Source organism: Ornithorhynchus anatinus, chromosome 2, assembly GCF_004115215.2.
Source record: "Ornithorhynchus anatinus isolate Pmale09 chromosome 2, mOrnAna1.pri.v4, whole genome shotgun sequence".
NCBI classification, from domain to species: Eukaryota; Metazoa; Chordata; class Mammalia; order Monotremata; family Ornithorhynchidae; genus Ornithorhynchus; species Ornithorhynchus anatinus.
The window spans coordinates 169849958-169921297 of NC_041729.1; the positions used below are offsets into that span (position 1 = coordinate 169849958).

The 71340-nt window shown below is 49.6% G+C and overlaps 2 protein-coding genes across 2 annotated transcripts; one reads left to right on the forward strand and one right to left on the reverse strand.

Annotated features, from left to right (window-relative positions):
• Positions 1-15437: 15437 nt before the first annotated feature.
• On the forward strand, positions 15438-44430 carry PYROXD1 (pyridine nucleotide-disulphide oxidoreductase domain 1; the record flags this gene model as incomplete). The annotated part of the gene is made up of 12 exons (XM_029048478.1): positions 15438-15509; positions 18534-18614; positions 19423-19542; positions 22481-22609; positions 23000-23073; positions 24281-24441; positions 28541-28641; positions 32964-33093; positions 36138-36250; positions 38676-38798; positions 42134-42271; positions 44031-44430. Coding segments are annotated over 12 exons (1491 nt in total), but the record flags the coding sequence as incomplete, so codon positions are not given.
• A 13938-nt stretch (positions 44431-58368) lies between these two features.
• On the reverse strand, positions 58369-61591 carry LOC107547553 (prolactin-inducible protein homolog). Its single transcript, XM_029082935.1, has 4 exons — positions 61478-61591; positions 59509-59614; positions 58680-58794; positions 58369-58531 (listed from the first exon to the last, which is right to left on the reverse strand). Exons 1-4 carry the CDS (start codon positions 61570-61572, stop codon positions 58404-58406), a joined length of 444 nt encoding a protein of 147 aa, XP_028938768.1. The 5' UTR covers positions 61573-61591; the 3' UTR covers positions 58369-58403.
• Positions 61592-71340: the final 9749 nt, after the last annotated feature.

Below are 71340 nucleotides of genomic sequence, written 5' to 3' on the forward strand. Positions count from 1 at the left end.
CAGGGGTCAGCGGTGAGAGGCGAGATGGAGGCACAGTGAGAAGGTTCATTCACTCTTTCATTCAATCATATTTATTGAGCACTTATTGTGTGCAGAGCACTGTACTAAGCAATTGGAAAGTACAATTCAGCAACAGAGACAATCCCTACCCGGCAATAGGCTCACAGTCTAGAAGAGGGGAGTCAGACAATAAAACAAAACAAAGCAAGTAAACATCAATATAAGTAGAATTAGAGATCTAGGCACATCATTAATAAAATAAATAGAATAATAAATTTGTACCTATATACACAAGTGCCGTGGAGCAGGTAAAACAGAGGAGGGAGTCAGGGTACTGGGGTGGGGAGGAGGAGCAAAGGAAAAGGGGGGTTTAGTCTGGGAAGGTCTCCTGGTGGAGGTGAGCTTTCAGAAGGGATTTGAAGGGGGGAAGTGTGCTAGTTTGGCGTATGTGAGGAGGGAGGGCGTTCCAGGCCAGAGGCGGAATGTGGGCCAGGGTTTAGCGGCGTGACAGGTGAGAACGAGGCCCAGTGAGGAGGTGAGCGGCAGAGGAGCAGAGTGTGCGGGCTGGGCTGGAGGAGGAGAGAAGGGAGGTGAGGTCGGAGGGGGCGAGGGGATGGACAGCTTTGAAGACAAGAGTGAGGAGATTTTGCTTCATACGAAGGTTGATAGGCAGCCACTGGAGATTTTTTGAGGGGCGGGGTGACAGGTCCTGAAAGTTTTTGTAAAAAAATGATCAGAACAGCAGGGTAAAGTAGGGACTGGAGTGGAAAGAGACAGGAGTATGGGAGGTCAGCAAGGAGGCTGATGCAGTCATCCAGGAGGGATAGGATGAGTGACTGTCTAATCCCGGGTCTGCTACTTTTTTACTGTGTGACCTCAAGCAAGTTACTTAACTTCTCTGGGCTTCAGTTCCCTCCTCTGGAAAATAGGGATTCATTCATTCATTCATTCAATAGTATTTATTGAGCGCTTACTATGTGCAGAGCACTGTACTAAGCGCTTGGAATGTACAAATCGGTAACAGATAGGGACAGTCCCTGCCCTCTGACGGGCTCACGGTCTAATCGGGGGAGACGGACAGACAAGAACAATAGCAATAAATAGAATCGAGGGGAAGAACAGCTCATTAAAACAATAGCAAATAAGTAGAATCAGGGTGATGTACATCTCATTAACAAAATAAATAGGGTGATGAAGATATATACAGTTGAGTGGACGAGTACAGTGCTGAGGGGGTGGGACGGGAGGGGGGAGGAGCAAAGGGAAAGGGGGGAGAAGAGGGTTTAGCTGCGGAGAGGTGAAGGGGGGGCTAGAGGGAGCAGAGGGAAAAAGGGGGGAGCTCAGTCTGGGAAGGCCTCTTGGAGGAGGTGAGCTTTAAGTAGGGATTTGAAGAGGGGAAGAGAATTAGATTGTCGGAGGTGAGGAGGGAGGGCATTCCAGGACCGCGGGAGAGCATGGCCCAGGGGTCAACGGCGGGATAGGCGAGACCGAGGGACGGTGAGGAGGTGGGCGGTGGAGGAGCGGAGGGTGCGGGGTGGCCGGTAGAAAGAAAGAAGGGAGGAGAGGTAGGAAGGGGCAAGGGGATGGACAGCCTTGAAGCCTAAAGTGAGAGGGAGCCTAGAGGGATTCAGACTGTGAGCTCCATGTGGGACATCCAACCTGATACAAGGTAATCAGGTTGTCCCAGGTGAGGCTCACAGTCTTAATCCCCATTTTACAAATGAGGTAGCTGAGGCACAGAGAAGTGAAGTGGCTTGCCCAAGATCACACAGCAGACAAGCGGCTGAGACGGCATTAGAACCCAGGTCCTCTGACTCCCAGGCCTGGTTTAACGTGGCTAGTGGAAAGAGCCCGGGCTGGGGAGTCAGAGGTCATGGGTTCTAATACCGGCTCTGACACTTGTCTGTTGTGTGACCTTGGGCAAGTCACTTCACTTCTCTGGGCCTCAGTGACTTCATCTGTAAAATGGGGATGAAGATTGTGAGCCCCACGTGGGTCCACTCGATGACCTCGTATCTACCCTAGCAATTAGAACAGTGCTCGGCACATAGTAAGTGCTTAACAAAAACCAACATCATTATTACTATTATTAGACCACATTACTCCTTCAGTTTTACTCTCCCCAGCACCACTACACACCCTTACCCAAGTAGGGAAGCAGCGTGGCTCAGTGGAAAGGCTTCGGAGTCAGAGGTCATGGGTTCGACTCCCGGCTCTGCCACTTGTCAGCTAGGTGACTGTGGGCAAGTCACTTAACTTCACTGTGCCTCAGTGACCTCATCTGTAAAATGGGGATTAACTGTGAGCCTCACGTGGGACGACCTGATTACCCTGTATCTCCCTCAGCGCTTAGAACAGTGCTCTGCACATAGTAAGCGCTTAACAAATACCAATATTATTATTTCGGGTGATACATTATCCAGATCATTCAATATCTGCAAACTTATGTTAAATTTCGATATTCGGAAGAGAAGAAATCTGGAGTCAAGATACTATACGTTCTGTTTCTGAATGGTGACGGGAACAATTCACTTTCTGGAGGCTTGGGAAAACCCATTAGGGGAGAGAGGGAGAGAGGGAAAGAAAAACATTTCATTTCGTATTTCGTTCGGCAGGCAGAGAGAACAATAAAAGCGTCAGCTTGCATTTAGACCTAATGACGCAGCCTGCCAGCTGCCTGCCTTCCTTCCAGGTCAGGTCACAGATTGAAGTGGTTTTTTGGGGGGGAGCAGTGGTGGAAGCGGATCCACCTTTCATTATTGGACCAAGTGTCCTGCTTCGGAAATGACATTTAGCTCCCAGTGGCAGCCGAGGAGGGCGGGCAGGGGGTCGATGAGGGGAGAGGCAAGGGGTCCCTAAAGACGATGAAACATTTCTTAATGAAAGGGAAAACGTCGACTTTAGGAAATCTGATTCATTTTCACCGCTGGACACAGCTGAAATTGTACCTGTGCAGAGAAGGAAGTTCATCCAACGCTTAGAACAGTGCTCCGGCGCTTAGAACAGTGCTCAGTGCATAGTAAGAGCTTACCATGATGATGATGATGATGATGATGATGATGATGATGATGATGATTAGGGCTTGGGGGGCTGCAGGGGAATAGCAGATCAATATCGCCCCCTGGCGGCAGGAAAGTGGCAGGTAAACAGCTCCCCCTAGCGGTCGTAAAGTGAGACGCAACATGGCATCATCATCATCATGATGGCATTTGTTAAGCGCCTACTTTGTGCAAAGCACTGTTCTAAGCGCTGGGGAGGATACAAGGTGATCAGGTTGTCCCACGCGGGGCTCACAGTCTTCATCCCCATTTTCCAGATGAGGGAACTGAGGCACAGAGAAGTGAAGTGACTTGCCCAAAGTGGAGCCGGGATGTGAACCCATGACCTCTGACTCCCGAGCCCGGGCTCTTTCCACTGAGCCACGCTGTAATAATAACGATAATAGTGGTATTTCTTAAGTGCTTACTATGTGCCAAGCACTGTTCTAAGCGCTGGGATAGATACCAGGTTATCAGGCATTCCCCATGTGGCACTCACAGTCTTCATCCCCATATTACGGACTAGATAACTGAGGCACCGAGAAGTTAAGTGACTTGCCCAAAGTCACACAGCTGATAATAACTGTAGTATTTGTTAATATATGCCAAGCACAGTCCTAAGCGCTGGGGTAGACACAAGATAATCGGGTTGGACACAGTCCTTGTCCCTCATGGGGCTCGCAGTCTTGATCTTCATTTTACAGATGAAGCAACTGAGGCCCAGAGAAGTGAAGTCACTTGTCCAAGGTCACACAGCAGACATGTGGCAGAGTTGGGATTAGAACCCACATCCTCGACTCCCAGGCCTGTGCTCTTTCCACTAGGTCATGCTGCTTCTAATTATTACCTCTATCTAATTATTTTATTATGGTATTTGTTAAGCACTTATTATGTGCCACGCACTGTTTTAAGTGCTGGGGTAGATCCAAGGTAATCAGTTTATCCCACATAGGGCTCCCAGTCTCAATTCCCATTTTACAGATAATAATAACGACATTTGCTAAGTGCTTACTATGTGCCAGGTACTCTACTAAGTGCAGGGGTGGATACATGCAAATCAGATTGAACACAGTCCCTGTCCGACGTGGGGTTCACCGTCTCAATCCCCATTTCACACTTGAGGTAACCGAAGCACATTGAAGTGAAGTGACTGGCCCAAGGTCACACAGCAGACAAGTGGTGGAGCCGGGATGAGAACCAATGGCATAGTGGATACAGTGCAGGCCTGCGAGTTTGAAGGTCATTCATTCATTCAATCATATTTATTGAGCTTTTAATAAGAATAATAATGTTGGTATTTGTTAAGCGCTTACTATGTGCAGAGCACTGTTCTAAGTGCTGGGGTAGATACAGGGTAATCAAGTTGTCCCACGTGAGGCTCACAGTTAATCCCCTTTTTACAGATGAGGTAACTGAGGCACAGAGAAGTGAAGTGACTTGCCCACAGTCACACAGCTGACAAGTGACAGAGTCGGGATTCGAACTCATGACCTCTGACTCCGAAGCCCATGCTCTTTCCACTGAGCCCCGCTGCTGCTAAGTGCCTGGAAGCATACAAGGTCTTGGGTCCTGATCCTGCCTCTGCCTCTTGCCTGCTTAGTGACCTTGGGCCAGTCACTTCATTTATCTGGGCCTCAGTTACCCCGTCTGTAAAATGTGGATTGAGACTACAAGCCCCACACGGGACAGGGACTGTGTCTAACCCGACTGGCTCGTATCCAACCCAGCGCTTAGTACAGTGACTGGCACGGAGTAAGCGCTTAACAGATATCAATACTGTTATTATTATTAATCCTCCCTCCCTTCTCTGTCCCTGTGGCCCACTCCATTTGCACTCTCTCCGCTTCCCCACCTATGAGTAGAGTCCACTAGAAAAGGGGTCTAACGAACGCTAAACTCAGGCATTCAAAAAGGAGTGACAATCCTACAGGTCACATAACTCTGTCCTATGATACACACAGCTTGGCTCAGTGGAAAGAGCCTGGGCTTGGGAGTCGGAGGTCATGGGTTCTAATTCTGGCTCCGCCGCTTGTCAGCTGGGTGACTTTGGGCAAGTTGCTTCACTTCTCTGGGCCTCAGTAACCTCATCTGAAATGGGGATTAAGACTGTTAGCCCCATGTGAGACAAACTGATGACCCTGTATCTACCCCAGCTCTTAGAAGAGTGCTCAGCACATAGTAAGCGCTTAACAAAGACCAAAATTATTACTATTATTATTATCTACCAATTCTGGTGTATTGTATTTTCCCCAACCCTTAATAAAATGTTGTGACTATAGGAGGCACTCAATATATACTACTGATTCACTGATTGAAACACTGAGAAGCAGCGTGGCCTAGTGGAAAGGCCTGGGAGTCAGGGGATGGAGGTTCTAATCCTGACTCTCTCATTTGCCACCCATCTTCAAAACCCTCCTAAAATCCCATCTCCTCCAAGAGGCCTTCCCTGATTAAGCCCTCCCTTCTGCCGTCTTCTACCCCCTTAGGTCTGCCCCCCTTACACACATTCTTTCATTCAATCAATCGTATTTATTGAGCACTTACTGCGTGCAGAGCACTGTACTAAGTGCTTGGGAAGTACATCACATTGAGAAGCAGCATAGTTTAGTGGAAAGAGCACTGGCTTGGAAGTGAGAGGATATGGGTTCTAACCCCAGCTCCGCCACTTGTCTGGTGTGTGACCTTGGGCAAGTCACTTAACTTCTCTGTGCTTCAGTCGCCTCATCTGTAAAATGGCGATTAAGACTGGGAGCCCCACCTACGACAACCCGATTACTTTCTATCTATCCCAGCGCTTGAAACAGTGCTTGGTACATAGTAAGTGCTTAACAAATGCCATAATCATTATTATTATGATTACTTTGATATCCCCCCACACCCTCCAGCACTTAAGTACATTACCATCTGTGATTTATTTTAGTCTGTCTCTGCCTCTAGTCTGTAAACGCCTTGTGGGCAGGGATCATGTCCACTTACTCTATTGTATTCTCTCAAACTATACTAAGCGCTGGGGAGAGTACACTGCAACAATAAATACATTCCCTGCCCTCAGCGAGCTTGCAGACTAGAGGGGGAGACAGACATTCAGATAAACAAATAAATGCCAGATATGTACAAAAGTGCTGTGAGGCTGAGAGGGGGGATTGAAGGAAAGGAGCAAGTCAGGGAGATGCAGAAGGGAGAAAGAAAAGGAAAGGAAGACTTGATAATAATTATAATGTTGGTATTTGTTAAGCACTTACTATGTACAGAGCACTGTTTTAAGCACTGGGGTAGATACAAGGTAATCAGGTAGTCCCACATGAGGCTCACAGTTAATCCCCATTTTACAGATGAGGTAACTGAGCACAGAGAAGTGAAGTGACTTGCCCACAGTCACACTGCTGACAAGTGGCAGAGCCAGGAGTCGAACCCATGACCTCTGACTCCCAAGCCCGGGTGCTTTCCACTGAGCCATGCTGCTTCTCAATCAGGGAAGGCCCCTTGAAAGAGATGTGCCTTCAATAAGGCTGTGAAGGCGGAGAGACTAATCGTTTGTCAGATACAAGGAAGGAAGACGTTCCAGGGCAGAGGTAGGATTCATTCATTCGATCGTATTTATTGATCACTTACTGTGTTCAGAGCACTGTACTAAGTGCTTGGAAAGTATTTGCTATTGTTTTAATGAGATGTTCTTCCCCTTGACTCTATTTATTGCCACTGTTCTTGTCTGTCTGTCTCCCCCGATTAGACTGTAAACCCGTCAGACTGTCTCTATCTGTTGCCGATTTGTACATTCCAAACGCTTAGTACAGTGCTCTGCACATAGTAAGCGCTCGATAAATACTATTGAATGAATGAATGAATACAATTCAGCAACAAAGAGAGACAATGCCTGCTCACAACAGGCTCACAGTCTAGAAGGGGGGAGACAGACATCAAAACAAGGAAACACGCCCCAATAGCATCAATATCAATATACAGAATTATAGATATATACACATCATTCATATAAATATAAATATGTACATAAATTCACAAGTGCTGCCGAGAGGGGTGGGTGTAGAGCAAAGGGAGGGAATCGGGGCGATGGGGGGAGGGGGGCTGAGGAAAAGGGGGCTTAGTTTGGGAAGGCCTCCTGGAGGAGGTGAGCCTTCAGTAGGGCTTTGAAGGGAGGGAAGGAATTGTTGAGGAATTGATGTGGGAGTGAGGTCGGCGTTGAGAGAGATGAGTTCGAGGTACAGCGAGAAGATTAATGTTAGAGGAGCGAAGTGCGATCACTGGGTTGTAGGAGAAAAGTGAGGCGAGGTAGGAGGGGGCAAGGGGATTGAGTCTCTTAAAGCCAATGGTGACAAGTTTTGTTTGATGCAGAGATGGATGGATAACCACTGGAGTGGGGAAACGTGTCCTGAACGTCTTTGTAGAAAAATGATCCAAGCAGTGAATGAAATATGGACTGGAGTGGGGAGAGACAGGAGGCAGGAAGGTCAGCAAAAAAGATGTATAGTAATCAAGGTGGGGTAGGATAAGTGATCGGATTAATGCGGTAGCGGCTCGGATGGAGAGGAAAGGCCAGATTTTAACGATGTTGTGGAGGTGAAATCGACAGGATTTAGTAACGGATCAAATATGTGGGTTGAGTGAGAGAGAGGAGTCAAGGATGATGCCAAGGTTACAGACTTGTGAGACAGAGAGGATGGTGGTGCCGTCTACAGCGAGGGAAAGTTAGAGGGAGGACAGGGTTTGGATAGGAAGATAAGAAGTTCGGCTTTAGACATATTACGTTTGAGGTGAGAGGAGGACATCCAAGTAGAGAGGTCTCGAAGGCAGGAGGAAATGTGAGACTGCAGAGAGGGAGAAAGAACAGGGATGGAGATGGAGATTTGGGGATCATGTGCAAAGAGACGGTAGTTTAAGCCAGTCATTCATTCGAAAGTATTTATTGAGCACTTACTGTACTCGAATGAGTTCTACAAGGGACTAAGAGTAGATGGAGAATAGAAGGAAACCCAAAACTGAACCATGAGGGACTCCCCACAGTTAGAGACAGAGGAGGAGCCTGCAAAGGAGACTGAGAAGGAGCGGCCAGAGAGATAGGAGGAGAACAAAAAAACTCCTCACTTTTGGCTTCAAAGCTCTCCATCACCTTACCCCCTCCTACCTTTCCTCCCTTCTCTCTTTCTACTGCCCAACCCGCACGCTCCGCTCCTCCGCCGCCCACCTCCTCACCGTCCCCTGTTCTCACCTATCCCGCCGTCGACCCCCGGCCCACGTCCTCCCGCGGTCCCGGAACGCCCTCCCTCCTCACCTCCGCCAAACTAATTCTCTTCCCCTCTTCAAAGCCTTACTGAGAGCTCACCTCCTCCAAGAGGCCTTCCCACACTGAGCTTCCCCTTTTCCCTCTGCTCCTCCTCCCCGCCCCCAACCTTCTGCTCTTCCCCCTTCCCCTCCCTTCAGCACCGTGCTCATTTGTATATATTATTCATTACCCTATTTATTTTGTTAATGAGATATACATCCCCTTGATTCCATTTATCTTGATGATGTTGTTTTGTTTTGTTCTATTTTGCTTTGCTGTCTGTCTCCCCCCGTTTAGACTCTGAGCCCGTCACTGGGCAGGGATTGTCTCTATCTGCCGTCAAATTGTACATTCCAAGCACTTAGTACAGTGCTCTGCACATAGTAAGCGCTCAATAAATACTATTGAATGAATGAATGAAAGAACGCGGAGAGGACAGTGTCAGTGAAGCTGAGGTTGGATAATCTTTGCAGAGGAGGGGCGGTTGACAGTGTTGAAAGCACCCGAGAGGTCGAGAAGGATGACGATGGAGTAGAGGCCGTTGGATTTGGCAAGAAGGAGATCACTGGTGATCTTTGAGAGGGCGGTTTCTGTGGAGCGAAGGGGACGGAAGCCAGATTGGTGGGGTCAAGGAGAGAATTGGAGGAGAGGGATAGGAACAATGTGCTACTCCTCTGGTCATATTTAAGAGCATCCGCCTTGTCTCTTCCATTTTTATGTTTTCATCTTTCTTTATGTTTCTAACTTCCTCCCCTTTCTCTTAAATTGGGAGGTTTCGAGCGACTGTATTCTAGACTGAACGATCCTTGAGGGAAGGGCAGGGCAGGGAGAGTCTACCAACTCCGTTGATGATGATGATGATGATATTTGTTAAGCGCTTACTATGTGCAAACCACTGTTCTAAGTGCTGGGGGGGGATGAAAGGTGATCAGGTTGTCCCACATGGGGCTCAGTCTTGATCCCCATTTGACAGCTGAGGGAACTGAGGCACAGAGAAGTGAAGTGACTTGCCCAAAGTCACACAGCTGACAAGTGGTGGAGGGGGGATTAGAACCCATGACCTCTGACTCCCAAGCCCGTGCTCTCTCCCTGAGCCACGCTGCTTCTCCGCCCTCTCCCAAGCAATTAGTAAAGTGTAGAGAAGCAGGATCGTGTAGTGGATAGAGCACGGGCCTGGGAGTCAGGAGGTCATGGGTTCTAATCCTGGCTCCGCCGTGTGTCTGCTGTGTGACCTAGGGCAAGTCACTTCCCTGCCTCAATCACCTCATTTGTAAAATGGGGACTGAGAGTGTGAGCCCATCGTGACACAGGGACTGTGTCCACCCCAATTTGCTTATATTCACCCCAGCACTTAGAACAGTGCCTGGCACTGAGTAAGTGCTTAACAAATACCATAACTTTTATTGCTACAGTGCTCTGCACCTAGTAAGTGTTCGATAAATATGATTGATTGGTCAGGTAACATGCCTAATCCTGGTCCAAGTACTTGTCATATCTCAGTTCAACTCCTGCATCAGCCTCCATGCTGACCTCCCTGCCTCCAGCCTCTCCCCTCTCCAGTCCTTCCTTCACTCATTCATTCATTCAGTCATATTTATTGAGGGCTTACTGTGTGCAGAACACTGAACTAAGCACTTGGGAGAGTATAAGATAATGGTAAATAGACCCATTCCCTGCCCACAACGAGCTTACAGTCTAGAGGGGGAGGCAGACACTAGTAGAAATAAATCAATTCCAGAAAGGGATATAAGTGCTGTGTGGCTGGGATGGGGGATGAACAAAGAGAGCAAGTCAAGGCGACATAGAAAGGAGTGGAAGAAGAGGAAAAGGGGGCTTTGTCAGGGAAGGCTTCTTGGAGGAGGTGGGCTTTCAATAAGGCACATCTTTCACAGGGGTGAGTATTTATGGGCTAACAGATCACCCAGACAGCAGTCAATCTCCTCCCCTTCAAAGCCCTATTGAAGGCTTATAATAATAATAATAATAATAATGTTGGCATTTGTTAAGCGCTTACTAGGTGCAGAGCACTGTTCTAGGCACTGGGATAGATACAGGGTAATCAGGTGGTCCTACTTGAGGCTCACAGTTAATCCCCATTTTACAGATGAGGGAACTGAGGCACCGAGAGGCTAAGTGACTTGCCCACAGTCACACAGCTGACAAGTGGCAGAGTCGGAATTCGAACTCATGACCTCTGACTCCCCAGCCCGGGCTCTTTCCACTGAGCCATGCTGCTTCTACAGTCTGTCAGTGGTATTTATCAAGCATTTACTGTGTGCCCAGCCCTGTGGTAAGCATTTGGGAGAGAACAACATAATAATAATAATAATGTTGGTATTTGTCAAGCGCTTACTACGCGCACAGCACTGTTCTAAGTGCTGGGGGAGATACAGGGAAATCAGGTTGTCCCACGTGAGGCTCACAGTTAATCCCCATTTTCCAGATGCGGTAACTGAGGCACAGAGAAGTGAAGCGACTTGCCCACAGTCACACAGCTGACAAGTGGCAGAGTCGGAATTCGAACCCATGACCTCTGACTCCCCAGCCCGGGCTCTTTCCACTGAGCCACGCTGATACAGTTAAGCGCTTAACAAGTTAAACGCTTATTATGTATCAGGCACTCTCCTAAACCCGGGGGTCGCTACAAGCTAATCAGGCAGGCACAGTTGTTTGTTATCATTATTATTATCATTAATTGTGGTATTTGTTAAGCGCTTACTATGTGCAGAGCACTGTTCTAAGCCCTGGGGGAGATATAGGGGGATCAGATTGTCCCACATGGGGCTCACATTTTTTAAACCCCATTTTTACAGATGAGGTAACCGAGGCGCAGAGAAGTTGAGTGACTTTGCCCAAGGTCACACAGCAGACAAGTGGCGGAGCCAGGATTAGAACCCACGACCTCTAACTCCCAAGCCCGAGCTCTTTCCACTGAGCCACGCTGCTTCTCTAGCCACGCTACTTCTCTAATCATCTAATCATCTGTAATCTCTAATCATCTAATCATCTAATCTCTAATCATCATAATACAACTTTACACTTTTTTCGTGGTGGGGCTTGTTTGAAATGGCATTTGCAGGAAAAACAACTTGAAATGTTAACAGAAGAAAAACACATGGACAAAGATCGATCGAAGGAGCAGCGAGACCTAGAGGATAGATCGTAAACCTGGGAACAGGAAGGACCTGGGTTCTAAACCCGGTTCTGCCACTTGATTGCTTTGGACCTTGGTCAAGGCACTTAATAATAATAATAATGATGTTGGTATTTGTTAAGCGCTTACTATGTGCAGAGCACTGTTCTAAGCTCTGGGGGAGATCCAGGATCAGCAGGTTGTCCCACGTGAGGCTCACAGTCAATCCCCATTTAACAGAGGAGGGAACCTAGAACAGGTTTCCAGTTTTAGGGTGCAGAGGTTGGATTGAGGTGCCACGTGTCTGCTGTGTGACCTTGGGTAAGTCCCTCTACTTCTCTGGGCCTCAGTTACCTCACCCAAGGTAGGCAGGCACACAGCAGGCAGTTGGCGGAGCGGGGATTGGAACTCAGGTCCTTTGACTCCCAGGCCCAGGCTCTTTCCCTTCCCTTCTCTGTGCCTCATTTCTCTCATATGGAAAATGGGGATGAAGACAGTGAGTCCCATGCTGGTTATCTTAATAATATCAATAAGAATAAGAATAAGAATAATTCTGGTGTTTAAGTGCTTACGATGTACCAGGTGCTGTACTAAGTGCTGGGGTGGATTTAAGCAAATCAAGTTGGACACAGTCCCTGTCCCACATGAGGCTCACAGTCTTCATCCCCATCTTACAGACGAGGTAACTGAGGCCCAGAGAAGTGAAGTGACTTGCCCAAGGTCACCCAGCAGACAAATGGTTGATCCAGGATTAGAACCCATGATTGATTCCCATTAAGAAAGCGAGGCTTAGTTCATTCAATAGTATTTATTGAGCGCTTACTATGTGCAGAGCACTGTACTAAGCGCTTGGGATGAACAAGTCGGCAACAGATAGAGACAGTCCCTGCCGTTTGACGGGCTTACAGTCTAATCGGGGGAGACGGACAGACGAGAACAATGGCACTAAACAGCGTCAAGGGGAAGAACATCTCGTAAAAACAATGGCAACTAAATAGAATCAAGGCGATGAACAATTCATTAACAAAATAAATAGGGTAACGAAAATATAGACAGTTGAGCGGACGGGTACAGTGCTGTGGGGATGGGAAGGGAGAGGTGGAGGAGCAGAGGGAAAAGGGGAAAATGAGGCTTTAGCTGCGGAGACGTAAAGGGGGGATGGCAGAGGGAGTAGAGGGGGAAGAGGAGCTCAGTCTGGGAAGGCCTCTTGGAGGAGGTGATTTTTAAGTAAGGTTTTGAAGAGGGAAAGAGAATCAGTTTGGCGGAGGTGAGGAGGGAGGGCGTTCCGGGACCGCGGGAGGACGTGACCCGGGGGTCGACTGCGGGATAGGCGAGACCGAGGGACGGTGAGGAGGTGGGCGGCAGAGGAGCGGAGCGTGCGGGGTGGGCGGTAGAAAGAGAGAAGGGAGGAGAGGTAGGAAGGGGCAAGGTGATGGAGAGCCTCGAAGCCTAGAGTGAGGAGTTTCTGTTTGGAGCGGAGGTCGATAGGCAACCACTGGAGTTGTTTAAGAAGGGGAGTGACAGGCCCAGATCGTTTCTGCAGGAAGATGAGCCGGGCAGCGGAGTGAAGAATAGACCGGAGCGGGGCGAGAGAGGAGGAAGGGAGGTCAGAGAGAAGGCTGACACGGTAGTCTAGCCGGGATATAACGAGAGCCCGTAATAGTAAGGTAGCCGTTTGGGTGGAGAGGAAAGGGCGGATCTTGGCGATATTGTAGAGATAATGTTGGTATTTGTTAAGCGCTTACTATGTGCCGAGCACTGTTTTAAGCGCTGGGGTAGACATAGGGGAATCAGGTTGTCCCACGTGGGGCTCACAGTCTTAATCCCCATTTTACAGATGAGGGAACTGAGGCACAGAGAAGTGAAGTGACTTGCCCACAGTCACACAGCCGACAAGTGGCACAGCTGGGATTCGAACTCATGAGCCCTGACTCCAAAGCCCGTGCTCTTTCCACTGAGCCACGCTGCTTCAAAATGGTGGTATTTGTTAAGCGCTTACTATGTGCAAAGCACTGTTCTAAGAGCTGGGGGATACAAGGTAATCAGGTTGTCCCACGTGGGGCTCACAGTTTTAATCCCCATTTTACAGATGAGGTAACTGAGGCACAGAGAAGTTAAGTGACTTGCCCAAAGTCACACAGCTGGCAAGTGGCGGAGCCGGGATTCGAACCCATGAACTCTGACTCCCAAGCCCGCGCTCTTTCCACTGTACCACGCTTAGTGGATAGAGCACGGGGCTGGGAGTCAGAAGGACCTGGGTCCTATTTCCAGCTCCCCCACACGTCTGCTGTGTGACCTTGGGCAAGTCACTTCACTTCTCTGGGCCTCAGTTCCCTCGTCTGTAAAATGGGGATTGAGACTGTGAGCCCCAGGTCGGACAGCGACTGTGTCCAACTCCATTTGCTCCTATCCACCTCTGTGCTTGGAGAGAGCCTGGCCTTGGGAGTCGGGCCTTGGGGGTCATGGGTTCTAATCCCGGATCCTCCACATGTCTGCTGTGTGACCTGGGGCTAGTCACATCACTTCTCTGGGCCTCAGTTCCCTCAACTGTAAAAGGGAGATGAAGACTGCAAGCCCAACGTGGGACAACCTGATTGCTTTCTATCTGCTCCAGCGCTTAGAAGAGTGCTACAAATACCAACATTATTATTATTTTTATCTCCCCACTCATCATCTCATCTTCCCGCCCGCAGGCCCCCAGAATCCTGCCGACCAGGCCCCTTAACAATAAAAACAATAATAATAATAATAATAATAGTAATGGCATTTGTTAAGTAGCATGGCTCAATGGAAAGAGCAGGGGCTTGGTAGTCAGAGGTCATGGGTTCGAATCCCAGATCTGCCACTTGTCAGCTGTGTGACTGTGGACAAGTCACTTCACTTCTCTGGGCCTCAGTTCCCTCCTCTGTAAAATGGGGATGAAGACCGTGAGCCTCACATGGGACAACCTGATTACCTTCTATCTACCCCAGCGCTTAGAACAGTGCTCTGCACATAGTAAGCGCTTCACAAATACCAACATTATTATTATTAAAATGGGGATAAAGACTATGAGCCTCACGTGGGACAACCTGATTACCCTGTAAATCTATCACAGCGCTTATTCTATTTATTGCCATTGTTCTTGTCTGTCTGTCTCCCCCAATTAGACTGTAAACTCGTCAGTGGGCAGGGACTGTCTCTGTTACCGATTTGTACCTTCCAAGTGCTTAGTACAGTGCTCTGCACATAGTAAGCGCTCAATAAATACTATTGAATGAATGAATGAATGCTGTGCCCATAGTAAGCGCTCAATAAATACTATTGAATGAATGAATGAATGCTGTGCCCATAGTAAGCGCTCAATAAATACTATTGAATGAATGAATGAATGCTGTGCACATAGTAAGCGCTCAATAAATACTATTGAATGAATGAAAGAGTGAATGCTGCTCACATAGTAAGTGCTCAATAAATACTATTGAATGAAAGAATGAATGCTGCTCACGTAGTAAGCGCTCAATAAATACTATTGAATGAATGAAAGAATGAACGAACGAACGAACGAACGATGAATGCTATGCACATAGTAAGCGCTCAATAAATATGAAGGAATGAACGAATGAATGAATAAAGGAATGAATGCTGTGCACATAGTAAGCGCTCAATAAAAATGAATGCATGAACGAATGAATGAATGAATGCTGTGCACATCGTAAGCGCCTCTCCAATCCCGGCATCATCATCATTACGATTATTCTTGTTATTCTAGCCCGGGGGGCGGCTCGGGCCGTCGCCCCGCCCCTTGCCCGCGCCGAGAGCGCCCCCCGGTGGGCAGGTCGGGGTGTGCGGCGGCGGCGGCGGGCGGAGGAGTTTTGGGCGGCGGCGGCCTCCGTAGGTCGCGGCCTTCCCGGAGCGGCTTCGGCGGCGGCCCGGCCCGTGGCGGACAATGGCCGCGGCCCAGCCCCGACCCCGGCTCCAGCAGGAGCAGGAGGAGGAGGAGGCGGCGGCGGCGGCGGCGGCGCGGGGGCCCTTCCTGGTGGTCGGCGGGGGCATCGCGGGGGTCACCTGTGCCGAGCAGGCGAGGCCGGGCCCGGCCCGGGGGGGGGGAGGGGGGAGGGGCGGGGTCGCTCCATCCGGGTCCTCGGCGGGGCCCGGGGGGGGGGGGGGAAGAGTCATTCATTCAGTACTCCTCATTCATTCATTCATTCCTTCCTCTTCATTCGTCCATTCCATCCTCTTTATTCATTCCATCATCTTCATTCATTCATTCGATCGTCTTTATTCGGCGCTTACTGGGTGTCCAGCCCTGTTCCAACTGATGATAATAAAAATGATGGTGTTTTTTCAGCACTAAATAATAATAATAATGTTGGCATTTGTTAAGCGCTTACTATGTGCCGAGCACTGTTCTAAGCGCTGGGGGAGATACAGAGTAATCAGGTTGTCCCACATGAGGCTCCCAGTCTTCATCCCCATTTTCCAGATGAGGGAACGGAGGCACCGAGAAGTGAAGTGACTCGCCCACAGTCACACAGCCGACAAGTGGCAGAGCTGGGATTCGAACTCATGAGCCCTGACTCCAAAGCCCGTGCTCTTTCCACTGAGCCACGCTGCTTCTCTAATGCTCTTCCCCTCTTCAAATCCCTACTTAAAACTCACCTCCTCCAAGAGGCCTTCCCAGACTGAGCTCCCCTTCTCCCTCTACTCCCTCTACCGCCCCCCCTTCACCTCTCCGCAGCTCAACCCTCTTTTCCCCCCATTTCCCTCTGCTTCTCCCCCTCTACCTTCCCATGCCCTCGGCACTGCACTCGTCTGCTCAACTGTATATATTTTCATTACCCTATTTATTTTGTTTATTTTGTTTAATGAGATGTACATCACCCTGATTCTATTTACTTGTCATTGTTTTTACGAGATGTTCTTCCCCTTGACTCTATTTATCGCCATTGTTCTTGTCTGTCCGTCTCCCCCGATGAGACTGTAACCCCGTCAAAGGGCAGGGACTGTCTCTGTTACCGATCTGTCCATTCCAAGCGCTTAGTACAGTGCTCTGCACAGAGTAAGCGCTCAATAAATACTCTTGAATGAATGAATATGGGCCAAGCACTATTCTAAATGATCATAATACTAAATGATGGTATTTAAGTGCTTACTATGTGCGGAGCACTGCTCTAAATAATAATAACGATGATGGCATTTGTTAGGCACTTACCAGCACAATGAATGAATGAATGAATGAATGAACGAACGAATGAATACAGGCATTATTATAAATAAGTAAAATGCTTTGGAGAGGAGGGAGGGGTGAATAAAGGGTGCAAATCCAAGTTCATTCATTCAATTCAGTAGTATTTATTGAGCACTTACTAGGTGCAGAGCACAGTACTAAGCGCTTGGAACAATTCGGCAACAGATAGAGACAGTCCCTGCCTTATGTCAGGTTCACAATCTAATCGGGGGAGACAGACGGCAGAGCAAAACAGAACAAAACCAAAACAAGACAACATTATGGTGATAAATAGAATCAAGGGGATGTACACCTCATTAGCAAAATAAATAGGGTGATAATATATACAAATATGCACTTTCCAGATGCAAAGTGCATATTTGTATATATTATTTATTACCCTATTTAAAGACACAGAAAGGAGTGGGAGAAGAGGAAATGAGGGCTTAGTCAGGCGAGACCTCTTGGAGGAGAAGAGCCTTCAGTAAGGCCTTGAAGGGGGGGAAAGTCATCGTCTGTCAGATACAAAGAGGGATGGACATTCCAGGTGAGGGGCAGGTCGTGGGTGAGAGGTAGATGACGAAGAGATTAATTAGGTTAATTACCCTATTTATTTTGTTAATGAGATGCACATCACCTTGATTCTATTTATTTGCTATTGTTTTAATGAGATGTTCATCCATCCCCTTGATTCTATTTATTGCTATTGTTCTTGTCTGTCTTTCTCCCCCGATTAGACTGTAAGCCCGTCAAAGGGCAGGAACCGTCTCTATCTCTTACCGATTTGTACATTCCAAGCGCTTAGTACAGTGCTCTGCACATAGTAAGCACTCAATAAATATGAATGAATGAATGAATGAATGAATGAATGAATGAATGAATGAATGAATGAATGAAGAGATAGTGGTACAATGACTAGGTTGGCAAAATCACTGGGCTTGGGAGTCGGAGGTCTTGGGTTCTAATCCCTGACTCTGCCACTTATCAGCTGTGTGACTTTGGGCAAGTCACTTCACTTCTCTGGGCCTTACTTAGTGACCTCATCTGGAAAATGGGGATTAAAACTGTGAGCCCTACATGGAAACAACCTGATTATCTTATATCCACCCCAGAGCTTAGAACAGAGCTTGGCACATAGTAAGCACTTAATATATACCAAATTATTATTATTAGAGGAGCAAAGTGTGCAGGCTGGGTTGTAGTAGGGGATCAGTGAGGTGAGGTAAGACGGGGACAAGGCGATTGACTGCTTTAAAGCCGATGGTGAGGAGTTTCTGTTTGACGCAGAGGTGGATGGGCAACCCCTGGAGATTCTTGAGGAGGGGGGACACACCAACTGAATGTTTTTGTAGAAAAATGATCCGAGCAGCAGAGTGGAGTGTGGACTGGAATGGGAAGAGACAGACTTTAAATGTAGCACAAATTATGTTTAAAATGCCACTGCTGAAAACCACTTAGAACAGTGCTTGGCACATAAAGGCAGTGTGGCTTAGTGGAAAGAGCCCGGGCTTGGGAATCAGAGGCTGTGGGTTCTAATCCTGGCTCCGCCACTTGTCGGCTGTGTGACTTTGGGATAGTCACTTCACTTCTCTGGGCCCCAGTTCCCTCATCTGTCAAATGGGGATTAAGACTGTGAGCCTCACGTGGGACCACCTGATGACCTTCTATCTCCCCCAGCACTTAGAAGAGTAAGCACATAGTAAGCGCTTAACAAATACCAACATTATTTCATTATTATTATTATAGTAAATGCTTAACAAATACCATTATAATTAAAAGCCACATTCCAGCTGCCCAGATACGATTGAATGAACGAACGAGTGCCTGAATTGCTGCCTGTATTGATTTGTCATAACTTGTTCATGTCTTGTTCAGTTGGCAGTTCAGTTTCCATCAGAAGACATTCTCTTGGTGACCGCTTCCCCGGTTATAAAAGCCGTGACAAACTTTAAGCAGGTAAGGACCCGGGATAAGTGTTTCTGGTTGCAGGAAATGGGAATCGGATGGCCAGTCAATCATATTTATTGAGTGCTTACTGTTCAAAGAGAGCTGTACTAAGCGCTTGGAAGAGTACAGTCTAACAGAGTTGGTAGACATGTTCCCTGCCCACATAAAGCTTACAGTCTTCAGGGGGAGACAGACATTAATATAAATAAATACATGACGGATGTGGACATAAGGGCTGTGGGACTGAGGGTGGGGTGAATAAAGAGGGGCAATCCAAGTTCTAGGGCAACGCAGAAGGGATTGAGAGAAGCAGTGGAATTTTTTCGTGAAACGGAGGGACAGCAGGACTTGGGGATGAACTCTGTTCAGAAGCAGCAGGACCGTCTGTGGATAGAGCACAGAAGGACCTGGGTTCTAATCCCAGCTCTGCCGCCTGTCTGCTGGATGATCTCGGGCAAGTCTCTTAACTTCCCTGGGCCTCAAGTACCTCGTCTTTGAAATGGGGATTGACGGCGAGCCCCGAGCCCCACGTGGGACCGGACTGTGTTCAACCCAATTAGCTCTTATCTACCCCAGCGCTTAGTACAATGCCTGGCACGCAGTAAGCACTTAACAAATGCTGTAAAACCGTAAAAACCTCTGAGTCATTTGAGGATAGTCCGATGATTCAGACCGAAGGCATTGATGCCCGTGGAGATGTAGGGAGCATGCTGTCCTAGGCAAATCCCTGAATCCAGTACGGCCCCCTGCCTATAGCGTGTGAAATAAAAACACCTGCTGCCTTCACCATGCGCCCGACGCTCTCTGTCCGATTCAGGTGTCCCGGACGCTGGAAGAATTCAGTGTTGAAGAGCAGCCAAGCTTCGTCTTGGAAAAGCGCCACCCTAACATCAAAGTTATAGAATCGGGAGTGAAGCAGCTGAAAAGTAAAGAGCATGTAAGGGAACTTCTTCTCTTTCTCTTCCGCTACCTCCTCTTTCTCCTACTCCCACTGCCGTGATAACAGTGAAAATTATCATCATCATCATCGGCATTTATTGAGTGCTTATTGTGAGCGGTAAGTGCTTGGGAGAGTACAGTACAACAGAGTTGATAGAATCATATCTGCCCACAACAAACTTAGAATCTAGAGGAGATTAGAATACCTGAGTTCTTTTTAGGGCTTTTATTATCAAAGCACCATACCTTAGTTATTTTAATTTAACCCTCACAACACCCCGTGAGATAGAGTTCAGGTACATTTATAAGCACCTACTACTTCTAAACGATGAGGAGGAGAAGCCGCCTGGCCTAGTGGAAAGAACTTGGGACTTGGAGTCAGAGAATCTAATAACTGTGTTTATTAAGTGCTTACTCTGTAATAATAATGATAATGACAAGGGGAGGACGGGTTTCGGGTGGGAAGGTGAAGCGTTCCGTTTTGAACACGTTAAGTTTGATGCGGGACATCCAGCTAGAGGTGTCTCGAAGGCAGAAGGAAATGCAAGACTGCAGAGAAGGAGAGAGATCGGGCTGGAGAGAAAGACTGGAATCATCCACAAAGAATTGGAAGTTGAAGCTATGGGAGGGAATGGGAGTGGGTCTGAATGGAGAATAATAATAATAATAATGTTGGTATTTGTTAAGCTCTTACTATGTGCAGAGCACTGTTCTAAGCGGTGGAGTAGATATAGGATACAGAATAGAAGGGAACCCAGAACTGTATCAACCACAGTATTTAGTGTGTGATAAACCTATAATACTACAGTAAGCATCAGTCCGAAGATTGATAATTCTTTAAATTTATTGCACTACAGACCTTTCAGCCGTTGATTTTCCGGCTTTCCATCACCTGTGGTAGGGAAAGGTGATTAGGGCTGACAGAAAAAAAAAAAATCAGTTGTTAGCAGTTCCTCAAAAAATTTTGAGAGAAGACTGAAAATATTGACTCGAAAGGTATCAAACCAAAACTCCTCCCCAATGGCTTTAAAAAAAGAAGCAGTCAATGCCCTTGCCCCCTCCTACCTCACCTCGCTACTCTCCTAGTACAACCCAGCCCATACCCTTCGCTCCTCTGGTGCCAGCCTTCTCACTGTGCCTCCATCTCGTCTGACTCGCAACCGACCCCTCGCAGCCGACCCCTGGCCCACATCCTGCCTCTGTCCTGGAATACCCTCTCTCCTCAAATCTGACAGACAATGACTCTCCCCCCTTCAAAGCCTTATTGAAGGCCCACCTCCTCCAAGAGGCCTTCCCAGACTATGTCCTCCTTTCCTCTTCTCCCACTCCCTCCTGTGTCACCCCGACCCTCTCCCTTTATTCATCCCCCTTCCCAGCCCTACAGCACTTATGTGGATATCTGTAATTGTATTTATTTCTACTAATGTCAGTCTCCCCCTCTAAATTGTAAGCTCATTGTGGGCAGGGAATGTATGTATTTATTGTATTGTCCTCTCCCAAGCACTTCGCACAGTGCTCTGCACACAGTAAGCGCTCAGCAAATACGATTGAATGGATGAGTGTGTTAAGTGCTTATGGATCACGCACTGGGGTGGATACAAGCAAATTGTGTTGGACGCAGTAACTGTCCCACATGGGGCTCACAGTCTCAATCCCCATTTTACAGGTGAGGTAACTGAGGCCCAGAGAAGTGAAGTGACTTGTCCAAGGTCACACAGCTGACAAGCGGTGGATCCGGAATTAGAACCCGTGACCTTCTGATTCCCAGGCCTGCGCTCTAGCCACTCCCAAGCACTGTTTTAAACTCTGGGGTAGATACAAGGTAACCAGGTTGGACTCAGTCTCTTCTCCCACATGGGGCTCCCGGTCTAAGTAAAAGGGAAAACAGGGATTGAATCCCCATTTTACAGTTGAGGAAGCTGAGACGGAAGTTAAATGACTTGCCCAAGGTCACCCAGCAGGCATTTGACAGAGCTGGGATTAGAAACCAGGTCATTCATTCAGTCGTATTTATTGAACACTTACTGTGTGCAGAACACTGGACTAAGCGCTTGGAAAGTACAATTCAGCCAAAGATAGAGACAATCCCTGCCCAACAACAGGCTCACAGTCTAGAAGGGAGGAGACAGACATCAAAACAAGTAAATGAGCCCCCTGACTCCCAGATGCTCATTCCACTAGGCCATGTTGCTTTCTGACCTGGCTTCTAATAAATACCGATTCTGTCACTTACCTGTTGTGTGACGTTGGACATGTCACTTATTTGTCCCTCCGTTCCCTGATCCATAAAATGGGGATTGAATCCCTCTCCCTCACCCTTAGACTGTGAGTCCCATGTGGGACAGGGACTATGTTCAACCTGAGTATCCTGTATCTGCCCCAGCACTAAGTACAGTGGCTGACACACAGTAAGCACTTAACAGACTCCCCCGACCTCAGCCTCCCCATAGATCTGAATTATAATTTGCAGTTGTTTAAGGGTGTAATTACATAAGCCTCCTGTCGGCAAGAAGCAGCTTGCCTTGCCTGGAGTTTATGAACAATCGATCCCTTCCACAGCACTGGTTTGTGATGGGCATCGTGCACTGTACTAAACATTCGGGAAAGTAACACGCAGCGATGCGGAACGTCCCCTGCCCAGAGAGCTTCCAGGGGAACGGAAAGCCTAGTGAAATCTGAGTACTGCCAAGAAGCAAACCATCTTTTCTCTAGACTGGAAGCTTCTTGAGGGCAGGGAACACGCCTGCCAACTCTGTTTTATTGTACTCTCCCAAACGCTTTGTACAGTGTTCTGCACACAGTAAGCACTCAGTAAATACGATGGATTGATACGGCTCTCCAGGGGGCTCTCAAGTTGGTCCTGTGCTTTTCTGCTCGAATGGACTGCTTACGTGACCTTTAAACCATCTCTTCTTTTTATGATACATTCTTTGCAGAGCATCTTAACGGAAGGCGACCAGGAGTTCGGGTATGAGAAACTCTGCCTGTGTGCCGGAGCCAGACCCAAGTTAATAGCTGAGGGAAATCCATACGTATTGGGAATCCGCGATACAGACAGTGCCAAGGTAATGCAAGCCCAGGGGTTGGAGGGCGGGGAAGGGAAAAGGGAAGGGGGCCCATTGTTCACTCGGAAAACGGGGAAGGACAATTAGGCCTCGAGGAGCAAGCGGACAGAGCATGGGTCCTTTCAGCCGGTCAAGGCCGAGGCCCAGCCTAATGGCTTCAGCCCCAGCTGGGCTCCGACCCGGGAGCGGCCCGGCGGAAGGAGGAGATAGGGGTCTGCCAGTGGCTGGAAAATCCACCGAGCAGATGGCACCGAGACCCGATCTTTTGGAAGGATTTTTTTTTTAAACGTAATTAGCGCCAGAAGCACTAAGCCCTGGGAGGCAGCCCCGGAGGCTCGGGAATTGCGCTCTGCCGCCGAATGCCCTCTGAGTGGTCTCTCTCGGATACAGGAATTTCAGAAGCAGCTGGCCAAAGCAAAGAGAATCACCGTCGTGGGGAACGGGGGGATCGCCTTGGAGTTAGTGTAAGTCAGCGTTTTTCGCTCCTTAATAATGTCCCTGGGGGTGGGCCTGGGGGTGTGGGGGCACAAGCCGGAGGGCAAGAGCACCTCGCCCACCGTGGGGCAGGGAATGGGGGTCTTCAAAGAGGCCTCTGCTCCCAGGGCCCTGAAAAGCACATAAATAGACACTTCCGGACAGCAGGGCATCAGAAGTGGTGGGAACAGTGGTCCTCGGCTTCTGGTAGCCCCGGAACTCCAAAGACCAACTGGTACCAGTTGGCATCCTACCGGCCGGGGGTTTCAGCGGGCCCACGGGGCTCCAGGGATGCCACCGGTCCATCGATTGATCCGTCCGGCCGTCAGTCGAGCTCCGAGGGGCCAACGGGGCCGGGGTCACCGAGGGCTCGAGCCGCTTGGCTTCCCGACCACCGGAGACGGGGGAGGCCAGGGGCCGACCAACCTTCCGTCCCCTCTTATATCTGTTTATTGTTGTATTGGACTCTCTCAAGCCCTTAGTGCAGTGCTCTGCACACAGTAAGCACTCAATACGATTGACCGGCTGACTGACTCTTGCCAAAGAGGCCACAGCAGCTGCGAGGGGCGAGCGTCTCTCTCTGCCCCGCAACACGGTGGGAATCTCCTGCCTACTAATTCAGTCGTTTCACCCCGAGCGCCCAGCACAGCTCTCTGCACACAGTGGACGTTCAGTAAGTACCACCGATCGGTGGGTTGGTCCATTTGGAGCTGGACTCCTTCCCCGTGGCTGATGGCTCCTGAGCGGTCTGCATAAAGGAGACGTTCAGTTAATACCATCGAATAGTGGGTTGGTGTGTTTGGAGCTGGGCTCCTTCCCGATAGCTAATGGGCCCCAAGCACTCAGCACAGCGTTCTGCACACAGGAGATGTTCAGCAAGTAGCATCGATGGGTGAGTTGGGTCATTTGCAGCTGGGCTCATTCCCTGGCCATTCATTCATTCAATAATATTTATTGAGCACTTACTATGTGCAGAGCACCGTACTAAGCGCTTGGAATGTACAATTCGGCAACAGATGGAGACAATCCCTGCCCATCAACGGGCTTACAGTCTAAAGCCAGTGGATCCAGAGCCCCTGGGGACTCTCTTTTGCCAAATTGTACATTCCAAGAGCTTAGTACAGTGCCCTGCACATAGTAAGCGTTCAATAAATACTAAACGAATGAATGAACGAATGAACGGACCCTGCTTTTCAGGTACGAGATTGAAGGCTGCGAAGTGGTTTGGGCGATCAAAGACAAGGCCATCGGAAATACCTTCTTCGACGCAGGGGCGGCTGAATTCCTGGTGTCCAAGCTCAGCTCGGAGAAGCCCGAAGCCAAACTGGCTTGTAAAAGAACGAAATACACCACAGAGGGTAAGAACGGTCCGATACCTTTCCTTGTCCCTTTTGACTAATTAAAAGTTTAATTGATTGTCTTGAATTAATATGCTTCGAGTAAGCACTTAACGTATTCCCGGACCTGCGCTCTTCCCCTTCAGCCTCCTGATAGAGCCGAATTATCATTGACAGTTGTTTAAGGGTGGAAATGTAATACGTTAATAAGCTCTGTTATACTGAGCTTGTAATAATAATGAAGATGCTGATGGTTTTTATGGTATTTGTTAAGTACATACTATGTGTATATACTATACTCATATGTCTCATATGTCATATACACTCATATGTCTATGAGAAGCAGCGTGGCTCAGTGGAGAGAGCCCAGGCTTGGGAGTCAGAGGTCATGGGTTCGAATCCCGGCTCTGCCACTTGTCAGCTGTGTGACTGTGGGTAAATCACTTCACTTCTCCGTGCCTCAGTTACCTCATCTGTAAAATGGGGATTAAGACTGTGAGCCTCACCCTGTATCTACCCCAGCACTTAGAACAGTGCTCTGCCCATAGTAAGCGCTTAAATACCAACATTATTATTATTATTATTATGTGCCAGGCTCGCTTCTAAGCACTGGAGTTACCATAAAATAATTAGGTTGGACACAGTTCATGTCCCACATGGGGTTCACAGTCTTAATCCCCATTTTGCAGATGACGTAACTGAGGCACAGAGAAGTAAAGTATATTTGTTAAACACCTAATCTGCGCCAAGCACCGTACCAAATGCTGGGATAGTTACAAGATAACCAGGTTGTCTCTCCCTTCTAGACTGTGAGCCTGTTGTTGGGTAGGGACTGTGTCTGTTACCACATTGTACTTTCCAAGCACTTAGTCCAGTACTCTGCACACAGTAAGCGCTCAATAAATACAGTTGAATGAATTGAATAAATGAATGAATGAATTTGTAAAATGGGGATTGACTCTGAGCCCCATGTGGAAGAGGGACTCTGCCCAATCCGATTCGCTTGTCACACAGCAGACACGTCGTGGGGGCAGAATTAGAACTCGGGTCCTCTCACCCCCAGGCCCATTCTCTTGCCACTAGGCCACATTGTCTCGTGCTGGATGCAGAGAGGAATGGGGGTCCTCTGGGGGCATTGGAGGAGTGAGAAGATGAGCATAACAATGCTCCCGAAAAATAAGTGAAGTTTGGACTGGAGAGGAGAGAGGCTGGAAGCAAGGGAGGTCAGCAGAGAGGCTGATGCAGTGTAATTGAGCCCAGATATGACGAGCGCTTGGGCCAGCAGGCTGCCCGTTTGGATGGAGAGGAAGTAGTGGATTCCAAAAGGGTGACGAAAGAACTGATACGATTTGGTGACAGACTGAAGTGGGGGATTGAAAGAGAAAGAAGCAGCGTGGACTAGTGGAAAAAGCACAGGCCTGGGAGTCACAGGACCTGGCTTCCAGTCTCAGCTCTGCTACTTGCTTGTGGGGCGACGTTGGGCAAGTCACTTAGCTTCTCTGTGCCTCAGTTTCCTCGGCTAGAAAAGTGGGTATTCAGTACCTGTTCTCTGTCCTAGACTAGGAGCCCCAAAGGGACAGTGTCTGACTTGATTAACTTGTACCTACCCCAGTGCTTAGAACAGGTTTTGACACACACCAATTATCACAGTCGCTATTATTATTACAGAGGAGATGTTGATGTTTTTGACAGTGATGGGAAATTGGGGGAGGGGAGATAAGTTGAGTTTTGGACCTGTTAAGTTTGGGGTGTAGGCGGGACATCCAGGTAGAGATGTTTGAAGGACAGGAGGAGATGGGAGACTGCAAAGAAGGGGAGCGGTCGTGGCCAGAGGGATCGACGGGAGAGGAATTGGCATGAGGTCTTAGCTGAAGCCATGAGAGCAGATATGCTCACTGAGAAGTTCGAGAGCCCCCTGGGCTCCACACCCATGCTTTGCACGCTTTCAAAACCCCAGTGCTGTAAATCACTTGGCCTCCCAACAAAGGAAGCAGATTAGAAACTTTTAGACAAAGTTGCGGGAATCCATTTTGCCTTTGAACGTCCAAATTTGCCCCCTCTCTCTATTACCAAGAACTTAAACAATCAGAGATTGCAGAATACAGGGTTGGACATTTTCCCACCAAACACACCTCCTGCACGTTCCCACAGTCGAATAATCCAATAACGACAGTAGTGGTGGGTGGGAATTAAGGACTGTGCGCTAAGCACTGGGCTAGATGTCTAATAATCAGATGGGGCACAGTCTCTGTCTCAGGTGGGGTGCATAGTTTAAGAGGTAGGAAGAGTGGGTCTCTTTTCCCCATTTTACAGATGAAGACAGGGAGGCCCAAAGAGGTGAAGTGATTTGCCCAAGGTCACTCAGCAGGCCAATGGAAGAGCTGGGCCAGAAACTGGGGTCTTGTGACTCCCAGCCCCAGGCTCCTTCCACTAGGCCCTACACATTTGGAATCACAAATATGGCTGCATTTCCTGTTGCATTTTTTTAACGGCAGTCCTCCCCCGGGCCCCCGTTTGTGAGGCCGGTCCAGGAGTGGGGGTTATTTTGTTTGGGTTTGGGTTTTTTTTTAAATGGTCTTTGTTAAGTACTTACTATGTTCCAGGCACTATACTAAGTGCTGCGGGTGGTTACAGGCTAATCAGGTTGGACACAGTCCCTGTCCCACATACGGCTCACAATCTCAATCCCCATTTTACAGATGAGGGAACTGAGGCCCAGAGATGTGATTTGCCCACAGTCACACAGCAGACAAATGGCGGAGCCGGGATTAGAACCCAGGTCCTCTGACTCCCAGGCCCGAGCTCTATCCCAGCCTCGAGATCTGGGGCTGGACTGGGGCCGTGGTACACTGCCAGCGTCTTGACACGGCCACCTCTCTGTCAAGAAGTTCTGCTTTTTCTCAGCAAGGGGTGAGAATTTATTTAACCTGTGGCACATCAAGTGTGAAGAAAACTTGCGGCTCTTGGCTTGAGTTGGGGAGTTTGAGTGGGTTTGCCCTTCGGATCAGCGAGTAGGGGGGCTTCAGAGGTGGGGAACTCAAGTGGGAGAAAACAGCATGCCTAGTAGATAGAGTGTGAGCATGGGAGTCAGGACTGGGTTCATTCATTCATTCAATCATATTTATTGAGTGCTTATCCCAACTCTGCCACTTGTCAGCTGTGTGACTGTGGGCAAGTCACTTAACTTCTCTGTGCCTCAGTTACCTCATCTTTAAAATGGGGATTAAGACTGTGAGCCCCACGTGGGGCAGGCAACCTGATTCCCCTGTGTCTACCCCTGTGCTTAGAACAGTGCTCTGCACATAGTAAGCGCTTAACAAATACCAACATTATTATTATTATTACTGTGTGCAAAGCAATGTACTGAGCATTTGGGAGAGTACAATACAACAATAACAGACACGTTCCCACAACAAACTCACAGTGTAGAGGGAGAGATGGTTCTAATCCCTCCTCCTTCACTTGTCTGCTGGGTGACTTTGGGCAAGTCACTTAGCTTCTCAGGGTCTCGGCTACCTCATCTGTAAAATGGGGATTGAGACCGTGAGCCCCATTTGGGATATGGACTGTTTTCTACCTGATTAGCTTGTATCTGCCCCAGTGCTTAGTACAGTGCATGGTACAGCGTAAACGCTTAACAAATACCATACCAAAAAAAAAAAAAAGGAAAACCATAGAAAGTTCTGTGAGGTCTGATGGCTCAGACCTTAACATGCCCCTTTTGAAACAGACAATAATAGTAATAATAATAATAGTAATGCTGGTATTTGTTAAGCGCTTACTCACTGTGCCAGGCACTGTACTAAGTACTGGGATAGATGCAAGCAAATCAATTTGGACTCAGTCCCTGTCCCACGTGGCGTTCACAGTCTCAATCCCTATTTTCCAGATGAGGTAACTGAGGCCCAGGGAAGTGAAGTGACTTGCCCAAAGTCACACAACAGACAAGTGGCAGAGTTGGGATTCGAACGCATGACCTACTGGTCCCAGGTTCCTGCTATATTTACTACGCCACGCTTCCTGACTCCCTCATTTCAGGAACTGGAAGAAAAGGAAAGGTCAGGGATGAGCCTTTAACATGCCTCTTGTGAATCAAACATTTCTAACTCCCTCGTTTCAGAAAGTGGAAGAGAAGAAAAGATCAGGGATGAGACTGATGCCGTAGGAAGTGCTCTAGGACCCGACTGGCACGAAGGCCTAAATCTCAAAGGGACAAAGCAGGTGAGCTTTCATCTGTGACTAGGTAGACCTGGGCCTAAGCCCCGCTCTGCCACTTGTTCATTCATTCAGTTCATTCGTTCAGTCTTATTTACTGAGCGCTTACTGTGTGCAGAGCACTGTACTAAGCGCTTGGAAAGTACAGTTCAGCAACAGAGACAATACCTGCCTACAGCGGGCTCACAGTCTAGAAGCGGGGAGACAGACAACAAAACAAGTAGACAGGTATCAAATGCATCAATATAAATAGGATTAGAGATATATACACATCATAAAATCAATAGAAATATAAATAGGTACATATATGCGCACAAATGCTGTGGGTGGGTAAGGAGATAGAGCAGAGGGAGCAAAGGAAAAGGGGGGCTGAGTCCAGGAAGGCCTCCTGGAGGAGGTGAGCCTTTAGTAGGGCTTTCATTCATTCAATCGTATTTATTGAGCGATTTCTGTGTGCGGAGCACTGTACTAAGCACTTGGGAAGTACGGTTCAGCAACAGAGACAATCCCTGCCCACAGTGGGCTCACAGTCTAGAAGTGCTCTAGTTTGGCAGATTTGAGGAGGGAGGGCATTCCAGGCCAGAGGTAGGACGTGGGCCGGGGTTTGACGGTGGGACAGACGAGGACGAGGCCCAGTGAGGAGGTGAGCGGCGGCAGAAGAGCGGAGTGTGCGGGCTGGGATGGAGAAGGAGAGAAGGGAGGTGAGGTGGCAGGGGCAAGGGGATGGACAGCTTCGAAGCCAAGAGGGAGGAGTTGTTGCTTGATACGCAGGTTGATAGGCAACCGTGTGTGACCTTGGCCAAGTCACATCACTTTTCCGTGCCTCAGTTACCTCATCTGTAAAATGGGAATTGTCTACGATCCCCATGAGGGACATGGACTGTGTCCAACCCGATGAGTTTGTGTCTACCCTCAGTTCCTAGTGTAGTGTCTGGCACGTAGTAAGCACGGCCTAGCGTGGCTCAGTGGAAAGAGCACGGGCTTGGAAGTCAGAGGTCGTGGGTTCTAATCCCGGCTCTGCCACTTGTCTGCTGTGTGACTTTGGGCAAGTCACTTAACTTCTATGTGCCTCAGTTCCCTCATCTGTAGAATGGGGATTAAGACTATGAGCCCCACGTGGGACAACCTGATCACCTTGTATCCCCCCCAGCGCTTAGAAGAGTGCAAGTGCTTAACAAATACCATCATTATTATTATTATTAGACTGTAAGCTCTCTGTGGGCAGGAATTGTGTCTGCTTATTGTTATAGTGTACTCTCCCAAGCGCTTAGTACAGTGCTCTGCTCACAGTGAGCACTTGATAAATACTACTGACTGACTTAACAAATACCATTAAAAAAAATGAGGCTGGAAATCGTGTCTACCAACTGTATCATATTGTTCTTTCCCAAGTGTTTAGTACAGTGATCTGCACACAGTAAACGCTCAATAATAATTATGATATTTCTTAAGCGCTTACTTTGTTCCAGGCACTGTATTAAGCACTGGAGTGGATACCAGCAAATCAGATTGGACACAGTCCCTGTCCCACGTGGGGCTCACAGTCTCAATCCCCATTTTCCAGATGAGGTAACCAAGGCTCAGAGAAGTGAAGTGATTTGCCCCCGGTCACCCAGCAGACAAATGTGCAGAGCCAGGATTAGAACCCTTGACCTTCTGACTCCCAGGCCGGTGTTCTGTCAATTACACTGTGATTGATTAAGAATGTGTGTGTGTGTGTGTGTGTGTGTGTGTGTGTGTGTGTGATGTTAGTAAGCAGCTTATATTATAACAGGGTAAGGTCCAAGGACTGGTACAGGGTCATACTTTGAGAGTGAGTGGTTTTCACCCTAAACGTGACATTTAATCTTTGTGCTCCAACATCAGACCATTAATGAGTCATTAATGAGTCCATTTATGGAGCACCTGCTCTGGGCCAAGACCTGGGATGAGTGCTAAAGAGGTAAAAGACAATATCCCTGCCCTCAAGGGACTTACAGTGTAGGCAGTGTGGGCAGCAGCATGCCCTAAGTGGGTAAAGCCCAAGCCTGGGAGCAAGAGGACGTGGGTTCTAATCCCGGCTCCGCCACTCCCCTGCTGGTTGACCTTGAGGAAATCACTTCACTTCTCTGTGCCGCAGTTTCCACAATAACATGCCTTGAAATTACCGTTGATATTACAATTGGTTTTCTCTTAACGGAGCAGACAGATGGTGGCCCACAGATATAGAGTGTAAGCTCCAGAGAACGTATCTGCTAATTTTGCTGTATTGTACTCTCCCAAGCACTTAGTACAGTGCACTGCACATAGTAAGCGCTCAATAAATACCATTGATTGATTGATTGATTTCCTCAACTACAAAAGGGGGATTTGATATCTGTTCTTTCTCCTACTTTGTCTGTGAACTCCATGTGGGAGAGAGACTATATTTGGCTTGATTAACTTATATCTACCCCAGCACTTAGAATGACACATAATAAGCCCCTAGCAATAAACCTAAATAGATTTATTTGCCCTAGGTGTTCAAAGACACCGCTAATAGTGAAATTTTGTTTTGGGTGGGTTTTTTTAAGGCATTTCTTAAGTGCTTACTCTGTGCCAGGCACTATACTAAGCGCTGGAGTAGATATAGGCTAATCAAGTTGGACACAGTCAAGTCCCACATGGGGCATACAAGTCTTAATCTCCATTTTACAGATGAGATAACTGAGGCATAGAGAAGTGAAGTGACTTGAACAAGGTCCCACAGCAGACAAGTGGTGGAGTGGGGATTAGAACCCACGTCCTTTGACTCCCAGGCCCGGGTTCTATCCACACTGCCTCCCGTGAAAGTTCACCAGTGTGTGTCTGAAAAGACCAACCCAGGACCCACATTCCGAGCCACAGTGGGCACACAAAAAGTCCCTTGTTGTGTTATTGTGCTTAATATATGCAGCACCTGTCACTGTTTTCTCTTTTGCCTCCTTGACTTTTTCCATATGAGCAATTAAAATACAGATAGGCTTAAATGAAATGCAAATAGAGGAGAAGAATTATATCAGTATTAATAGAGAGTCTGTAATCAATCGATCAATCAGTGGTACTTTTGGAGGGCTTACTCTTTGAAGAACTCTTCATTCAATCATATTTATTGAGCACTTACTGCGTGCAGAGCACTGTACTAAGCGCTTGGAAAATACAATTTGGCAACTGTACTAAGCACTCGGGAGAATACAGTACAGCAGAGTTGGCATTTACCTGCCCACTAGGAGCTTTCAGAGAGGGAGACAGACACTAATATAAGTAAATATAAAATATGAACATAAATGCTAAGGAGGTTGTGGGAATTTAACTTGGGAGCTACCTGTAACCGCATCATATTTTGTAAAAATAGAATGAAGAAAGTGGACGTGTGTTTTATGTTTGGTGTTTTGATGGGTTAATAATAATAGTTATGATATTTGTTAAACTCTTACTAAGTGGCAAGCACTGTTCTAAGTGCTTAGGTAGATAGAAGTTGATGAGGTTAGACACCGTCCCTGTCCCATGTGGGGCTCACGGTATTAGTTCCCATTTTACAGATGAGCTAACCAAGGCATAGAGAAGTTTAGTGACTTGCTCAAGGTCACAGAGCAGACAAATGGTAGAGCAGAGATTAGAACCCTACTTGTTTTGTTGCCTGACTACTTGTTTTGTTTTATTGTCTATCTCCCCCTTTTAGACCGTGAGCCCCTTTGTTGGGCAGGGATTGTCTCTGTTTCTGAATTGTACATTCCGAGCGCTTAATACAGTGCTCTGCACACAGTAAGCGCTCAATAATACGATTGAATGAATGAATGAACCTAGATCCTTCTGACTCCCAGGCCCGTGCTCTATCCATTAAGCCATGCTATTATTTTTGCTATTCCCACCTCACAGAACATCTGCATGTTAACATGGTGTGGATATTTATTTTTTAATTCTTCATAAACCGGCTGTAGTTTGTGCCACTGCTTCCACTCTGCTCCAGAAATTCAACTATGACATTTCAAAGCCAATAAAAAGAAAATCAGACAATCAGAAATGGCTCCTAAGAAACGTTTACTTGAGTTTTACCACTTTACATAATCTGGCATTCAGAAAAGTGTGTGGAATTCAGTCCATTTTGAACAGCTCTCCGAAGCCCTGTGTATCAAGAGCGAAAGCAGTTCCCTTTCCTGCTTCAACTCACAAAGATATTTTATTTACTTTATTAGTTGTAATGCTCATAGCGAGGACAATTTGATTGTCTTTAAGCAAGCATTTCAGTCAGCAATCTGAGTTTTACAAATAAAAAGGCAAACGATCATTTCTGTAAGTGAATGTTACATTAATTGACAATTCCCTTTTAGTTTTCTCATAAAGTTCACATCGAATCAAGCTGTGAAATCCAGAAAATCTACCTTCAGGATGAATTTCAGCAGTCAAAAAAAGAAATCTCGGCTTCCCTGTGGGACATCGAAACTGAAGAAACTGATAAAGGTAAATAGCGGAAGAAGGAAAATTTTGAGGAATAATGAAAGATCTGTTTGTAGGCTAAAAGAAAAAGAGATTCTTATTTGAAGAAAAAATATTTTGAATGGAAATCATTTAGTAATGATAATAATCACTGTGGCATTTTGTATACTTAGTACTCCTACGCAGAGAGATTCAGATGGGCTAGTCAAGGAGCATGGGCCTGGAAGTCAGAGCTCAGCATGGCTCAGGCTCAGGGCTTGGGAGTCAGAGGTCATGGGTTCTAGTCTCGGCTCCACTGCTTGTCAGCTCGGTGATTTTGGGCAAGTCCTTAACTTCTCTGTGCCTCAGTTGCCTCATCTGTAAAATAGGGATTAAAAATGTGAGCCCCATGTGGGACAACCTGATTACCCTATATCTACCCCAGCGCTTAGAACAGTGCTTGGCACATAGTAAGTGCTTGACAAATGCCATTATTATAATCATCTTTTCTGAGGGACTCCAAATGCTAGATTTTCCTTAGTTCGTGAGTCCCGTATAGATTAGGGACTGTGACTAATCTTGCGTCTATCCCGACGTTTAGCATGCTGCTCGGCCCAGAGTCAGTGCTCAATAAATACCACTGGGAACTGGCTTTAGCCCCCTTTGAACCACTTAACAATTACCACAGTTATTAGCATTATTAAAGATTCTGCCTCCAGAAATTATGGAAATCTAGAAATGGGTGTAGGTGAGGGCTGCACGAAACAATTCGATGAGCAGTTGGGCCGAGAAGCCACGTGACCTAATCAAAAGAACACAGGATGGGGAGACAGGAAAGCTGGGTTCTACTTCCGACCCTGCCACTTGCCTGCTGTGTGACCTTGGGCAAATCACTGACCTTCTTTGTGCCTCAGTTTCCTCATCTGCAAAATGAGGATTAAATCACTGTCCTCTCTTCCCCATTAGACCGTCAACCCAATACGGGACAGGGTCTGTGTGAGATCCGATTATATCCATCCTAGCGCTTAACACGGTGCTTAACACGGCGCTTGACACGTAGTAAGCGCTCAACAGATAGCACAGTTGCCGTTGTAGTAGTTTTGTAATGGAGGAGCCCAAATTCTGATTCCCTATTACCCACAGTTTGTGGAGCTTTGAAGGGGGACAAAAGAATCGAGCGGGATCGACAACCAGTGTCTTAATTTTTGGCCCTAATCTGTGTTAGAGTAAAAAAATCGGAGGTTGGTTCGATTTTATATGATGATGTTAGAGTGTAAGACCCTTAAGGCAGAAAATGCGTCCCTTCTTAATTTTGTACTTCCCTAGTGCCCGGTATTGAGTACCAAATTTGTGCTTAATAAATGTTACTGCTATTGATAATAATCATATTTATTGAGCACTTATTGGGTGCAAAGTACTGTACTGAGCACTTGGGAGAGTGCAATAGAACAATTGTACAGTATAACAGTATTTCTGCCGATCCTGTATCTTCTACTGCTAATGCTAAGCAGCGTGGCTTAGTGGAAAGAGCCTGGGCTTGGGATTCAGAGGTCGTGGGTTCTAATCCCGGATCTGCCGCTTGTCCGTTGTGTGACCTTGGGCAAGTCACTTAACTTCTCCGTGCCTCAGTTGCCTCATCTGTCAAATGGGAATGAAGACTGTGAGCCCCATGTGGGACAACCTTATGACCTTGAATCTCTCCCAGCGCTTAGAAGAGTGCTTGGCACATAGTAAGCACTTAACAAAAACCAAATTAATATTATTATAGAGCAAGGGCCCGGGAGTCAGAAGGATCTGGGTTGTAATCCTAACTCCTCCACTTGTCAGAGGTGTGACCTCAGGCAAGTCACTTCACTTCTCTGAGCCTCGGTTATCTCATCTGGAAAACGGGGATTAAGAGTATGAGCCTCATGTGAGACGGGGACTGTGTCCAACCCGATTAGCTTGTGTTGACACCAGTGCTTAGTACAGTGCCTGGCACGTAATAAGCCCTTAAAAAATACCATACTATCACAGATGCTACCACTACACAGAAACTGCATGGCTCAGTGGAAAGACCCCAGATTTAAGAGTCAGGGGTCAAGGATTCTAATCCCGGCTCCGCCACTTGTCAGCTGTGTGACTTTGGGCAAGTCACTTCACTTCTCAGGGCCTCAGTCACCTCATCTGGAAAATGGGGATGAAGACTGTGACCTCACGTGGGACAACCTGATGACCCCGTATCTCCCCCAGGGCTTGGAATGGTGCTCGGCACATAGTAAGCACTTAACAAATCCCAACATTATTATTACCGCTAAATCTACGACTGCTGTGAATACTGCTGTGAGCCCATCATTGGGCAGGGATCGTCTCTATCTGTTGCCGAATTGTACATTCCAAGCGCTTAGTACAGTGCTCTGCACATAGTAAGCGCTCAATAAATACTATTGAATGAATGAATGGTGCTGCTACTGCTTTTACCTCAACTATTGCTACTAAAATAAAGATCCCTCAGAGCACCCAGATTGTTCAGACCAGTGACTGTGGTTCACCAGAGAGTCAGGCTGGGGGTGAGGGTCGTCAGGGGACTGGGCCAGGAGTGTCGTCAGAGTGTTCCCCCTGTTAATAATGATAATTATGGTACTTGTTAAGCACTTGCTATGTGCCAGGCACTGTCCTAAACTTCGGAGTGGGTACAAGCAAATTGGGTTGGATACAGTCCCTGTCCCACGTGGGGCTCACAGTCTCAATCCCCATTTTGCAAATGAGGAAACTGAGGCCCAGAGAAGTGAAGTGACTTGCCCAAAGTCACACAGCAGACAAGTGGCGGAGCCGGGGTTAGAACCCAAGACTTTCTGACTGCCAGGCCCGGGCTCTAGCCATTAGGCCATGCTGCTTCTCGCCAGAGGTCCCAGGGAAGGTGCCTGCTTTACCCCAGGGTGGAATAGGGCTTGTGAAAGTGCAAAATTGGGGTGCCCGATTTCAGCTGTGGGCCAGTCTATCAGAGTAACCAAACCCCGACTCCCCTCATTCCTGGCGGTCCTTGTGGCCTGCGGGAACCCAAACCGCCCGCCTCTGCCCCCGTGCAGCCTCCATTTTCCCATTTTCAGATGCGTGGCCCGTGTTCGTGGAATTAACCAACGGGAAGGTCTTCGGCTGTGACTTCATCGTCAGCGCGACGGGGGTCATGCCCAACACGGAGCCTTTCCTCGACGGCAACGACGTAAGGAGGTGCTGGGTTCGAGGCCATGATTCCAACCCGGGGGAGGGGGTTTCACCTGCCAGATGTCTGTGCATTCAGGCTGGCTGAGGAGGCAAGCCCTCCCTCGACTCCCTCAATCATTCAGTCATATTTATTGAGCGCTTACTGTGTGCAGAGCACTGTACTAAGTGCTTGGAAAGTACAATTCGGCAGTAGATAGGGACAGTCCCTACCCAACAATGGGCTCACAGTCTAGAAGGGGAGACAGGCAACAAAACAAGTAGACAGGCATCACTACCATCAAAATAGGTAAATAGAATTAAAATATATACACTTCATTAATAAAATAAATAGAATAATAAATATGTACAAATATACACAAGTGCTGTGGGAGGGTAGAGCAGTGGGAGGGAATAAGGGCGATGGCGAGGGGAGGAGCAACAGAGGAAAAGGGAGGGCTCAGTAGGGCTTTGAAGAGGGTAAGAGAGTTAGCTTGGCGGATGTGAGGAGGGAGAGCGTTCCAGGCCAGAGGGAGGACGTGGGCCAGGGGTTGATGGTGGGACAGGAGAGAATGAGGCCCAGTTAGGAGGTTAGCAGCATCAGAGGAGCAGAGTGTGCAGACTGGGATGGAGAAGGAGAGAAGGGAGGTGAGGTAGGAAGGGGCCAGGGGATGGACAGCTTTGAAGCCAAGAGTGAGGAGTTTTTGCTTCATACAAAAGTTGATAGGCAACCACCGGAGGTTTTTGAGGAGGGGCGTGACATGCCCAGAGAGTTTCCTTAGAAAGATAATCTGGGCAGCAGACTGAAGTGGAGAGAGACAGGAGGATGGGAGATCAGGCCCAAGCTCAGGTTCGCTAAAGTACACATCCCAAACTCGGGGGTCCAGTCCCTCCGACAACCAAATTCTCCAGGCCTAAGTACACACCCCTTCCCTGCCAGGGGGAGAGATAAATAGGCGGGAATCGAACCTCATTGTGGAAGCACGCTGCCGCAGTTCAGACTCCTCACCAATTCCAATCCTTCTTCCCCCTTCCTTTCCTTCTCCTTGGCCAGAATTAGAGAATTGTTGCTGTCCTCACCTTTTGGTGTATAAAAATCGTTCACTACCTTAAAGATCTCTCTCTCCCTCTCCTCCTTCCTCTCTCTCTCCCCCTTATAGTCACTGAGCAACCTAATAAGAACCTTTCCCAATTAAATCAGTGATCCCATCTCATTATTCCTGGTATTTGTAAATTGCTTACTATGTGCCAGGCACTGTACTAAGTGCTGGGGAAGTTACAAGCTAATCTGGTTGGACGTCGTCCATCTGCCCTATCCACTACTTAAAACTTAAAAATGTGTTCCATACTTATTTGTTCTGCACACAGTAAGCACTCATTAAATACCACTGAGTGATGGATTGAGACGCTCAGTACACATCGTTTTTCATAAATACAAACTGTGGTCTGCGTAAAGACTCTTAAGATGGGGAGGATTTAGGCAATTAGAAGACACTGACCTCCTTAAAAATCCCCTGCACAATTTCTTCATCAGTCAATCAGTGGTATTTATTGAGCGAGCACTTACTGTGCAGAGCACTGTACAAAAGCACTTGGGAGGCATTATCATTATTATGGTATTTGTTAAGCACTTACTATGTGCCACGCACTGTTCTAAGCGCTGGAGTAGATACAAGGTAATGAGGTTGTCCCACGTGGGGCTCACAGTCTCAATCCCCATTTTACAGATGAGGGGAACTGAGGCACAAAAAAGTTAAGTGGACTGCCCGAGGTCACATAGCTGACAAGTGGCGGAGGCATGATGAGAACCCACACCCTCTGACTCCCAAGACTGTGCTCTTTCCACTAAGCCACGCTGCTTCTCCAAATTAGTTAGAAGGCATGATCCCTACCCTCTAGGAGCTTTCAGTCTAGTGACCTTTTGTGGACTTGATCCAGATGCAGACTTATGGAATGCATTTTTTAGTTCCTGTAGTGGATAGGGCAGGCAGATTGTGTCCATCCTGGTTAGCTCGTCTCTACCCCAGCGCTTATTCCAGTGTCTGACATATAGTAAGCGCTTAACAAATACCTTTTAAGAAAAAAGAGGAGGCAGCAGGAAGCAAGCCTTGAAGAGACTTTTCCTGAGAAGTGTAATTTGTTTTTATTTACCGACTGCTTTTCTCTTTCCACCGGTGAGTGGAAGTTGAGCGGATAAATTGGGTTCGATTCCCCAGCTTGGCAGTGCCTCCGGTTCTGCCAGAAGGCCTGTTTTTGCCCCATGTTTTGGCTCGAGTTTGCTGGCAGAGTCGGGGCACTTTCTTCTGACTATGGGCATCTGTCAGGGCCCAGGGGCGGTGGGAAAAAACGGTCGGCTGCAGGCGTGAGATGGGTCCAGCCGTGGGTCCCTCCGGGAGGCGGCCCAAGAGGGGATCCCTCCCTAAGCAGCCTCTCGGGCTGGGGTTCAGTTTGCCCTAGGAGCGGACGGAGGGCTGATGGTGGATGACCACATGCGCACGTCACTGACCGACATCTACGCGGCGGGGGACATCTGCACGGCGGCATGGCCGCCCAGCCCGTTCTGGCAGCAGGTGGGTCAAGGGGCCGGCCGGCTACCCCCTCGGTTGGTCCGTCGGTCCTCCCAGCTCTGAGCTGCTTACCAAGGAGTCCAGAGGCAGGGGATCCCATTAGAGGTTACGAGGTCTGGGATGGTCTCCGGCATCCAGTGGATCTCTTGTGTTCCCCCTCCGCCCTGGGCATCGACAGCGCGTGGTGTGTGGCCACCTGAGCCAGGGCAATGGCTACCTCCATCTGAGGAGCAGGGGGTGCAGCTACTCTGGGCCCTCCAGAGTAGCAGAATGTTTTCCCCCAACTGTGGGCCTGGAAATAACCAAACTCCCATCCAAGATCTCCAGCCGGGCTTTAGCCCCCTCTCCTCAAGGGGTCGGGACCCTTTTCCTCAGTTCATAATAATAATAATTGGGTATTTGTTCAGCATTTACTATGTGCCAGAGACTGTATGAAGCATTGGGGTGGATACAAACAAAGCAAATTGTACATAGTCCCTGTCCCACTTGGGGCTCACGTTCTTAATCCCCATTTTACAATGAGGGAATTGAGGCACAGAGAAGTGAAGTGACTTGCCCAAGGGCATACAGACAAGTGGCAGAGCCAGGATTAGAACTCATGACCTTCCTACTCCCAGGCCCGTGCTCTATCCACTACGCCATGCTTCTTCCGCTGATGATTCCCCATGATTTATTAACATTACTCATTGCTTGAGTTAGGTGCTCACTTGGCATAAAGTGGGCCTGGAGGAGGTACATATTGAATGCGACCCAGTCTGCAAGAGGGAGGGAGGGAGGGATGGAGACCTGGAGAGGGAGAACAGACCCACTGAGGAAAGAAACACCACCACAAGAACTGCAAGAAACTTTCCAAGAACAAACACCATTATAATAATAATTTTTATTATCATTATAATAATAGAGCAATAATTATAATTATTACAGGGACCCGGGAGTCAGAGGTCCAGGGTTCTAATCCTAGTTCCACCACTTGGCTTACTGTATGTGACCTTAAGTGACTTAACTTACCTGTAATAATGTTGGTATTTGTTAAGCGCTTACTATGTGCAGAGCACTGTTCTAATCGCTGGGGTAGATACAGGGTAATCAGGTTGTCCCACGTGAGGCTCACGGTTAATCCCCATTTTACAGATGAGGTTACTGAGACACCAAGAAGTTAAGTGACTTGCCCACAGTCACACAGCTGACAAGTGGCAGAGTCGGGATTCGAACCCATGACCTCTGACTCCCAAGCCCGGGCTGTTTCCACTGAGCCACACTGCTTCTTACCTAATCATAGTCTTAATCCCCATTTTACAGATGAGGGAACTGAGGCACAGAGAAGCAAAGTGACTTGCCCAAGGTCACACAGCAAACAAGTGGCAGAGCCAGGATTAGAACACATGTCCTCTGACTCCTAAACCCCTGCTCTTGCCACTAGGCCATGCTGCTTCAAGCGCTTACTCTATGCAGAGCACTGTACTAAGTGTTGGAGAGGGACCATGGCTTTTTCGCTTTTGTTTTACTACCCCAAGGGTTTAGGGAATCAATCGAAGTATTGAGCACCTACTGGGTGCCAAGCATTGTACTAAGCCATTGGGAGAGGAACAGTCCCTCTAGACTGTAAGCTCATTTGGGAAGGGAACGTGTCTACCAACTCTGATATACTCTATTCTCCCAAGTGCCTAGTACACCATTCTGCACCCAGTAAGCACTCAATAAATATGATTGATTACTTAAATATGATTGATTGACCTTAGTAGATATGGGTATGAATCCTGCCCTCAAGGAGCTTCCAATCAAGCAAGGGAGAGACAGACATTAAAATATATTAGGTAGGTGCAAAATCATTTAAAGTATAATGATAATGATGAGAAACAGGAGGCTTAGGGGCAAGAGCAAGGGCTTGGCAGTCAGAGGTCGTGGATTCTAATCCCGGCTCCACCACCTACCAGCTGTGTGACCTTGGGCAAGTCACGTCACTTCTCTGTGCCTCAGTTACCTCATCTGTAAAATGGGGATTATGACTGTGAGCCCACGTGGGACAACTGATTATCTTGTACCTACCCCAGAGGTTAGAACGGTCCTTGGCTCATAGTAAGCGCTTAACAAACACCATCATTATAATCATTATTATTATTATAAGTACAAAAGTATTAAAGAGGGACATTAGGACCGTATATTTAGGTGATGCTGAACTCTCAGTTGAAGAGGATAGAGAGTGAAGAGATGAGAGATTACTGGGGGAAGATTCCGAGAGGGGATGAGATTTCAGTCGGGCCTTGAAAATGGGGAGAGCGGTGGTCTGCTCGATGTGAAGGGGGTGGGAGTTCCAGGTGAGAGGGATTGAGGGAGGGAAAGCTGGAGCAAAGGGTCCAAAGCGAGAGAACCAGCATGGTCTAGTGGAAAGACCCCGGGTCTAGTTGTCAGAGGACCGGAACTCTAATCCCGGTTCTGCCACTTTCATTCATTCAGTAGTATTTATTGAGCGCTTATTATGTGCAGAGCACTGGACTAAGCATTTGGAATGTACAGTTGGGCTACAGAGAGAGACAATCCCTGCCCAATGACGGGCTCACAGTCTAAACGGGGGAGACAGACGGCAGAGCAAAACAGAAAGAAACAAAAACAAGACGACATTATCACGATAAATAGAATCAAGGGGATGTACACCTCATTAAAATTAATAGGGTAATAAATAATATATACAAATGAGCACAGTGCTGAGGGGACGGGAAGGGGGAGGGGGAGGAGCAGAGGGAAAGGGGACCCAGCTGAGGGGAGATGAAGGGGGAACGGGAGGAGCAGAGGGTGGACGGGGAGCAGAGGTAACTCAGTTGGGAAGGCCTCTTGGAGGAGGTGAGTGCTCCGTAGGAGAGCCACTTGTCTGCTGTGTGACCCTGAGCAGGTCACTTCACTTCTCTGGGCCTCAGTTACCTCATCTGTAAAATGGGGATTAAGACTGTGAGCCCCAAGCCCTGGAATCTAATCCCAGGCACTTGTCTGCTGTGTGACCCTGGGCAAGTCACTTCACTTCTCTGGGCCTCACTTACCTCATTCGTTCATTCATTCTGTGAATGGGGATTAAGAATGTGAGCCCCAAGGGGTTGGGGGATGGACTGAGTCCAACCTGATTATCTTGAATCTACCCCAGTGCTTAGAACATGCTTGGTACATGGTGCTTAACAAATACCATGGTGATCATTATTATTATTATCCTTGGCAGGCCCTGGCAGCAGGGGACCATTGGGGCTCTTGCAGAAGCAGAGGGGAGGAGCAGGGTGGGGGCAGCGGGGATGAGCGGGTGGTCGGGGGGCTGCGGGAGGAGGGTCCTGAGCGGGTGGCGGGGGGTCTTTCAGATGCGGCTGTGGAGCCAGGCCCGGCAGATGGGAAGCTACGCCGCCCGGTGCATGGCAGCCGACAGCTGCGGCCAGGCCATCGACACAGACTTCGGCTTCGAGCTCTTCGCTCACGTGACCAAGTTTTTTAACTCTAAGGTGAGAGGAGCGTTGTCCCCCACCGGGTGCCCTGTGGGGACCCGTCCGTGGGCTCCACGGTCCGGTGAGGGCGGTGAGGCTCATCTGAGGGCAAGGGGCCGGCAGGGCCCAGCTCGGACTCCGCTGTGTCCACACCGAAGATCGGGGCATCGGGCACGAAAGCCCGGAGGGAGCTCGTCGCCAACAACCAGCTGCCTCCCCCTGCCCCAGAATGGCTGCCCTGGGCCGGGGGGAGAAGGCCCCAGAAGGTCACTGGGCAGCTCCTCCGGACCTCCAGACCCCGGGCCCCTCAGTCCGGGGGTTCCTTTGGGACTGGACACCTGTCCCTCTGGGCAGGATGGCTCGGTGCCAGGTGGGCCATCTCTCAGTTCCTTCCAGTCCTGGGCCTCCTCCCCGCCCTCCCCCCAACCCTCTCCATCCCCTTCCCGCCTCCACTGAGCCAGAAGCAACAGCAAATGGACAGGAACAAAAGGGTGGTCTCAAGCTGGGCTCCTCTTTCTCCTCTTCCCTCCCAGTCCTCTCCTCCTCCCTGCTTCCCTGCCCTCTTCCCTTCTCCCCCGCCATCACCGCTTCTCCTTCCCGCCCCTCCTCCTCCGCTCCTTCGCCACTTCTCCTTCCCTCTGCCCTTCCCTCCTTCTCCCCTGCCATCCCCATTGCTCCTTCCCCTTTCCCCCCACAGGAATCAGGTGGGAGGGAGGAGAGAGGAGAGAGAGCTCTCGGTCACTGGCCAGGACAAGGCAGAGGCAGGACTGTGCTTCACAGTGAGACGGAAACCGGTCGTAGCCGGTTGTCGGAGTCCTGCCTGCCCACGGTGAACCCTGAGTGTGTATTCGGGGCCTGGGCAGGCCGTCGGCGATCAGCCACAAAGCCCGGGGTTCGTTCATTCGTTCGCTCAATCGTATTTATTGAGGGGTGTGCAGAGCACTGTACTAAGTGCTTGGAAAGTACAGTTCGGCAGCAGATAGAGACAATCCCCACCCAACAACAGGCTCACGGTTTAGAAGGGGGAGACAGACAACCAAACAAGTAGACATGCTTCGATACCATCAAAATAGATAAATAGAATTATAGATATACATCTTTAATAAAATAGGGTAATAAATGTATACAAATATACACCAGTGCTGTGGGGATGGGAAGGGGGTAGAGCAGAGGGAGGGAGTAGGGGCGTTGGGGAGGGGAGGAAGAGCAGAGAGGAAAATAGGGGGGCTCAGCCTAGGAAGGCCTCCTGGAGGAGGTGAGCTCTCAGGCTCTGATGAGGGGAGGAGAGCTAGTTTGGCAGATATAAGGAGGGAGGGCCAGGGATCAACGGCGGGACGGGAGAACGAGGCCCAGTGAGGAGGTTAGCGGTGGCAGAGGAGTGGAGAGTGCGGGCTGGGATGGAGAAGGAGAGAAGGGAGGTGAGGTAGGAGGGGACAAAGGGATGGACGGCTTTGAAGCCAAGAGTGAGGAGTTTTTGCTTCATGCAAAGGTTGATAGGCAACCACTGGAGGTTTCCAACGGCCTCCCCCCTCGAGGCCTCCAGGTGGAATGAAGCAGCCTCGGCCCTGGGCCCGCTGCTCTCCGCCTTCCGGCCGACCCACGCCTCGGGCCTGCGGCTGCCAGAGACCGGCTGGAGACCTCGGGTTCACCTCCACCGTGGGGTGTCCGGGCGGGGGGGGCGGCCCCACGGGTCCGTGAGGAAGCCCGAGAGAGAGTCGCGGAGGTCCCCGGCCCCGGCTCCCGGCTCCGAGCCACACGGCCCCGCTTCTCCCCACAGGTGGTGTTGCTGGGCAAGTACAACGCCCAGGGCCTGGGCGCCGACCACGAACTGATGCTCAGGTGCACCAGGGGACACGAGTACGTCAAGGTGGTGATGCAGAGGGGCCGCATGGTGGGGGCCCTGCTGATCGGGGAGACGGACTTGGAGGAGACGTTCGAAAACCTGATTTTGAACCAGATGGACCTGTCGGCCTACGGGGAGGATCTGCTCGATCCGAATATCGACATTGAAGATTATTTCGATTAACCGCGGAGTCGCCAACGGCGGGAATCAAGCCCAAGCGGAAAAGCCCGGGGACGATGATTAGGTAGGACGTGTTCCTCGCGGTTTCGGTCGGCGGAAGACATGTCTTTAAAGAGAGGAATGTGGAAATAAAGCTGCAGATGCCTCAAGAGAATGAATTACCCGTTAGTGTGTGCCGTGCCCACTGAGGGCCTGGGGCCTGGGGCCCGACCGGCTCTGTCCCTAACCGACCTTACCGTGTTTGGCTGAAGCTTCTCAACGCTGGCAAGACCCTAGAGGAGAGCGGCTGGGCGGGCACGGGGACCCCCAGCTGAACGACTGGAGGGATGAGAAGCAGCGTGGCTCAGTGGAAAGAGCCTGGCCTTGGGAGTCAAAGGTCATGGGTTCGAATCCCGGCTCTGTCACTTGTCAGCTGTGTGACTGTGGGCAAGTCACTTCACTTCTCTGTGCCTCAGTTACCTCATCTGGAAAATGGGGATGAAGACCGTGAATCTCACGTGGGACAACCTGATTATCCTGTATCTACCCCAGCGCTTAGAACAGTGTTCTGCACATAGTAAGCACTTAAGAAATACCAACATTATGTCATCGGAAGATGGGGGCGAGGGGAGAACACCGCCCTTCCTCCCACAGCCCGGGGTTCCCCAGTCCGACAGGCCGCACCCGTTACCTCCTCCTCCTCCTCCTCCTATTCTTCCTACATTCTCCTCTTCTTCCTCCTCCTCCTCCTCCTCCTCCTCTTCTCCTTCTCCTCTTCTTCCTCCTCCTCCTCCTCCTCCTTTTCCTCCTCCTCTTCTTCATCTTTCCAGGTCAGGCATGTTAGTAGAAGCAGCATGGCTCAGTGGAAAGAGCACGGGCTTTGGAGTCAGGGCTCATGAGTTCGAATCCCAGCTCTGCCACTTGTCGGCTGTGTGACTGTGGGCAAGTCACTTAACTTCTCTGTGCCTCAGTTCCCTCATCTGTAAAATGGGGATTAAGACTGTGAGCCCCACGTGGGACAACCTGATTCCCCTATGTCTACCCCAGCGCTTAGAACAGTGCCCGGCACATAGTAAGCGCTTAACAAATATCAACATTATTATTATTATTATTATGCCAATGGGCATTAGGGCTAAGGAGCCTCTGGGGTGTGTTCCACGTCTTTTCCTCCTCAGCCTCTGGCCTTGTCCAGTTAAGTGGGGGTGGTCCAACTAATTCCAGCTCCTCCACTTATCTGCTGTGTGACCTTAGGCAAGTTACTTTACTTCTCTGTGCCTCAGTTAGTCACTGACTGTGGGCAAGTCACTTCACTTCTCTGTGCCTCAGTTACCTCATCTGTAAAATGGGGATGAAGACTGTGAGCCTCGCGTGGGACAATCTGATTACCCTGTGTCTACCCCAGTGCTTAGAACAGTGCTCTGCACATAGTAAGCGCTTAAATACCAACATTATTATTATTACTTCATCTGTAAAATGGAGATTAAGAATGGGAGCCCCACGTGGAACAGGGACTATGTCCAACCTGATGACCTTGTATCACGCCCAGTGCTTAGAACGGTTCTTGGCACATCGTAGACACTCAACAAATGCCATTATTAGTAGTAGTAGTAATAGTAACTGAGGCTACTGAAAACTTAACTCTGTTCCCTGCAGGCCCTGTGGCATCATGTCTGTAATGGACCTTTCCTGGAGGCTGCAATCCCGGTCCTTCTCTTGGACAGTTCAGTCAGGGAAAATGGAGTCACTCTGGCTGCCGTCCCTCTGGCTGTAATTGGCCGCGGCGTTTTCGGCCAATCGGCCACAGACCCCTGCCGGTTGCTTGGATCCGAGCAATTTACTGAGCCCTTGGGAGAGTAAAATATAACAACATATTAGACACATTCCCTGCCTACAGTGAGGTTTCATGTGTGGGGGGGACAGATGTTAATAGAAATAAATAAATGACGGATATGGGTATAAGTGCCATGGGGCTGGGGCGGGGGGATGAATAAAGATGAATAAAGGGAGACAGAAGGGAGTGGGAGAAGAGGAAAGGGGGGGCTTAGTCAGGGAAGGCCTTTTGGAGGAGGTGGGCCTTCAGTAGGCTTTGAAGATGGGAGTGTCAAGGAACAAATCAAACATAAAGATAAGAATCGCTTGCTTTGAGGCTTTGCTTTGAAGATCCACCACTTGACTGCTCTGTGACCATAGGCAAATTGCTTCACATCTCTGTGCCTCAGTTCCCTCATCTGTAAAATGGGCAGTAAGACTGGGAGCCCCATGGGGGAAATGGACTGTGTCCAATCCAGTTAGCTTGTATCTACCCCATCAGTTAGTGCAGTGCCTGGCACATAGTAATAATAATAATAATGATGGCATTTGTTAAGCGCTTACTATGTGCAAAGCACTGTTCTACGTGCTGGGGGGATACAAGGTGATCAGGTTGTCCCATGTGAGGTTCACAGTCTTCATCCCTATTTTGCAGATGAGGGAACTGAGGCCCAGAGAAGTTAAGTGACTTGCCCAAAGTCACATAGCTGACACGTGGCAAATCCGGGATTAGAACCCACGACTTCTGACTCCCAAGCCTGGTCTTTTTCCACTAAGCCACGCTGCTTCTCTAGTAAGCGCTTAGACTGTTCCAATAATAATAATAATGTTGGTATTTGTTAAGCGCTTGCTGTGTGCCGAGCACTGTTCTGAGCACTGGGGGAGATACAGTGTAATGAGGTTGTCCCACGTGGGGCTCACAGTCTTAATCCCCATTTTCCAGATGAGGTCACTGAGGCACCAAGAAGTGGAGTGACTTGCCCAAAGTCACACAGCTGACAGGTGGCGGAGCCGGGATTAGAACCCATGACCTCTGACTCCTAAGCCCGTGCTCTTTCCCCCGAGCCACTCCGCTTCTCCAGAACCGCGTTTGATGAACTCTTTGTGGGCAGAGAAAGTGTCTATTTATTGGTATATTGTTCTCTCCCAAGCACTTACTACAGTTCTTTGCCTACAGTAAGCGCTCAGTAAGTAACAATTGAATGAATGAATGTGATTAGACTGTAAGCCCGTCAAACGGCAGGGACTGTCTCTATCTGTTGCCGACTTGTTCATCCCAAGCGCTTAGTACAGTGCTCTGCACATAGTAAGCGCTCAATAAATACTATTGAATTGAATGAATGAATAATGCAGACTGTTTAAGGTGCAATGTGGCTTCAAGTCCACCAGGTGGCGGCAGAGGTCAATCAATGCTATTTATCCAGTGCTTAATAATAATAATAATTATGATGGTATTTGTTAAGCGCTTACTATGTGCCAAGTACTTGGGAGAGCATACTACACTGGAATTAGCAGACACATTCCCTTCCCATAATAATGATAATAATGTTGGTACTTGTTAAGTGCTTACTATGTGCAGAGCACTGTTCTAAGCGCTGGGAGAGATACAGGGTAATCAGGCTGTCCCACATGAGGCTCACAGTCTTAATCCCCATTTTACAGATGAGGTAACTGAGGCACAGAGAAGTTAAGTGACTTGCCGAGAGTCACACAGCTGAGAAGTGGCAGAGCAGGGATTTGAACCCATGACCTCTGACTCCCAAGCCCAGGCTCTTTCCATTGAGCCACGTTGCTTCTCATAAAGAGCTTACACTCTAGAGGGGGAGACAGACTGTGAGCTCGTTGTGGGCAGGGAATTCAGTCATTTATTGAGCGCTTACTGTGTGCAGAGACTGTATTCATTCATTCAATAGTATTTATTGAGAGCTTACTATGTGCAGAGCACTGTACTAAGCGCTTGGAATGAACAAGTCGGCAACAGAGACAGTCCCTGGCGTTTGACGGGCTTACAGTCTGATTGGGGGAAACAGACAGACAAGAACAATGGCAATAAATAGAGTCAAGGGTGTTCATTGTTGTATTGTACTTTCCTAAGGGCTTAGTACAGTGCTCTGCACACAGGAAGCGCTTAATAAATACAATTGAGTGTGTGAATGAATGAATCAATTGCTTAGTGGAAAGAGCCCGGGCTTGGAAGTCAGAGGTCATGGGTTTTAATGCCGGCTCCTCCACTTGACTGCTGGGTGACCCTGGGCAAGCCACTTAATTTCTCTGTGCCTCAGTTCCCTCATCTGTAAAATGGGGTTTAAGCCTGGGAGCCCCACGTGAGACAACCTGATTACCCTGTATCTTCCCCAGCGCTTAGAACAGTGCTTGGCACATAGTTAGCGCTTAACAAATACCAACATTATTACTATTATTATCATTATTATTATTATTATCATTATTATTAATGAGTGAATGGATGAATGAATAATAGATCGTTCAAGGTCACTCAAGATGCTACGACTGGTCCAGGCCACCAGGTGGCAGCAGAGGTCGCGCTGTCACAACCCCTTATGTCCACTAGGTGGCAATAGAATTAGTTATTTTTAATAAAAATAATAATTATAATAGTAATAATTGTTGAGCGCTTACAACGTGCCAAACAACGTATTAAGAACTGTATTAAGAACTGTATGTATTAAGAGAAGCAGCGTGGCTCAGTGGAAAGAGCATGGGCTTTGGAGTCATAGGTCAGGGGTTCGAATCCCAGCTCTGCCACTTGTCAGCTGTGTGGCTTTGGGCAAGTCACTTAACTTCTCTGTGCCTCAGTTACCTCATCTGTAAAATGGGGATTAAGACTGTGAGCCCCACTTGGAACAACCTGATTCCCTTGTGTCTACCCCAGCGCTTAGAACAGTGCTCTGCACATAGTAAGGGCTTAACAAATACGAACATAATTATTATTAACTGGGCTGTGGGTGTCAGAGGTCTTGGGTTCGAATCCTGGCTCTGCCACTTGTCAGCTGTGTGACTGTGGGCAAGTCACTTAACTTCTCTGTGCCTCAGTTACCTCATTTGTAAAATGGGGATTAACTGTGAGGCTCACGTGGGACAAACTGATTCCCCTGTGTCTACCCCAGTGCTTAGAACAGTGTTCTGTACATAGAAGCGCTTAACAAATACCAACATTATTATCATTACAAGCAAATGGGGTTGGACACAGTCCCTGTCCCATATGGGGCTCACTGTCACAATCCCCGTTTTTCAAATGAGGTAACCGAGGCCCAGAGAAGTGAGGTGACTTTCCCAAGGTCACACAGCAGACAAGTGGCAGAACTCGGATTAGAACCCATGACATTTTGAATTCCAGGCCCATTCTCTAAACACTACACCAGTTAATTAGGGAAGCAGTGTGACCTAATGGGAAGAGCACAGGCTTGGGAGTCAGGACCTGGATTCTAATCCCAGCCCCGCCACTTGCCTACTTCCCTGACTCGGCCTTCCTTTTCCGTGTGCATCACCCTGACTTACTCCCTTTTTTTATTCCCCCGGCCCAGCCCCCACAGTACTTATGTACATATCTGTCATTTATTTAATGTTTTTCTCCCCTTGTAGATTGTAAACTTGTTGTGGACAGGGAATGTGTCTGATTATTCTTATATTCATTCATTCAACAGTATTTATTGAGTGCTTACTATGTGCAGAGCACTGTTCTAAGCGCTGGGGTAGATACAGGGTCATCAGGTTGTCCCATGTGAGGTTCACAGTTAATCCCCATTTTACAGATGAGGTAACTGAGGCACAGAGAAGTGAAGTGACTTGCCCACAGTCACACAGCTGACAAGTGGCAGAGCCGGGAGTCGAACCCATGACCTATGACTCCGAAGCCCAGGCTCTTTCCAATGAGCCACGCTGCTTCCCTCATTTTACAGATGAGGGAACTGAGGCACAGAGAAGTGAAGTGACTTGCCCACAGTCACACAGCTGACAAGTGGCAGGGCTTACTATGTGCAGAGCACTGTTGTAAGCGCTGGAGTATTCATTCAATAGTATTTATTGAGCGCTTACTATGTGCAGAGCACTGTACTAAGCGCTTGGAATGAACAAGTCGGCAACAGATAGAGACGGTCCCTGCCGTTTGACGGGCTTACGGTCTAATCGGAGGAGACAGACGGACAAGAACAATGGCAATGAATAGAGTCAAGGGGAAGAACATCTCGTAAAAACAATGGCAACTAAATAGAATCGAGGCGATGTACAATTCATCAACAAAATAAATAGGGTAATGAAAATATATACAGTTGAGCAGACGAGTGCAGTGCCAAGGGCATGGGAAGGTAGAGGGGGAGAAGCAGAGGGAAATGGGGGGAAAAGAGGGTTGAGCTGCGGAGAGGTGAAGGGGGGGTGGGAGAGGGAGTAGAGGGAGAAGGGGAGCTCAGTCTGGGAGGGCCTCTTGGAGGAGGTGAGTTTTAAGTAGGGTTTCGAAGAGGGGAAGAGAATCAGTTTGGCGGAGGTGAGGAGGGAGGGCGTTCCGGGACCGCGGGGAGACGCGGCCCCGGTGGTCGACGGCGGGAAAGGGGAGACCGAGGGACGGTGAGGAGGTGGGCGGCGGAGGAGCGGAGCGTGCGGGGTGGGCGGTAGAAAGAGAGAAGGGAGGAGAGGTAGGAAGGGGCAAGGTGATGGAGAGCCTCGAAGCCTAGAGTGAGGAGTTTTTGTTTGGAGCGGAGGTCGATAGGCAACCACTGGAGTTGTTTAAGAAGGGGAGTGACAGGCCCAGAGCGTTTCTGCGGGAAGATGAGCCGGGCGGCGGAGTGAAGAATAGACCGGAGCGGGGCGAGAGAGGAGGAAGGGAGGTCAGAGAGAAGGCCGACACAGTAGTCTAGCCGGGATATAACGAGAACCCGTAGCGGTAAGGTAGCCATTTGGGTGGAGAGGAAAGGGCGGATCTTGGCGATATCGTAAAGGTGAAACCGGCAGGTCTCGGTAACGGATAGGATGCGTGGGGTGAACGAGAGAGACGAGTCAAGGATGACACCGAGATTGCGGGCCCGAGAGACGGGAAGGATGGTCGGGGTAGGTACAGGGGAATGAGGTTGTCCCACGTGAGGCTCACAGTCTTCATCCCGATTTTACAGATGAGGGAACTGAGGCACAGGGATGTGAAATGACTTGCCCACGGTCACACAGCTGACAGGTGGCAGTCAGCGATGCCACTTCATTCATTCATTCATTCATTCATTCATTCCATTGTGCAAAGCACTGCAGTAAGTGTTCGGCAGAGCACAGTATAATTGTACTAAGAACTGTACAGAGAAGCAGCGTGGCTTAGTGGAAAAAGACCAGGCTTGGGAGTCAGAAGTCATGGGTTCGAATCCCCGCTCTGCCACTTGTCAGCTGGGTGACTGTGGGCAAGTCACTTCACTTCTCTGAGCCTCAGTTCCCTCATCTGGAAAATGGGGATGAAGACTGTGAGCCTCATGTGGGACAGCCTGATTACTCTGTGTCTACCCCAGCGTTAGAACAGTGCTCTGCACATAGTAAGCGCTTAACAAATACCAACATTATCATTATTATTATTATAGTAAGCACTTAACAAATGCCATCACCATTATTATTATCTGCAGAATGGGAATTCAGTACCTGTTCTCCTTCAAGTTATTCTGTGAGCCCTGAGTGGGGAATCATTATCCTGTAGTTACCCAAGGGCTTGGTGCCTCGATCTCGCCTGTCTCGCCGATCCCTCCCGTCTCTCCTCCGACCCCTGGTCCACATCCTGCCTCCGGCCTGGAACATCCTCCCTCCTCAGATCCCACAGGCAATGACTCTCACTCGCTTCAAAGCCCTACTGAAGGCCCACCTCCTCCAAGAGGCCTTCCCTGACTAAGCCCCCCTTTTCCTCATCTCCCTCTCCCCTCTTGGTCATCCTGACTTGCTCCCTTTGTTCTCCCCGCCTCTCAGCCCCCAGCACTTATGTCCAGATCTGTCATTTATTTATATTAATGCCTCTCTGACCCTCTAAACTGTCAGCTGCTGGTGGGAAGCAGCGTGGCTCAGTGGAAAGAACCCGGGCTGGGGAGTCAGAGGTCCCGGGTTTGAATCCCGGCTCTGCCACTCGTCAGCTCTAATAATGTTGGTATTTGTTAAGCGCTTACTATGTGCAGAGCACTGTTCTAAGCGCTGGGGTGGACAGGGGAATCAGGTTGTCCCACGTGGGGCTCACAGTCTTAATCCCCATTTTACAGATGAGGGAACTGAGGCACAGAGAAGTTAAGTGACTTGCCCACAGTCACACAGCTGACAAGTGGCAGAGCTGGGATTCGAACTCATGAGCCCTGACTCCAAAGCCCGTGCTCTTTCCACTGAGCCACGCTGCTTCCCAGCTCTGTGACTGTGGGCAAGTCACTTCACTTCTCTGTGCCTCAGTTACCTTATCTGTAAAATGGGGATTAACTGTGAGCCCCACGTGGGACAACCTGATTATCCTGTATCTCCCCTAGCGCTTAGAACAGTGCTCTGCACGTAGTAAGCGCTTAACAAATACCAACATTATTATTATTATTATTATTGTGGGCAGGGAATGTGTTTCTTTGTTGTAGTGAACTTTCCCGAGCACTTAGTACAGTGCTCTACACCCAGAAAGCGCTCAATAAATATGATGGAATGAATGAGAAGCATCATGGCATAGTGGATAGAGGTCAGGCCTGGGAGTCAAAAGGTCATGGGTTCTGATCCTGGCTCTGCCACCTGTCTGCTGTGTGACCCTGGGCAAGCCAAGTCACTCTGTACCCCCGTTCCCTCATCTGTAAAGTGGGGATTGATACTGTGAGCCCCACGTGGGACAGGGACTGTGTCTAACTTAATAATAATGTTGGTTTTTGTTAAGCGCTTACTACGTGCAGAGCACTGTTCTAAGCGCTGGGGGAGATACAGGGTCATCAGGTTGTCCCACTTGAGGCTCACAGTTAATCCCCATTTTACAGATGAGGGAACTGAGGCCCAGAGAAGTGAAGTGACTTGCCCACAGTCACACAGCTGACAAGTGGCAGAGCTGGGATTCGAAGTCATAACCCCTGACTCCCAAGCCCAGGCTCTTTCCACTAAGCCATGCTGCTTCTCTCGATTTGATTTGCTTGTATCTACCCCAGCGCTTAGTACAGTGCCTGGCACCTAGTAAGCACTTAACAAAGCCGGGAAGCAGCGTGGCTCAGTGGAAAGAGCCCGGGCTTGGGAGTCAGAGGTCACGGGTTCGAATCCCAGCTCCACCACTTGTCAGCTGTGTGACTGTTGGCAAGTCCCTTCACTTCTCTGTGCCTCAGTTAACCACATTTGTAAAATGGGGATGAAGACTTTGAGCCTCACATGGGGCAACTTGATTATCCTGTATCTCCCCCAGTGCTTAGAACAGTGCTGTGCACATAGTAAGTGCTTAATAAATACCAACATTATTATTAATATTAACAAATATCTTCATCTTCATGAATGAATACAGTGCAAAGAGCCCAAGCTTGGGAGTCAGAGGTCACAGGTTTGAATCCCGGCTCCGCCACTTGTCAGCTATGTGACTGTGGGCAAGTCTCTTCACTTCTCTGTGCCTCAGTTCCCTCATCTGTAAAATGGAGATTAAGACAGTGAGCCTCACGTGGGACAACCTGATTACCCTGTATCTACCCCAGCGCCCCTGTATCTACCCCAGCGCTTAGAACAGTGCCCTGCACGTAGTAAGCGCTTAACAAATACCAACATTATTATCAATATTAATAAATATCGTCATCTTCATGAGTGAATACGGTGCTTGGCATATAGTAAGCGCTTATCCAATCGCACAGTGGTTGTTATTTGTCGATGGTGACGGAGACGATTCAAGGTACCTTATGGTCCTGAGTTCGTTAGATGCTACAGAGAGTCTCAAGATGACATGGAATCTGAGTCCATCGGACGGGTGCGGGCAGACTGGCAAATCTATCTCATATCGCCCCAATCTGGCCCGGGCACGGTGCCAGGCTGCGTTAGAAGAATCAGCAGGGCCTGTTGGCAAGAGCACGGGCTTGGGAGAGAGGACATGGGTTCTAATTCATTCATTCATTCAATAGTATTTATTGAGTGCTTACTATGTGCAGAGCACTGTACTAAGCGCTTGGAATGGACAATTCCCAGCTCCACTCTTTATTTCTCTGCTGTATGACCATGGGCAAGTCACTTCTCTTCGCCTCTGTTCCCCAACTATAAAATGGGGATGAAGATAGTGCTCTGCACATAGTAAGCAGAAGAGAAGCAGCATGGCTCAGTGGAAAGAGCCCGAACTTGGGAGTCAGAGGGCGTGGGTTCCAATCCTGGCTCTGCCTCTTGTCAGATGTGTGACTTTGGGCAAGTCACTTCACTTCTCTGGGCCTCAGTTACCTCATCTGTAAACTAGGGATGAAGACTGTGAGCCCCAAGTGGGACTGTACAATAGTATTTATTGAGCGCTTACTATGTGCAGAGCACTGTACTAAGTGTTGGAATGTATAATTCGGCAACAGATAGAGACGATCCCTGCCCAATAGCGCACTCACAGTCTAATCGACTTATCACCTTGTATAACCCCCAATACTTAGAACAGTGCTTGGCACACAGTAAGCACCTAACAAATACCATCATCATTATTTATTAAGCATTCAGTGGCCTAGTGACAAGAGCCCGGGCTTGGGAGTCAGAGGGTGTGGGTTCTAATCCCGGCTCTACCACTTCATTCAATAGTATTTATTGAGCGCTTACTATGTGCAGAGCACTGTACTAAGCGCTTGGAATGAACAAGTCGGCAACAGATAGAGACAGTCCCTGCCATTTGACGGGCTTACGGTCTAATCGGGGGAGACGGACAGACAAGAACAATGGCAATAAATAGAGTCAAGGGGGAGAACATCTTGTAAAAACAATGGCAACTAAATAGAATCAAGGCAATGTACAATTCATTAACAAAATAAATAAGGTAAAGAAAATATATACAGTTGAGCGGACGAGTACAGTGCCGAGGGGATGGGAAGGGAGAGGCATAGGAGCAGAGGGAAATGGGGGGAAAGAGGGTTAAGCTGCGGAGAGGTGAGGGGGGGTGGTAGAGGGAGTAGAGGGAGAAGGGGAACTCAGTCTGGGAAGGCCTCTTGGAGAAGGTGAGTTTTAAGTAGGGTTTCGAAGAGGGGAAGAGAATCAGTTTGGCGGAGGTGAGGAGGGAGGGTGTTCCGGGACCGTGGGGAGACGCGGCCCCGGTGGTCGACGGCGGGAAAAGGGAGACCGAGGGACGGTGAGGAGGTGGGCGGCGGAGGAGCGGAGCGGGCGGGGTGGGCGGTAGAAAGAGAGAAGGGAGGAGAGGTAGGAAGGGGCGAGGTGATGGAGAGCCTCGAAGCCTAGAGTGAGGAGTTTTTGTTTGGAGCGGAGGTCGATAGGCAACCACTAGAGTTGTTTAAGAAGGGGAGTGACAGGCCCAGATCGTTTCTGCAGGAAGATGAACCGGGCAGCGGAGTGAAGAATAGACCAGAGCGGGGCGAGAGAGGAGGAAGGGAGGTCGGAGAGAAGGCCGACACAGTAGTCTAGCCGGGATATAATGAGAACCCGTAGCGGTAAGGTAGCCGTCTGGGTGGAGAGGAAAGGGCGGATCTTGGCGATATTGTAAAGGTGAAACCGGCAGGTCTCGGTAATGGATAGGATGTGTGGGGTGAACGAGAGAGATGAGTCGAGGATGACACCGAGATCGCAGGCCTAAGAGACGGGAAGGACGGTCGTGCCATCCACGGTGATAGGAAAGTCTGGGAGAGGACCGGGTTTGGGAGGGAAGATGAGGAGCTCAGTCTCGCTCATGTTGAGTTTTAGGTGGCGGGCCGACATCCAGGTGGAGACGTCCCAGAGGCGGGAGGAGATGCGAGCCCGAAGGGAGGGGGAGAGGACACGGGCGGAGATGTAGATCTGCATGTCATCTGCGTAGAGATGGTAGTCAAAGCCGTGAGAGCTAATGAGTTCACCGAGGGAGTGAGTGTAAATGGAGAACAGAAGAGGGTCGAGAACGGACCCTTGAGGAACTCCAACAGTTAAAGGATGGGAGGGGGAGGAGGCACCAGCGAACTTGTCTGCTGTGCGACCTTGGGTAAGTCACTTCACTTCTCTCTGCCTGCTACCTCATCTGTAAGATGGGGATTGAGACACGGAGCCCCATGTGGGACAACCTGTTTACCTTGTATCTACCCTAGCGCTTAGAACAGTGCTTGGCACGTAGTAGGCGCCTAACAAATATCACAATAATTATTATTATTACTTACTAAACAGCAGGGGTGATGATGATGGGTGACGTTTAGCACAAAGTAAGTGCTAAACAAATCCCCTAGTTGTTATCATGATGGTTGTTACTCAGACTCCTCGCGGACGAACAGATCACCGGCGTGTGCTTGGCATTTCAAGGATCACCAGACACCGACGCAGCCCTTCATGTTGGGTTTCGTCCGTTGAAACGGCACCGGGGACCGGGTGAGTTCCCGGACTGCTGGCGGGCTCCCCCCTCGTCTCCGGCCGGGATTCCCACCTTCCCAAGAGGTCCCGCGCCCCTTAGCCGTCTCCAGCGGTCAGGCCAGACCTCCGGGCCCTCCTCGGCCTCAGCCGGCCGCAGTCGTTCCACACCCTCCCGGCCGCTGGGGACTCGGGGCAGAGACGGCCTGCGGGCTGGACGTCTCTGACCGTCTTCCCTTCGGGCTCCCGGCTTCCTGCCGCTGCCGCTCGGGGTCGTGCTAGATGTCCCCCGCCCGAATCCTCTCCTGGATTTGGCAGACAGTGCCACCTGCCATCCCGACTCTGCCCCTTGGCAGCTGTGTGACTGTGGTCAAGTCACTTCATTTCTCTGTGCCTCAGTTCCCTCATCTGTAAAACGGGGATGAAGACTGTGAGCCTCACGTGGGACAACCTCATTCCCCTGTATCTGCCTCAGGGCTTAGAACAGCGCTCTGCACGTAGTAAGCGCTTAACAAATACCAACATTATTATCAGGGCCGGGAGGCCGGGGGGCACGGGGGTGACTGAAGGGTGATGTCACCTCCAGCCCTCCCGGCCTTTGAGCCCAGAAGTTTCTAAGGGCGAGGCAGCGTGGCTCAGTGGAAAGAGCCCGGGCTGGGGAGTCAGAGGTCATGGGTTCTAATCCCGGCTTTGGACAAGTCACTTCACTTCTCTGGACCTCAGTGACCTCATCTGTAAAATGGGGATTAAGATTGTGAGGCCCACGTGGGAGGACCTGCTTACCTTGGATCTACCCCAGTGCTTAGAACAGTGCTAGGCATATAGTAAGGGCTTAACAAATACCATCGTTATTATGATTATTATGTGCGGGGCTGGGCCGTTGGATCACAGGAGCCCGGCGGGTCCGGCGGGGGCGGGGCCTGGAACGGCAATATTGCTGCCTTTGAGAAGCAGCGTGGCTCAGTGGAAAGAGCCCGGGCTTAGGAGTCAGAGGTCATGGGTTCTAATCCTGGCTCCGCCACCTGTCAGCTGTGGGACTTTGGGCAAGTCACTTCCACTTCTCGGTGTCTCAGTGACCTCATCTGGAGAATGGGGATTAAGACTGTGAGCCTCGCGTGGGACAACCTGATTACCCTGTATCTACCCCAGTGCTTAGAACAGTGCTCAGCACTTAATAAGCACTTAACAAATTCCAACATTATTATTATTATTACCACTGCTGCTGCAGCTTGCGGGCTGCCCCGATGGAGCACCCCTGCCATGCCCCCCCCCCAGGGGATCCGGACCAGCTGCCGGAGAGAGGCGGGGCAGGGCAGTGCGGTCGGGGGATACTGAGGCAGGGCAGTGCGATTGGGGGAAGACCACTGGGGCTGGGACACTGACGGGGTGATGTGGAACCCTGGGGCAGGGGGTAGGGAGGGGGTGTTAGGGAAAGGACCCTGGGTCATGGAGTGGTACCCTCCCTGGTGAGGGGCACTGAGACGGGGGCGGGACACTGGGGCAGTGGGCAGAGCCCTGGGATGGGCCAGCGGGTCGGGGGTGGGACCTGGGGCAGGGCCAGGGCACTGGGTCAGGAAGCCGGACACCAGAGCAGCAGCAGACTCCGTGGCAGAGGGATCCAGCCCAGGCAGACCCCCGACACACACACACACCCCCAAGGACCCCCAGGGAGTCCAGACCAGAGCAGTGCAGGTCGGGGGGACACGTGTGTACATACACAATGCACACACACACACACACACGACACAAGGATCGTTTTTGCCAGATGTTTTATGGGCCGGGCTGACGGCGAGCCCTACCGCGCCGGCTCGGCGAGGCCTTCCGGGCCCGAGCTGCGGGGTGGGGGTGGGTTGGGGGGCGGGCGGCGGGGCAGAGGGTCCCGGCTCAGGCAAGGACCCCCACCGTCTTCGACTTTATGTCGTAGTGATTGATGACGGGCACCACGGCCAGATACTCCTTGCAGATGTCCGCCTCCAACACCGCTTCGGCCAACGCCACCAGCTCCATGCGGCCTGCCAGGGACGCGACCCCGCACCGGCCGGGTCAGCCCACGGGCCGACCCCTCCCCTGCCCCCACCTCTCCCCGTCCCCATCCCCCTCCTCACCCACGACCCGCCCCCCTCACCCTCCCGCCAGCCCCCCGACCCCGGGCACTCTCACGGAAGGTGATGACGTCCCAGAAGTAGGTGCGCACGTCTCCGCACAGGCAGGCCGTGTACTTGAAGTTCCCGTAGGGGAAGTCCACCATCGTGTAATTCCGCAGCTCGACGCGGACCTGCGGGCGGCGGGGAAACCACCTCCGTCTTCCCCTCCCTCCGCCATCCCCGCCGCCCCGCCCTCCTTCCATTCCACCATCCGGGAAACTGAGGTTCAGGCAGGGGAGGGGGCTCCGGGCTCCTCCTCGGGAGCCAGAGGGGGATCAGAGAAGCGGTGTGGACTAGTGGAGAGAGCATGGGTTTGGGAGTCAGAAGTCGTGGGTTCTAATCCCGGCTCCGCCACTTCTCAGCTGTGTGACTTTAGGCAAGTCACTTAGCTTCTCTGTGCCTCAGTGACCTCAATTTACAGATGGGACAACAAGATTACCCTGTATCTACTTCAGCACTGAGAACAGTGCTTGGCACATAGCAATCGCTTAACAAATGCCATCATTACTGTTGTTACTATCTTCTATCTATTCCAGCCCTTACGGCAGTGATTGGCAAATAGTAAATGTTCAACAAATACCGTAATTATTATTATTTTGCCGTTCGATTAGAGTCAGCGGTTTCACCGTGACGCACTCCCACTCCCCCCCGTTGTATCGTCCGTCTTCCTCCCGCTCCCACTAGCTGTAAATCCCTCGTGTCTGTCGATCTGCCCCGTGAGGGCAGGGAGCCTGGGTTGGGTTCCCGGGGTTGACTCCCAGGCCCTCGGCCCCAAGGCCCGGAGACCAGCTGGGGGCTTCGTCCGGTGCCTCCCCCAACCCGGTTTGCCGGCCGACTCCACTCACCGCCATGCACTCTTTCAGGTCCGCGGTCACGCGCACTTTCACCGAGACCATCTGGCCCTGTCTCACCGTGTCAGGCACAATCATTTCCACGCTCAGGGGCTTCCTCCTGGAGGAAGGAAGGACGGACAGTCTGTCAGAGTGGGCCGGGGCCGAGAGGGGGCGTCTAGCGGACAGAGCCCGGGCCTTGGAGACGGAAGCCAGGGGCTCTCACCCCCCGCTCTACCATCGGTCTGCTGGGAGACCCTGGGCGAGTCACTTAACCTCTCTGGGGGGGTCTCAGTTTCCTCACACGTAAACTAGGTGTAATACGAGCGATCGGCTCCATACGGGACAGGGATCGTGTCCGGTCCCAAAACTTTGAATCTACCCCAAAGCTTGGCACATAGTAGCACTTAATGGCTGTGGTCAGAGAAGCAGCGTGGCTTAGTGGAAAGAGCCCAGGCTTGGGAGTCAGAAGTCGTGGGTTATAATCCCAGCTCCGCCACTTGTCTGCTATGTGACCTTGGGCAAGTCACTTAACTTCTCTGTCTCTCAGTTACCTCATCGGTAAAAATGGGGATTAGAAAACGTGAGCCCCACATGGGACAATCTGATGACCCTGTATCTACCCCAGCGCTTAGAACAGTGCTCTGCACGTAGTAAGCGCTTAACAGATACCATAACTATTATTATTATTATTATTCATCTGTTATGTTGGCCTTTCTCTGAATTCAGGCTGGCGGAAAGAAGGAAAGGGAGCCTCCAAGATCCAGTCAGTGGAAAGAGCCCCGGCCGGGGAGTCAGAGGATCCAGGTTCAAATCTCCGCTTCTAGTCGGCTGTGTGACCTTGGACAAGTCTCTTCATTTTTCTGGTCTTTGGTTCCCTCATCTGTAAAATGGGAATTCAGTACCCACTCTCCCTCCTAGTTAGATCGCAAGTCCTATATGGGACAGGCACTGTATCTGACCTGATTAGCCTGTCCCTACCAGTGCTTGGCATATAGTAAGCACTTAGCAAATACCGTTATTACCGCTATTATTATTGTTATTATCTTTATGAACCCTTGAAGAAGAAACTTCCAGTTGTCTTCTCCCTGGAGCGAGCCTGAGAATACGTGTGCGGGAGCTGGTCTGTCGGAGGCTCACTGTCCCCGGAGGAAAGGGGTGATGGGTCCGTCCTGGAAGGCCCAGCAGCGGGCTGACGCTCGGGCCGGCCCTGGCCTGGCTAATGGAATCCCAGGTGATCTCCGCACCTTTTAGATGTTCCAAGATAGTGGTAAGAGTGAACCCTAGTGAGGAGCAACAGGCCAGACTCATCCAGGCTGGGGGTGCCTAGAGCCCCGAGTTCCAGTGACTGACCCCCTTCCTCTTAGAGAAGGGCCTTCCCCCACCTTGCCCTCCCCCACCATCACTGCTCTCCCCACTGGGATCCTCTCCCTGCCCCCTCCCTAAGAACAAAAGGCTGCTTCATCTCCCAGGGAAACTAGAAAAGCAAGAGTCTGTGTGTACCTGGCCGGGGGCGGGGGGGAGAGGACAAGGGCCAGAGAACAGGGCCGGGAAGCTGGCTGGGGGGACACCTGGGTCCCCTTCCCAGTCCTGCTGCCCTCGCTGAGTCCCTGGCCCTGCCTCAGTTTCCCCTCCCCTGCCATGGGAGGACCTGCCTGCCCCCTCTGCTTTCCTCATCTAGGGGAGACTGTAAGCCCGTCAATGGGCAGGGGTTGTCTCTATCTGTTGCCGAATCGTACATCCCAATCGCTTAGTACAGTGCTCTGCACATAGTAAAGGGAGGGCAGGCTGAATTCTAAGAGAAAGGGAAGGTGGGGGGAGCTGAAGAAGGGGATAGAGCCAAGCCCAGCCCCCTCCCTTCTCCTGAGTGACCCCTTGGAGGGGAAGGGAAAGCGGGGGGTGGCCCCTCGCCCCTCGGAGGCCGGCACCAAGCTGAGCTTTCAGCCGGACCTCCCCCCCATGGAGTCGGCGGCGAGGGTCTTACCCTTGGATGAGGCCCTGAGTCGTCAGCTGCAGGCAGAGCGCCAGGAGCAGAGCTGCCCCCCACAGGGGGGTCCCGGGGATTCGCAGTTGCCACATCCTGGGCGTTCCAAGGGGTTCAAGATCCAGGGAGCCTGGCACCTCTGCAGCCTGCGCCCATACTTATAGCCAGAGGAGGGCCTGGGCACGGCCAGGAAGGGTGTCCTGGAGGGGGTGGGGGTGGGGGTGGGGGGTGGGACCCGGCTGGCCTCAGGCAACCAATCGCACCAAGCGTGGCCACCGGGAGTTTGTCTTTCCGCTGGAAAACTCTGAGATGGGAACCTGATAAGATGGACGGAGCCAGGCCCCTGCCCAAAGGGATCGGCTGTTCTTCCTTGTTCTCAGAAAAGAGAGGCCGGAGTACCCACCGGAAGGCCTGCAGCGCGAAGCCCGGGGGCCTGGCCCGACCGAGCCACTCACCCGACCTCCTGGCCAGGCCAGGGAGGGGCGTCTCCTCTGCTCCCCTTCACTTCCAAGGGGAGAAAGGCCCAGGGACTGCCCGTCTCCCTCCACGTCATCTGCTTCCAAGTCATCCCTCCTTATCCATCTGCTCCCTTGACCCAGTCATCCCCAGCTCGCACTCTTCATTCCTTCCAAATCCCCAGCCTAACTGTCCCTCACTCTGGCCTCTGTCGATCGATCAATCGGTAGTATCTGTGGAGCATTTACGGTGTGCAGAGGACCGTACTGAGCACTCGGGAGAGCACAGTACAACAGAATTGGATAGACCTGACCCCTGCCCTCAAGGAGCTTTTATAGTCTAGTGCGTCTCCTACCTGAACAGTGCTTGGCACATAGTAAGCACTTAACAGATATCATAATTATTATGATTACCTCTGCCCCTCACTCATGCTCTTCCTAGGTCAACCCTAGACCGTCTTTGGCATTATGTATTTTACGATCACCCTCAACCTTTCTGAATGTGGGCATTTTTTTAATGGTAATTAAGTGCTATTTTATCCTGACCGAACAACTTCCTCCAATATCCCTTTTTAGGGGGATTTGCTAAGCGCTGATTATGTGCCAAGTACTGTACTAAGCGCTGGGGTAAGTACAAGCTAATCAGGTTTGAACCTAGTTCTTGTCCCACGTGAGGCTCAATCTTAATCCCCATTTTACAAATGAGGTAACTGAGTTCCAGAGAAATTAAGTGACTCGTCCAAGTTCACACAACAGACAAATTGCAGAGCTGGGCTGAGTCCCAAGCGCAGGATCCTTTAATTAATGATAATAATTTTGATATCTGTTAAGCGCTTACTATATGCCAGGCATTGTACTAAGCACAGGGGTGGATACGAGCAAATCGGGTTGGACACAGTCTCTGTCCCAGGTAGGGCTCACAGTCCACATCCCCATTTTACAGACGAGGTAACTGAGGCCCAGAGAAGTGAAAGGACTTGCCCAAGGTCACACAGCAGATAGGTGGCAGAGCCGGGATTAGAACCCATGGCTTTTTGACTCCCAGGCCAGTGATCTATCTACTACACCATGCTGCTTCTCGAGGAACATTGTTCTTCCTCCTGCTCTGACTATTTGTTAATCATTTCTGTCTGCCTCTCCCATGGGATTGTAATAATAATTGGGGTATTTGTTAAGCCCCTACCGTATGGCAAGCACTGGATTACACGCTGGAGTAGACACAATTTATCAAGTTGGAAACAGTCCCTGTGCCAGGTGGGGCTCAAGTCTAAGAAGGAGAAGAAACAGGTATTGAATCTCCATTTTACAGTTGAGGAAACTGAGGCACAGAGAAGTGAAGTGACTGGTCCCAGGGTCACACAGCAGGCAGGCAGTAGAGCTGGGGTTAAAATCCATGCTCTTCTGACTCCCAGACCCGTGCTCTATCCACAATGCCATCCTGCTTCCTCCTCCTCCCGGACTCCTGCTGGACTCCCTGCCCGGCAACCCTTCTGCATAGTAAGCAGCACGGGAAATGGATAGAACCCGGACCTGGGAGTCAAAAGGTCATGGGTTCTAATTCTGACTCCACCACCTGTCTGCTCTGTGATCCTGAGCACGTTACTTCACTTCTCTGTGCCTCGGTTCCCTCATCTGTAAAATGGGGATGGAGACTGTGAGCCCCATGTGGGCCAGGGACTGGATCCGACCCAATTTGTTTGTCTCCACCCCAGCACTTAGTACAGTACCTGGCACATAGTAAGCACTTAATGAATACCAGAATTATTATTACCATAATTATTATTATTATTATTATACTCCTTCTGGGCTCCCTGCCCCAGCCCTCCTCCCACCACCCCCTCCCCAAGGACCCCGAGGACCCACGTGGCCCTGCCAACAACAGTCCCCCTCCTCTCTGCCCTCGCCTGCCCGAACCAGAGGTTATGAAAATGCCATCACTGATCCAATCAGACAAGTAGCTGTCACTGCTTCAGGAGCCGAGGCGAGCTCCGTGTTTACCCAGACAGCGGCCCACACCTGCCCCGCGCCCGGGCGGGGGGGGAAGGGGGAACAGGGGACTGACCTTTCCAACCTCTCTCCACACACCGCGTCAACTGCGGAGGGCTTTGAGCTGATAGTGGAGAGCTTTGAACCCGTGGCCGGCTCTCTACCGGGAGAGAGCATCATCCCGTTCCTCAACAGAGGCCTCTGATCTCTCAACCCCTTGCCCTTCTCCGGAGTCGTCATGCCCCATTTGGTCTCTGTACACAACCTACCTTCTCTAGACACACAAATCCGGGCCCTCAACACCTCCTTCTCCGCCGACCTCAACTCCCTCGCTCCCGTCCCTCTGCCGATCTCGAAACCAGCAATCCACAGCCATGGACTGCTTTCACAGTCCCCATCCTCCGCTCTCGTGCTCCAGCTGCAGAGCACACTGCTGGCTCAACAAATATCTCACCCTTTTGAAATTCAAAGTAATCATAATAATAGTATTTAGGTGCTTAGTATGGGCCAAGCACTGGGGTAGATACAAGATCATCAGGTCCCATATGGGGCTCACACTCCAAGGAGAAAGAACTGATATCAAAAACCCATTTTACAGGTGAGGGAACTGAGGCACAGAAAAGTTAAATGACTTGACCAAGGTCACACAGCAGGTACTTTGGCAGACTCAGGATTAGAACCCAGGTCCTCTGACTCCCAGGCCCGTGCTCTTTCCACTAGACTAGCCCTGCTACTCAGCTGCTATAGCTCTGCCCTCTCCTCTGCCCAGCAATAATACTTTTCCGTCCTTTTTGACTCCCATCCCCAGTGCCCCCACCAGCTCTTTCAAATGTTGAACTCCCTCTTCTAACCCCTTGTCTCCCAGCCTCCTCCTTCTCCTGCCTCTAAAAAACTTGCTACCTAGTAACCTTTAGACTGTAAGCTCCTTGTGGGCAGAGAACATGTCTACCAAACCTCTGTACTGCCCAAAATGTTTAGCACAGTGCTCTGCAGACAGTAAGTGCTCAATAAATACAATTGCCCCCTTTTCATCAAAGTGAGAAGCAGTGTGGCTCAGTGGAAAGAGCCCGGGCTTGGGAGTCAGAGTTCGTGGGTTCTAATCCCGGCTCCGCCACTTGTCTGCTGTGTGACTCTGGGCAAGTCTTTTCACTTTTAGAACAGTGCTCAGCACATAGTAAGCACTTAACAAATGCCATTATATATTTCACTTCTCTGCACCTCAGTTCCCTCGTCTGTAAAATGGTGATGAAGACTGTGAGCCCTATGTGGGACAACCTGATTACCTTGAATCCCTCCCAGCGCTTAGAACAGTGCTTGGCACATAGTAAGTGCTTAACAAATACTATTATTATTATTATTATTATTAATGGGTAGAGCGCAGGCCTGGGAGTCAGAAGGACCTGGGTTCTAACCCCAGCTCTGCCACTTGTCTGCTGTGTGACCTAGAACAAGTCATTTAACTTCTCTGTGCCACAGTTACCTCTACTGTTAAATGGGAATTAAGACTGTGAGCCCCAAGTGGAACATGGACTGCGTTCAACTTAATTATGTTGTATCTTCCCCAGCGCTTAGCACAGTGCCTGGCACACAGTAAGCGCTTAACAAATTCCATCGTTGTTTTTTTTTACATGAAACCATCAGGCATGGTCTCCCTAAAATCTCCAGCCCTCCCCCTTCCAACCCCATCTTCGACTCCTCCTCACTGTGCCTCGTTCCCACCTGTCCCGCCGTCGACCCCTGGCCCACGTCCTCCCGCTGTCCTGGAACGCCCTCCCTCCTCACCTCCGCCAAACTAACTCTCTTCCCCTCTTCAAAGCCCTACTGAGAGCTCACCTCCTCCAGGAGGCCTTCCCAGACTGAGCCCTTTCCCTTTCCCTCTGCTCCTCCTCTCCTCCCCATTGCCCTGACTCCCTCCCTCTGCTCTACGCCCTTCCCCTCCCCAAAGCACTTGTATATATTCAATAGTATTTATTGAGCGCTTACTATGTGCAGAGCACTGTACTAAGCGCTTGGGATGAACAAGTGGGCAACAGATAGAGACAGTCCCTGCCGTTTGACAGGCTTACAGTCTAATCGGGGGAGACGGACAGAAGAGAACAATGGCACTAAACAGCGTCAAGGGGAAGAACATCTCGTAAAAACAATGGCAACTAAATAGAATCAAGGCGATGTACAATTCATTAACAAAATAAATAGGGTAACGAAAATATATACAGTTGAGCGGACGAGTACAGTGCTGTGGGGATGGGAAGGGAGAGGTGGAGGAGCAGAGGGAAAAGGGGAAAATGAGGCTTTAGCTGCGGAGAGGTAAAGGGGGGATGGCAGAGGGAGTAGAGGGGGAAGAGGAGCTCAGTCTGGGAAGGCCTCTTGGAGGAGGTGATTTTTAAGTAAGGTTTTGAAGAGGGAAAGAGAATCAGTTTGGCGGAGGTGAGGAGGGAGGGCATTCCAGGACCGCGGGAGGAGGTGACCCAGGGGTCGACGGCGGGATAGGCGAGACCGAGGGACGGTGAGGAGGTGGGCGGCAGATATATATGTATATATATCTGTACATATTTATTGCTCAATTTATTTTATTAATGACATGCATTTATCTATGGCTCTATCTATTTTGATGGTAATGATGCCTGTCTACTCGTTTTGTTTTGCTTTCTGTCTCCCTCTTCTAGATTGTGAGCCTTTTGTGGGTCAGGGATAGTCTCCATCTGTTGCCGAATTGTACCTTCCAAGCACTTAGTACAGTGCTCTGCACAGAGTAAGTTTTCAATAAGTACAATTGAATGAATAAATGAATGATGACTCTCCCAACTCTCTGCGCAGTACCTCAAGAGGAGATCTCCCACCTCCTCTCAGAATCTACCCCCTCCACCACCACCTTCGAACTTATCCCTTTGCACTTCCATCAAGTTCTATTCCAACTCTCTCTTTAGTAATAGGTTATAATCTAGTTCCTCTCTGGATTGTGAGCTCTTTGTGGGCAGGGAATGTGCCTACCAACTCTGTTGTATTGTACTCTCTCAAGTGCTTAGTATAATGCTCTGCACAGAGTAAAAGCTCAATAAGTACCACTGATTAGGTAAGTGCCTGGTAAATATACACCTCCCTTCTTTCCTCCCTGACCATCATCTTCAACCAGTCACTTTCTAGTGGCTTCTTCCTCGCTGCTTTCAAACATGCCCATGTTTTCCTTATCCTAAAATCCCTCCCTTGATGCCATAGCTCCTGCAGGCATCACTCCATCTCCCTCCTATCATTTCCTCTCCAAATACCTGGAGCGAGTTGTCTACACCGGCTGCCTCCACTCTTCTCAAATTCTTTCCTCGACTCCCTCCAACCTGTCACTCCACAGAAACTGCTCTCTCTAAGATCACCAATGAACTCCTTCTGAACAAATCCAATGACCTCTACTCCAACTTAATCCTCCCTGGCCACTCAGCTGCCTTCAGCACTGTGGACCAGTGCTTTGTCTCTCCAATCAACCCGCGTATCCATTCAGCCACCAAATCCTTTCAGTTCTTCCTTCCCAACATCTCTGGAATGTTGTCCTCTCTGTCCAAACTGCAAATCATTCATGCATTCATTCAATCGTATTAATCACGCGCTCACTGCATGCAGAGCACTGTACCAACTGCTTGGAAAAGTACAATACAGTGGCAAAGAGTGAAAACCCCGGCCGACAATGAGCTATCACTCTGGTCCAGTCATTTGACGTATCCCACCTCGACTATTGCATCAGCCTCCTCACGGGCTTCCCTCCCTCCTGATTCTTCTCACTCTAGTCCATACTTCACTCTGCTGCCTGTATGATTTTTCTAAACCAAAAATTCATTCTAAATGTCTTCTAGATTTTGATAAATTTTATGTGGGCAGGGAACGTGTCTAGTAACTCTGTTGTGCTGTACTCTCCCAAGGGTTTGGTAAAGTGTTCTGCATACAGTTAATGCTCAGTAAATACCATGGATGATATATCCTGAAAAAGCCGCATGGCCTACTGGAAAGAGGAAGGGCCTGGGAGTCAGAGGACCTGGGTTCTAATCCCAGCTCTGCCAATTGCTTGCTCTATGACCTTGGTCACGTCACCACTTGTCTGTGTGTCAGTTCCCTCAACGGTAATGAATACCTGTTCTCCCTCCTACTTAGACTGTGAGCCCCGTGTGGGCCAGGGACTCTGTCCGACCTAATTAAATTGCTCCTACCTAAGCGCCTAACAAATGCCATTAAAACAAAAAAAAATAGTTGCCCATCCTCTGCATCAAAGAGAAACTCCTTACCATTGACTTTAAAACTCTCCATCAGCCCTCCCCTTCCTTGCTCACTGTACTGCTTTCCTACTCCAGCCCACACACTTCACTGCTCTAGTGCCAACCTACTCACTCTACCTCCATCTCGTCTTTCTCATCATTAACTCTGCAGCACGCAGCAGAACTGAAACAGAAACAGAATGAATCAGAAAATAGAAAACTCCTGGGAGAAATTGTAAAATGCAATAATGTCATACAAGTAAGTCCCTCTGAGTTTTTTCAAATGAATATAGTTTTATAAAAAGCTGATAATAATAGATATTTGATAGATTTTGATATCTGCCTCTTGTCTGCTATGTGACCTTGGGTAAGTCACTTCACTTCTCTGTGTCTCAGTTACCTCATCTGTAAACTGGGGATTGAAAAAGATGATAATAATAATAATCATAAGAATAACTGTGGTATTCGCTAAGCACTTACTATGTGCCAGGTACTGTACTAAGTGCTGGGGTTTATACAAGCAAATCAGGTTGGACACAGTCCCTGTTCCATGTATTCTACTTTCTACCACGTATTCTTTTATAAAGAGAATACTAGAATTTATCAAGATATAAAAATGGAGAGTACTCATTTGGGGAAAAGTTTGGTGATATTTTGGTATTTGACATAGTTTCCATTTGTGGGCAGGGGCACATACCTTTATCTGTAGATATATTTTTAAATGCTCCTATCAGCATTTAAGCATGGTATAGTGAGAAGTGGCATGACATAGTGGATAGAGCATGGGCCTGGCAGTCAAAAGGTCATGGCTTCTAATCCCAGCTCTGCCCTGCCTCTTTGCTGTGTGACCTTGGGCAAGTCACTTCACTTCTCTGTGCCTCAGTTACCTCATCTGTAAACTGGGGATTGAAACTGTAAGTCCCACATGGGACAGAGACTGTGTCCAACCTGATTTACTTGTATACACCCCAGCACTTAGTACAGTACCTGGCACATAGTAAGCGCTTAATGAAATCCACAATTATGATTATGATTATTATTATCAGCTTGCATGCCTCCGTGTATTTACCAGGCATTTATCTAATCAGTGGTATTTACTGAGCTCTTACCCTTGTGCAGAGCATTATGCTAAGCACTCGGGAGAGTACAATACAACAGAGTTGGTAGGCGTGTTCCCTGCCCACAAAGAGTTTACCATCCAGAAGGGGACTAGATTTTAATCCATTACCCCCATACTAAAGAGATAGTTGGACTGGAACATGATGGGAAAATAGCCGCATTCTGCCTTGAGGCAATGCTTTAAAAATTTAGGGGATCTAATTAATTTTCTCTTTTTGACAAGGTTTTGAGAGATGCAAGTTCTCAAGCTTTACTCTTCTCCATCCTCCGGTCTCTACTCCATCCTAATCCTCCTCGACCTCTCAGCTGGCTTCGATACTGTCGACCACCCCCTACTCCTGGAAACAGCCAACCTCAGCTTCACTGACACTGTCCTCTCCTGGTTCTCTTCTTTTCTCTCTGGCCGCCCATTCTCTGTCTCTTTGTGGGCTCCTCTTGGCCTCCCACCCCCTAACTGTGGGGATCTGTCAAGGTTCAGTTCTGGGTTCCCTTCTATTCTCCATCTACACCCGCTCCCTTTCGAGAACTCATTCGCTCCCATGGCTTCAACTACCACCTCTATGCAGATGATACCTAAATTGACATCCCCAGCCGTGACCTCTCTCTCCCTCTCTGCAGATTCACATTGCCTACTGCCCTCAAGACATCTCTACTTGGATGTCCTCCAGTCACCTCAAACTTAAAATGTCCAAAACAGAACTCCTTATCTTCCCACCCAAACCCTGTCCTCCCCGTGTCTTTCCCATCATGTAGATGGGACCACCATCCTTCCTGTCTCACAAGCCCACAACTGTGGCATTATCCAGAGAAGCAACTCAATGGAAAGAACCCGAGCTTGGGAGTCAGTGATCATGGGTTCTAATTCCGACTCTGCTGCTTGTTTGCTGTGTGACCTTGGGCAAGTTACTTAACTTCTCTGTGCCTCAGTTCCCTCATCTTAATCTGGGGATTAAGACTGTGATTCCCATGTGGGACAACCTGATTACCTTGTATTTACCCTAGTGCTTAGAACAGTGCTTGGCACATAGTAAGCACTTAACAAATACCACCATTATTATTATTATTCTTATTATCCTTGACTCCTCTCTCTCATTCAACCCACATATTCAACCCGTCACTAAATCCTGTCAGTCCCACTTTCACAACATCACTAAAATCTGCCCTTTCCTCTCCATCCTAAATGCTACCAAGTTAATACAATCACTCATCCTGTCCCACCTGGATTATCGCATCAGCCTCCTCGCTGATCTCCCTGCTCACTGTCCCTCCCCACTCCAGTCCATACTTCACTCTGCTGCCCTGATCATTTTTTACAAAATCTCTCTGGACACCTTTCCCCACTCCTCAAGAAACGCCAGTGGTTGCCCAGCCACCTCTGCCTCCAACAAAAACTCCTCACTAGTGACTTTAAAGTACTCAATCACTTTGCTCCCTTCTACCTCACCTTGCTACTCTCCTACTCCAACCCCATCCACACACTTCATTCCTCTAATGCTAACCTTCTCATCTTCCAACCTCGATCTCATCTATCTGGCCGCCGACCTCTCGCCACATCCCACCTCTGGCCTGGAACGCCCTTCCTCCTCGTATCAGGCAGATAATTGCTCCCCTCACTTCAAAGTCTTATCGAAAGCCCATCTCCTCCAAGAAAACTTCCCTATCTAAGTCCTCCTCTCCTCTTCTCCCACTCCCTTCTGTGTCTCCCTGACTTGCTTCCTTCATTCATCCCCTGTCTCCAGACCTCCAGGCCCTCAGTCCTCACCAAGACACATCCTCCCAGTTCTCCCAGATCCCCCATTCCCCCTTTCATTCAATCTTATTTATTGAGTGCTTACTCTGGATACAGCACTGTAGTAAGCACTTGGGAGAGTACCACATAACAATAAACAGACACATTCCCTGCCCACAACTAGCTGGCTTCCGCTTCCAGACCTCCAGTCCCACAGCCGCTGCCAGGGCACATCCTCCCAGCTCCCATTTCCACTTCTGCCCTCACAGCTCCCACAGGGCTTCTGTATCAATCAAATCACACCCCCATCACCGCGCCTGCCACTATCTCATCATT

What these genes read in the sequence shown, in the direction of transcription:
- LOC107547553 (XM_029082935.1), bottom strand. Translation starts at nt 61,572, where the DNA reads ATGTGGCAACTGCGAATCCCCGGGACCCCCCTGTGGGGGGCAGCTCTG. An exon ending in ACCTGAAAGAGTGCATGGCG is followed by an intron (nt 58,795 to 59,508) that starts GTGAGTGGAGTC and finishes CGCCGCCCGCAG; the next exon opens with GTCCGCGTCGAGCTGCGGAA. An exon ending in CTGGGACGTCATCACCTTCC is followed by an intron (nt 58,532 to 58,679) that starts GTGAGAGTGCCC and finishes CGTCCCTGGCAG; the next exon opens with GCCGCATGGAGCTGGTGGCG.